Below are 72,089 nucleotides of genomic sequence, written 5' to 3' on the forward strand. Positions count from 1 at the left end.
CCCTTCTGCCTGTGACTTGCGCCATGCAAACATTTGTGTGCGTCCTTTCTGGCAGTTCTATGGCACTGTGGTTTCTATTTGCCTTCCCAACTGTTGGTATGAGTAACTTACTGCAATCCAGGCCACACCTTGCTGTAACTCATGCTCCGAATATCATACAAAACTAGCTTTCCCTATCCTAAATGGTGGTGCCGCTACAATAAACTGTACCTTCATTATCTTATTTTTCAGATTTTGATCTATCAATATTCCTACTCCGTTTCCACCACTCTTTATTTCCAATGAGTAAAAGAGCATATAATCAGCACTTTCTGTCTCCCCATTCTCTCCCCATCTCATTTCACACAAAACAAAGGGCATCTAATCTCTTCCTTTTCATCTCGTGTTTTGATTTCTCTAGCTTTCTTGTATGCAGTATGTCTTCACTTTCCATGCTCCAATCGTTATCATTCCTTCCTTCATTGTCCCTTTCATCCTTTCAAACATGTCTACTCTTGATGTGTTCCCCTCCCGGAGATCCTAATGAGGGGAAGTTTTAACTCCGAATGTAATGTGGTGGTTTCCCGTTACTTTCCACATAGCCAGTATGTTGGCCCGCCTAACATTAGCCGCCCACTATGAGTCAGACGCTGTCCGTAGCCGTCCCTCTGGGGTACAGTCGCTAATTGTTCTCTTTTTGTACCCAAAGATGAGTTTTCCACCAGCTTCACCGTTCCGAAAGACTTTATCTCCGCTGTAACGGCCGTTGAGGTCTTATACATATAACAGGAAATTACAGGAAAAGGATGTGGTGTGGACAGGTTTGGGATAAGAAAGGGGGAGCGATAGCCATTGTGGGACTCACTTTGTCTGGTTTCTCCCCTTTGGCATGTCCAGCTTTTGTGCCCCCTCTGCTTGCTAAGCTACCACCGGCATAGCCCTTCAAATCCAAAGAACGCAAACTTCCTCGCCCACACGGACATTGCTACGTTAAAGTGGTGTCCACTGAAGAAAAGCTAAGCCTGCATTAATCAGCTGTGTGAAAGAATACACATCGGAAAAGGCTACCTTGCAAAAAGTAAAACGGAAATTGTAATTTCAGCCACTACGACAGTTACATGAGGTACGCAGGCCAACACAAAGTAACATAAGCGATAACAAAATCCGGTCAGGCTGCAGCAAGGTGGAGGTTACCTGGGGTTTTGGGGTGGTATTATGTGGGACCGACGTCCGCCGCTGGTGATCAAGGAAGGTATTGTAGCTGCTGTACGATACATGAATGCATTCATCCGACCGATAGTGCAATCACATAGGCAGCTTATTGGCGAGGCATTGACGACAATTCGTGCCCCCATTGGGCATATGTTGTGAATAACTTCCTTCAGGATAACGAGATTGCTCGACTAGAGCGGCCAGCATGTTCTCCAGATTTGAACCCTAACGAACATACCTGGGATAGCTGAAAAGTGCTGTTTATAGACAGCTTGACCTACCAACCACTCTGAGGGATCTACGCAGAATCGACGTTGAGGACTGGTACAATCTGGACCAGCGATGCCTTGATGAACTTGTGGATAGTATGTAACGACGAATACAGGGATGTATCAATACAAGAGGACGTGCTACTGGGTATTGGAGTTATTGGTGTGTACAAAAGTCTGGACCACCACCTCTGAAGGTCTCGCTGTACTGTGGTACAATATCCAATGCGTGTTTTTCATGAGCAATAAAAAGGGCGGGAATGATGTTTATTTTGTTCTCTGTTCCAATTTTCTGTACAGGTTCCGGAGCTCTAGGAACTGATGCGATGCAAAAAATTTTCTGATGTGTGTATTTTTTTATTTAATTGGTTTAACGAAATGTTTCACTACATTTTTTGCAGGTGTAATTCCGTGATTACATGTAAGAGTTTTATTACCCCTGCACTACTTTTAGCTATAGGCTGAAAACATACACGTTGTATAAGTACTGGACAAATCGTTAAGTAATGATTACCTATTGTTTGATGACTAGATATCTAGCTGTTCAGAAATAATTTCCGTGGTGGCTAGTTTAACTAACTGTGTGTGGTTGTGACTATTTAGATAAACAGTTGTGGTCAAATCTAATTTGGCTTATGTTACATAAACATTCATATAAAGGGTATCCTACACAAACCTCCTGATTTCAAGGACCTAAGAAAGAAAAACCACAGTAGTTACGACGAAGGAAAATGCGCCACGATGGAGAGTGTCTCTAAGAATTTATATTCCCGCGTCAGAAGTGCCAAGTGTCATCGCCAGAGTGCAGCATGGTCGCATGAAGTGAAAATGGCGACTCCACAGCAGCGGGTACAAGCAGTAACGTGGTCTGCAGAACAAAATCGCCGATTACTGTGCAAAGAAATTATCGTCGTGTGTGTGATTGTAATCCCCTGATGTGAAAATAATTAACGGATGTTATGAAAAGTCTCTGGCAATAGGAAGAGTTCTGAAACATTCTGTCGGTGCTCTTTACGGAGTTTCAGAAGAGACAGTGGAGGACATGAGACAAACGTTTCTCAGAAGCCCACGTAAGTCAATTCTTCAAGCATCTAGGATACGTGACGTATCTTGATCAACACCGCATCGTGTGGTTCACCAGCGTCTCCATATGTGTGCTTACAAAGTGCAAATTCTGCAACATCTGACGCCGAACGACAAACCACGCCGGCAACAATTTGCTGTGGTTCTGCTGAAGCATATTGATATGGGTGCCAGCTTCCTGAAAAGAGCTTTATTCTCATATGAGGCAACCATTCATATATCAGAAGGGTTGATAGGCATAATGTCCGGATTTGGGGTTCGCAAAATCCGCACATTGGAACATACTCGTGATACCCCTGAACTAAACGTCTGGTGCGGGCTAATGCACGAGAGCGTTGTGGGATCGTTCTTCTTCACGGAACAAACAGTGAATGGGTCACTGCATCTGGACATGTTGGAGCAGTTTGTATACCCTCAAATACAAGACTTACAAATGGTTCAAATGGCTCTGAGCACTATGGGACTCAATTTCAAAGGTAATTAGTCCCCCAGAACTTAGAAGTAGTTAAACCTAACTAACCTAAGGACATCACACTCATCCATGCCCGAGGCAGGATTCGAACCTGCTACCGTAGCGGTCTCGCGGTTCCAGACTGCAGCGCCTAGAACCGCACGGCCACTTCGGTCGGCCAATACTTGCAACTCACTATCATTTTTTAACAAGATGGAGCTCTACCGCATTGGTCAACAGTTGTTCACAAGTTCCTGGATAGGAAATTTAACAATCGTTGGATGTGACACGGAGGACCCATTGCTTGGCCACTACGTTCATCACACATTATGCCGCTTGATTTCTTCATGTGGGCATTAGTGAAGGACCGCGAGTATGCAACCAAAGTGGGCGATGTTCCTACGTTGCGACATGGTATCACTAATGTGATTGCCACCATAACGAAGGAAATGCTACAGAGAAATTGATAAGACATTGAATATAGACTCGATATTCTTCGTGCTACAAATGGCTCACATGCAGAGATGTTCTGAAGATAAATTAATAAATATTTTGAGATGCTCTACAGTGTGGTACAATTTTTACCGTCGTAACAACTGTGTATGTTTCCCTGGATCTTTCAAATCGTGGAGATTGGAGTTGGACACGCTGTGCTACAGCATAACTTAATGGTTCAAAGCCGTACCTAACGGCTCGTGATAGCAGTTCATTTTTATTACACATAACCCATGATCTGAAAAGGCTGTGGGCCAAGACAATTCTGTATGAATTTGGTTTCACGTTGTTTCGATACGTACACTCCTGGAAATGGAAAAAAGAACACATTGACACCGGTGTGTCAGACCCACCATACTTGCTCCGGACACTGCGAGAGGGCTGTACAAGCAATTATCACACGAACGGCACAGCGGACACACCAGGAACCGCGGTGTTGGCCGTCGAATGGCGCTAGCTGCGCAGCATTTGTGCACCGCCGCCGTCAGTGTCAGCCAGTTTGCCGTGGCATACGGAGCTCCATCGCAGTCTTTAACACTGGTAGCATGCCGCGAGAGCGTGGACGTGAACCGTATGTGCAGTTGACGGACTTTGAGCGAGGGCGTATAGTGGGCATGCGGGAGGCCGGGTGGACGTACCGCCGAATTGCTCAACACGTGGGGCGTGAGGTCTCCACAGTACATCGATGTTGTCGCCAGTGGTCGGCGGAAGGTGCACGTGCCCGTCGACCTGGGACCAGACCGCAGCGACGCACGGATGCACACCAAGACCGTAGGATCCTACGCAGTGCCGTAGGGGACCGCACCGCCACTTCCCAGCAAATTAGGGACACTGTTGCTGCTGGGGTATCGGCAAGGACCATTCGCAACCGTCTCCATGAAGCTGGGCTACGGTCCCGCACACCGTTAGGACGTCTTCCGCTAACGCCCCAACATCGTGCAGCCCACCTCCAGTGGTGTCGCGACAGGCGTGGATGGAGGGACGAATGGAGACGTGTCGTCTTCAGCGATGAAAGTCGCTTCTGCTTTGGTGCCAATGATGGTCTATGCGTGTTTGGCGCCGTGCAAGTGGGCGCCACAATCAGGACTGCATAGGACCGAGGCACACAGGGCCAACACCCGGCATCATGGTGTGGGAAGCGATCTCCTACACAGGCCGTACACCTCTGGTGATCGTCGAGGGGACACTGAATAGTGCACGGTACATCCAAACCGTCATCGAACCCATCGTTCTACCATTCCTAGACCGGCAAGGGAACTTGCTGTTCCTACAGGACAATGCAAGTCCGCATGTATCCCGTGCCACCCGACGTGCTCTAGAAGGTGTAAGTCAACTACCCTGGCCAGCAAGATCTCCGGATCTGTCCCCCATTGAGCATGTTTGGGACTGGATGAAGCGTCGTCTCACGCGGTCTGCACGTCCAGCACGAACGCTGGTCCAACTGAGGCGCCAAGTGGAAATGGCATGGCAAGCCGTTCCACAGGACTACATCCAGCATCTCTACGATCGTCTCCATGGGAGAATAGCAGCCTGCATTGCTGCGAAAGGTGGATATACACTGTACTAGTGCCGACATTGTGCATGCTCTGTTGCCTGTGTCTATGTGCCTGTGGTTCTGTCAGTGTGATCATGTGACGTATCTGACCCCAGGAATGTGTCAATAAAGTTTCCCCTTCCTGGGACAATGAATTCACGGTGTTCTTATTACAATTTCCAGGAGTGTAGATATGGTGTTACTGAGACGTTAGCGCTATGTTACGTTAGCTGTGAGACAAGAATTAGCCTTTCATTTTAAGTATTTCAGTCTCCAGCCCTCTTATAACTGAAAGCCGTTGATTCAACTTTGTAGCTTAGATATAAAATACATATCTGGTTCTTGATATGAATGTCCAGCAGTAACTACGCAGATAAAAGCCAAACTTTGATGATGCCTCTAATCCAGGTCTGAACACTCCTGATTCCCACACCACTGCGCTATTCTGGCCAGATGTGTGAGTGAGACGGCTATATGCCGGAGGCTCAACACAGTGCGGCTACTTGTAAGAGACGACTATCGCAGCATACTTTTATAAGCAGGCGTTTATCGCGTGTGTCTGTTTTTAGCTTCTTATTTTTCTTTCAAAGGAATTAATTTTATTACTCAATAAGATAAATACTTTATACAGTGCTAATGTGGTAACTACAAAAACGTTACTTACAGCAATTTAGCATTATGTTGGGATGTTTGTAGCATGAATTTGATTCTAAAATACGAAATAATTCTGGAAAAATAGTTTATGATGCAGTCAGTTACATGAAGTTACGCAGATCTGTTAATCCCTAACGTTGGCGGGACTTCGTCAGTTTCATAAGAGAAGAATAAACGTTCACACACATTGTTGAATCAACACTGAAATTATTTCAGCGGGATGTCTGTGCAGTCGAGGATATTGCTTTTGGGGTAACATTGTATAAAATACTTGTAATTTGCAGGATATAACAAACAGGTAGGCGAGATGGATGCTGCGGTGTTCGCAGTCACCTCAAGCCGCAAGTAGTGAGATATGTTAGTAGGGAAAGCGAAAGTGGTGTGACTGGTGTGACAAATAAATCAAAATTCATCTCAGTTGTGCAATGCCTCACAATTTCTTTGAGAATTTGTGATGAAATATTTCGGAATTTCGGATACTAAGACGCGTTCAGTCATGTTTGGTACACAAATGATCGCCTTGAATTATGGAAAATATTCCATGCCACGAACTTGAAGCTGAGTTTTCCACAGGATTAATTCTTGTTTGATAGCATCAATCTTGTCCGCCACATCTGTCATCAAAAGACACTTAAAGAGTTCACGTAATTTGTATTGTCAACAATAAATTTGTCACCACGTCAGTTATACTTAATTTTATTCCCAAATGGTCCTGTTCCTCTTTAGTTTCGTCTGAGACTTCAACCATTTCGCAATTCTGTTGTTGGACACTGTTTTTGAAGTAAATGCTTCTATGTTTCCAGTATTACGTCGCCAGGGGCATTTCTGATTCTGCTCTTTTAGTCCCCTGTTGCGCAACATTTTCACTCCCTTGACCGTATCTTATCACTACCTCGTCCCCATATGGTTTAACGATATGAGCTGCTTTTTTCCATCTTCAGCCACGCACCTGGAGGTGAGCGTGTTGCTAATTCTGGAACCCCCTGGGTATTTCTCCTATCGACGACGAGTGAGAACTCTGCCAACCCCTGATCTCTTACTGCTACTATAGCCACATGTGTTGTTTTGTCTATGCTGTTTCTCATTCGCCGTTCATTATCCGGCTGAAGCCTCCGTGGCCTTTCATTTCCTACGGAGGTACACCACTTCCTCACAAACTTTTAAGTACGTGGCTGCTCGTCATATACAATAATTATTGTGTAACCTGTTTGTAGAACTGACCCATGTGCTTCTAATATCTTCTGTGCCACGTCTTTTGGATATTCAAAATGGTTCATAAGCCAAATCCAGTATGAGTAAATGTAAGATTATCATTTTCTCCAGAATCACAGCCGAATTTATCAGGCTACCGAATTTCGAAATTACTATGTAACTTTCTACTGTGTTGTCTGTTTAATGTACATACCTTTTTACAAACATTGGTCTTTTACGCGTAGTCCTTCATCTTGTCTTTGTCCAATTTTTTCGCTCAGCCATCTATCCATTTCCACAATTTGACAGCACTATTGACACATTGAATCCGAAACTAAGAATACTATGCCGTATCGTAACAACCACGTTAGTCGTAATATTTACACAGCTGGCCGCGCGGGGTAGCCGCGTGGTCTTGGGCGCCTTGCCAGGGTTCGCGTGCCTCCCCCGTCGGACGTTCGAGTCCTCCCTCGGCCATGGGTGTCTGTGTGTTGTTTAAGGTAGTTTAAGTTAGATTGATACTGTGTAAGGCTAGGGACCGATGACCTCCGCAGTTTGGTCCCATAGCAACTTACCACAAATTTCCAAAATTAACACAGCTGCTCCGCTCCTACTCTTCAGTGACGGCTGCACGGCGCTTGCAAGCTGTACCTCGCCACCGTCTTCTTTTTCTCTCGCTACCTTATTTTTTCGTTTATGTAATTCTTCTTCAATAAACTGAATTCTTCCTCACATTCGACCGCTGCCAAAGCACTAATCTTCCGACTAGGACTCGAACCTGGAATCCATCAAGCACTGTTGGAAGAAAGCATATTTCGGAGAAATAACTTATCCAAAGGCTAGGGCACGGTTTCCAGATCGAACACAAGGTCTGGACTGCGGTGAAGTGTCCGCTAATTTAAGACTTCCTGACGAATTAAAACAATGGGCCCGACCTTGACTCAATTACGGTATCTCAGAAATTCGCGGGGAGGAGGTCTACCGGCTGACTCGTCCTGACAGCTTTCATTCCGTCAGTATCTCTCCTTCCAATTTCCTAATTTCGCAGTTCTCCAGTATATCTACATCCACATATATACCCTGCAAGCCATCATACCCTGCGTGACTCTTCCAGTCGCAAGTAGAGTTAGAGGAAAAAGTCGAGGGTTGGAACTTTAATAGTGGCAACTATTTATTTACAGCTCGTACAAAGTAGATACGTGTTTCAAAGTTTTACGGACCTTCAAAGTGGTCACCAGCATTGTGTACAAGCGCTTGCCAGCGATGTGGAAATCGTAGGATACTCTTAGCAGTGCCAGTTGTGTTGACAGTTCGAACGGCGCGGTGTATTGTCCGACGAATTTGTACCAGTTCTGAAGCGAATGCCGTGAAGAGTTACCTTCTGTTTGAAAATCAAGTCGAACTCACGAGGGCTTACGTCAGGGGAGTGCAGTAGATGGTATAGCATTAAGCAGCCCCATCACTTTTGGAACACAACCTACGACCAGCTTAGAGACAGAAGTGATTACACTTACTGCAGGACCTCACCATCAGTTTGCAGGACAATGCTCAAGCACGTACAGTGCGAGCTGTTGCTGATTTGTTTGACTGATGGGGCTGCTAAGTGCTATACCACCTACTGCACTCCCCTGACTTAAGCCCTCGTGAGTTCAACAGTTCACGGCATTCGCTTCAGAACTGCTACAAATTTGTCGGGTAATAGACCGCGCCGCTCGAACTGTCAACCCAACTTGCGCTGCTAAGAGTATCCTACGACTTCCACATCACTGCAAAGTGGCTATACACAATGCTGGTGACTATTTTGAAGGTCAGTAAAACTTTCAAACACGTATCTATTTTGTGCGAGCTGTAAATAATAGTTTCCACTGTTAAAGTTACAACCCTCTTATATGACTCCATAGGAGGACTAATTTCTCTTACCTTATGTTCGTTGTCATTACGCGAAATGTATTATGTCGGCAGTAGAATCGTCCGCAGTCAGCTTCAAATGTCAGTTTTCTAAATATTCTCAATAGTAATCCTCGAAAAGAAAGTCATCTTCCCTCCAGCCATTCCTATTTGAGTTCCCAAAGCATCTCCGTAGTACTTGCACAATGATCGAATAAAAGTGACAAGATTAACAGCCCGCCTCTGAATTGCTTCGATGTCTTCCTCTAATCCTACCTGGCGGAAATCCCAGGCATTCGATCGGAACTCAAGAATTGGTTGCCCTAGTTTCCTACATGCGGTTTCTTTTAAAGATGAAACACACTTTATCAAAATTCTCTCAACAGACCGAAGTAGACCATTCGCCTTCCATACTATAATCCATACATGATCGTTCCGTTCCATCTCACTTTTCACCATTACGCCTAGATATTTAATCGACCTGACTCTGTCAAGTAGCACACAACAAATGCTGTATTTGAAGATTACAATAATTGTTTTCCATACTCGTCCGCATAAACCTACATTTTTCTATATTTAGACCTAGATGCAATTCATGACAACAATTAGAAATTCTGTCTAAGTCATTTAGTATCCCCCATTAGTCACTCACGACAACATCTTCCTCTATACCAGAGCATCAGCAGCAAACAGCCAAACAGCCACAGATTGCTGCTCACCATCTCCGTCAGATCACATTTTATATATATATATATATATATATATATATATATATATATATATATATATATAGAGAGAGAGAGAGAGAGAGAGAGAGAGAGAGAGAGAGAGAGAACAGTAGCTGTTCTGTTACAGTTCCCTGAGGCACTCCTGACGATAGGTAACCTTGTCTGTGATGATAACTCGTCCGCGAGGGTAACGTACTGAGTTCAGGTACGTAAGAAGTCACTCAAATATCTGACAACCTATTCCCGTGCTCATACCTTCATTGACGGTCTGCAGTGGGACACTGTCTCAAACTCTTTTCGAAGCTTTAGGACTGTGGACTCTTGCCCTCATTGTAGTTCGCAGGATGTGAAAAAAGGACAAGCCGGGTTTCACACGAGCGATTTTTTTCTATAGCCGTGTTGATTTGTGGACAGAAGCTTTTCTTTCTCAAGTTTCATATCAGCGCACACTCCGCTGCAGAGTGAGAATCTCATTCTGGAAACATCCCCCAGGCTGTGGCTAAGCCATGTCTCCGCAATATCCTTTCTTTCAGGAGTGCTAGTTCTTCAAGGTTCGCAGGAGAGCTTCTGTAAAGTTTGGAGGGTAGGAGACGGATACTGGCAGAAGTAAAGCTTTGAGTACCGGGCGTGAGTCGTGAATCGGTAGCTCAGGTGGTAGAGCACTTGCCTGCAAAAGGCAAAGGTCCCGATTTCGAGTCTCGGTCGGACACAGGAATCTGCCAGGAAGTTTCATATCATCGCACACTCCCCTGCAGAGTGAAAATCTCATCAAGGTTAGGCTTGTTTGTGGCTACAAGGTTCAAGACCTATCTAATGCATATGGGCTGTCGATCTAGCTGCTCAACACAGTTATCGGAAAACGTATTGAAAAGTTCTCCTCAAGACTGTATTTCAGTACCTCCTGCAATCTATAGAGGTTTCAGTCTGTACTCGGTAAGTTAAAGCCGCCCCTAACTTGTAGGGACGTTGCAGGGCAGGTTGTACTGAAACATAAATGTTTAAAAAAATTCGAAACCTTGCAACCTTACCGAGCTATGTAGCATTGACACTAGCCAAGCAGGTAGTGGTGCGTGGAAATTCAAATTTAGGATAACCAAAGAAAGCACTCTTTGCGCGACACCACCCCTGGGATGCAGCTTGAACGTGGGCGCGCAACGCCCCGACTGGATAAGTTCAACACTAAATAACTCCGAAACGGTTCAACGTACAGAATTTTTTCATAACATTTATGTATCAGTACAGCCTTTCCGGGGACATCCTAACAAGCTTTTTAGTCTTTTTCTGACCACCCTGTATTTATTGATAGCCGGCCGCGGTGGTCTCGTGGTTCTAGGCGCTCAGTCCGGAACCGCGTGACTGCTACGGTCGCAGGTTCGTATCCTGCCTCGGGCATGGATGTGTGTGGTGTCCTTAGGTTAGTTAGGTTTAAGTAGTACTAAGTTCTAGGGGACTGATGACCACAGATGTAAAGTCCCATAGTGCTCAGAGCCATTTGAACCATTTATTTATTGATAAGAATGATGAGAGTTATCTAAGACGATGATATCGAGCTCAATGGCTCATAGGTCCGCCTGATGCCAAACCTCAAAACACAGTAGCGGAGAATTTTCCTGCTCGAAAGCTTTAATAATTTCCTGCGGTATAAGACTCGTTGGTGTTATTGCAGACCAAAGTAATAAAAGTATGTGTTCGTTACAAATGGCGTAGAAATCGCTTGGAACCACTTGATGTGTGTTTCTGTCGCAGTCCGGTACAACGTACTGTGTTCTGTCTTGTATGAAGTTGGGTGTATGTGGTGCAACAGCTGAATCGTGCTACATTGGTTTCAGGGTGCATACAGTTCACTGTGAAGGAAGTATAATGGATACAGGCACGGCTCTTCTACGTTACATCTGTGCTATTTAGTGCAGAGTCCTGCAAGTCTGTACATACAGTTGAACTGCAGGGGATGATATAGTGTGAAAGGCTTAATGAAACTTCGAAAAAGGAATTCTGTGTCAGTGACAAGAATTGATGGGATTCTGTCTGCATTATGATCACGTTTTTCTAACCATTTGCTTGCCAGTTCTGAGTGAGAGATCGAGGTAAGCTACCTTTCTGTTCTGTTCATGATGTTACTAAAGTATCAGTAGAATACAGTTAAGTACAAATCTGAAACGCTGCTGTCCTGCACATGTCTAATTCTGTTAGTGAGTTAGCTCTCATTGCACTGGCAAGTAAGGTGAATAGCTGTTATTGTAAGTACAGCTGGTATCGAATTTTTACAAAAGGATAAGAAGACAGCTTAGAGTTTCCTCAGTAATTTTTCTCGAAAAGGACGTTCTCACTTCTCTGAATTGGCTTCGTGCCTTCTTTTCATCCTGTTGCATTGTTATAAAGTCCCTCGCATAATGTTTATGTGGTAGTAGACGCTGAAACTGTCGTACTGGACGTTACATTTTTGGCGAACTGTCCTTGTTATAAATACAGTAGTAAACCGTAATATCACCACAGTCCTTTCAAATTTTGCTGTGCGAATAGTTACTAAGAATAAACTGTGCGTTTTGTTACGTGAATCTTAGCAATTGTGACGAATTTCTGTAGCCATAATTCCAGAAACTTTATACTGCCAAGTGTAAATATTCTTATATGAAAATGTATTGCATATTGCCTGTCATGTAGCTCTTCCTATGTTACGAGGAAAGATGTCAGGTGCTTATACAGAACTTACGAATGTGTGTCCAGCAGGCCAAGGCAGCTAAACCGAATGCTCGTCAGAACCAAGAGTATGTATTGAACATTCAGCTTCCAACCTGCCGCTATTTTCATATGCTTAAACATAATGTAGTACTGTCAAATATGTGTAATTTTGTGAAACATATTAAATTGTTATGATAAAGATCATGAAAACTTATCACAGAGACGAGTCGTTCTTAGGCTTCGTGAAGTAAGGGAAAATATTTGGACTTCAGTGTCACATTTTAGAAATAAGTGTCTATAGTCATTTGCTTAACAGTTATTGTGACAGAGAGATGTAAATGGTGATCTAGTCTTCTGTTCTGTTCTTGCTCATGATGTTGGTCCAGCAAACTATTTAAGTGCGGACGTCAAACACTGCTGTCCTGCACACTTCTATTTCTGACAACGAGTTCGTTTTCGTTGCGATGGTTATACAGTTCGTTTGCCGCATACCGGCTAACGTGAATTGTTCTCTGACTTTTTAAAATACAAGAGAGGTGGATGCAAACAGATTTTCTGGAAAAATGGCATAGAGGACACTAGTATGATCAATGCCAGTGGGCATGGTAACATACATCGACTGAAATCAGAGGCAGTCTGCTTGGGCCATAACAGCCACCTGCCCTAAAGCTTTTGTGGAATGATGGTCACGGCATTGGAAAGACGGCGTGCGTTTCGTTCGTGCAGCTAGTGCAGAAGTACCCGATGCACTAAAACAAGCCTGCCGGTACCTCACGCACATGCGAAAGATGAGTAACCTCTGGCGGCAGTCACTCCGAGTCAGTTCTTCTACGGCCGCAAGCGTCCGGTACACGATCTCTGTGGTCTCGTGTCTGCACATTAATGAACTACGCGGTGTGGTACGTCCCCTATAGTTGTTTGAATATCAATTTAAAAAACGGTGCTACACTAAACTACTACATACTGGATGAAACGCCGAGCGGGGTAGCCACTCGGTCTGAGGCGTCCTGTCGTGGTCCGCGCAGCGTTCCCGGTCGGAGGTTCGAGTCCTCCCTCGGGCATGAGATCTTACCACAAATTTCCAAAGAAACTTTACGAAACAACTTCAGCTGTAATGTTGGACTTTGCATTAACAGGCGTGGAGGATATAGCGATATTCACATACGACTCGGCATGCAGTGGTTGTGTGGATAAATAAACGCTTCTGTCATGTTCTGTCATACGACACACAGACCTGATCGTCTTGGGTATCATGTATCTCCCTACTGCAGTTGGTGTCTAACATCGTGTCATTACACATTTCATAAAAACATATAAAATTATCGAGTAACGGTAATAGCGGAGGAAAACGTGTGTATGCTTCGTAACACCATATTTTTCCTGTCTTCGAGTTCCCCCTTCGAGGTTACCACCCATTCTGCTGGTATACCACTCCACGAACAAAATGTACGTGATTTTTGTGAACTAAATGATGCCTTATATCTCTGGAAACCTACCAATGGCTAGTGTCACGAAGAATCGTCGCCGTATTTGTTGTAAAAGAATGCTGATCAGATCTTCACTTAAGCTATCCATACTGCAAACATTCAATAAAAAGTGGTGATACCTAAACAACATTACCGGCACCAATGTTGGATGGTGTACACTTCCATCGAATCGGATACAGACTTCATAGTTAAGCAATTGCTTCCCAGACTCTTACAAAGACAGCAAATTGCAGTGGACTATGTCATCAAACAGCCGTTGGGGTTGCTGAAACCATTCACCTCGCTGTCGGTTGAAAACTGAATAACAGAGGACGACGTAGACTGCTCGAGCTACTAATTACCAGAACTGTTACATTGCCTTCCTCTGCCACTTTACGATACAGTTGTTTTTTAAGACTAGAGTATACTTATGTGTAAAATCGGATAGCCCCAGTAATACAACTGAAAGCTACGTTGTATAGAGAGTGCTAGATGTATTGTTTCTTTAAGTACAAATATCATTGATTTCGTTGCTACATTCGCTGTTTACAGCCCTGTCCACCTGAAGAGGGAGCTTATACTTGCTTAAGTACAAATTTGATTGATTTAGATACATTATTCGTTGACTTAAACATAAAGCTCACGTGACACTTCAATGATTTGCTGTAAATATGTCGGCTCTTTCTATTCAGAAATCATACGACGTCTTCTAATGTCACGTGTACACCGCAAGACACGGTGAAACAACAACCTTTAAATGTAAAATTTATTTGGCATGATTGCATTCGAACTAACAGTAAATCTCATATGTTTTCGTATTTCAGAACAAATTATAGAGCTTTGCGACTGATTGCCTTAGATGTAATGCCTCCTCCCAGTACAGTCAGTGTGTAACAACGCAGTGTCATTCACTGCTCAGAAACAAATCAGACCAAATTATTTCTGTCATTGAATGAACTCAATATAACTTCAGAATACATTCCTTTTTCCATTTATAAATATTTCGGAAAGTTTTTCCTCATTATTAAATGAAAAACAAGTATTTTCTAAACTAACACTAAAGGGGAAATATGTATTACACAGCGCCTTTGGGCGTTAAAATAATTTAACAGCTGTACTTGAAAATTTCCTTTATCAGATCCTGAGTTTCCTTTTCCTGAGATGGTAACATGGGGTAGGGGAGACTCTTAGCTGTGGTTAAGGCAGCGTCCCCAGGGGAGTGAACACTGAGAATAAATCCCGGTCGCCAAGCCTGAGGCTTAGCAGAGAGATTGTTACCCCAATCCAGTAAAAACAGGTTTTGCTACGATCCCAAAGAGCCTGAAAAAGCCAGACGCATCAAAAAGCATCGCCTCTCGTTGAGAACAAAGACTCTTATTTGCGGAACATAGGATGTACAGGCGTTAGCAGGAAAAACTGAAAATACACTCCTAGAAATGGAAAAAAGAACACATTGACACCGGTGTGTCAGACCCACCATACTTGCTCCGGACACTGCGAGAGGGCTGTACAAGCAATGATCACACGCACGGCACAGCGGACACACCAGGAACCGCGGTGTTGGCCGTCGAATGGCGCTAGCTGCGCAAAATTTGTGCACCGCCGCCGTCAGTGTCAGCCAGTTTGCCGTGGCATACGGAGCTCCATCGCAGTCTTTAACACTGGTAGCATGCCGCGACAGCGTGGACGTAAACCGTATGTGCAGTTGACGCACTTTGAGCCAGGGCGTATAGTGGGCATGCGGGAGGCCGGGTGGACGTACCGTCGAATTGCTCAACACGTGGGGTCTCCACAGTACATCGATGTTGTCGCCAGTGGTCGGCGGAAGGTGCACATGCCCGTCGACCTGGGACCGGACCGCAGCGACGCACGGATGCACGCCAAGACCGTAGGATCATACGCAGTGCCGTAGGGGACCGCACCGCCACTTCCCAGCAAATTAGGGACACTGTTGCTCCTGGGGTATCGGCGAGGACCATTCGCAACCGTCTCCATGAAGCTGGGCTACGGTCCCGCACACCGTTAGGCCGTCTTCCGCTCACGCCCCAACATCGTACAGCCCGCCTCCAGTGGTGTCGCGACAGGCCTGAATGGAGGGACGAATGGAGACGTGTCGTCTTCAGCGATGAGAGTCGCTTCTGCCTTGGTGCCAATGATGGTCGTATGGGTGTTTGGCGCCGTGCAGGTGAGCGCCACAATCAGGACTGCATACGACCGAGGCACACAGGGCCAACACCCGACATCATGGTGTGGGGAGCGATCTCCTACACTGGCCGTACACCTCTGGTGATCGTCGAGGGGACACTGAATAGTGCACGGTACATCCAAACCGTCATCGAACCCATCGTTCTACCATTCCTAGACCGGCAAGGGAACTTGCTGTTCCAACAGGACAATGCACGTACGCATGTATCCCGTGCTCTAGAAGGTGTAAGTCAACTACCCTGGCCAGCAAGATCTCCGGATCTGTCCCCCATTGAGCATGTTTGGGACTGCATGAAGCGTCGTCTCACGCGGTCTGCACGTCCAGCACGAACGCTGGTCCAGCTGAGGCGCCAGGTGGAAATGGCATGGAAAGCCGTTCCACAGGACTACATCCAGCATCTCTACGATCGTCTCCATGGGAGAATAGCAGCCTGCATTGCTGCGAAAGGTGGATATACACTGTACTAGTGCCGACATTGTGCATGCTCTGTTGCCTGTGTCTATGTGCCCGTGGTTCTGTCAGTGTGATCATGTGATGTATCTGACCCCAGGAATGTGTCAATAAAGTTTCTCCTTCCTGGGACAATAAATTCACGGTGTTCTTATTTCAATTTCCAGGAGTGTATAATCAAGGAAATGGATGTACTGAAAATGGATATGCTGGTAAATACAGAAACGAAGAAGGAAGGATCTGGACAAGAAGTAACTGGACACGAAATTCTCTTTTGGAATGGTGCAAACAATCTGAAACAACAAAATCAGGAATAGCAGTTCATATAAAAAGAAAATGTAAACGAGGAATAATTAACTGGAAGGTAGTGAATGAAGGGATAATCAGTGTAACAATAAAAATTCATGGAATAACACTGGAATTAATGGTCTTGTGTGCTCCTAGCGGAGATGCTCCTGAGAGAGGGTTTTTTCGATTCCTTAGAAGAAGTAGTTGACGAATGTCACTGTGGACGTGAACTGTTAGTAATGTAAGATGTAGATGGAAGAAATACAAGAAGATTGATGACATCATAGGACCGTGGGAAGAGTATTTAGAAAACGACAACGAAGGGGGCTGATTAAATTTTGATAATGTTCAGAAGTGTATTCATATGAATAGCCAATTCCAGGACAACTAAATACACAATTACACGTGGATGAATCCGTCAAAGAAACTGAAATCAATTGCAGACTATGTAATGTGTGGAGGCAGCGATAAAAGCGCAAGATGTAAGAGTAAAAAGAGGAATAGGATGTGGCTCCGATCGGTTTACAGTTACTTAAAAAATTGCGGTTCCGATTAATATCAATATAAAAAAGAGGAAAAAGAGGTGGATGCTAGAGGTGAAACTATGGAGGATCCAAAGTATATGAGTAGGATAGAATTGTTCAAGACGACAGTGCTAAAAGTATCAGCAAAGATTAAATCCAAGATTGGATGCAGTGGGAAGGATGCTGTGTCCCATCGGTCATGCTCCGACTATAGCACCACGTTCAAACTCACTTAAATCTTGACAATCTGCAATTGTAGCAGCAGTAAATGATCTAATAACTGCGCCAGATACTTGTTGTCTTATTTAGGCATTGCCGACCGCAGCTCCGTATTCTGCCTGTTTACATACCTGTGCATTTGAATACGCATATCTATACGAGTTTCTTTTGCTCTTTAGTGATATGTCTAAAAGTAGGGTAGCAAATCATTAATCGGGCTTTTAAAAGAACTCGTAATTTTCTTACAATTAGTACCCAGAGGTTTTGCCACACGCAATTTTCAGTTAATAGGTTTAAAGCTAATTAGGTTCACCTTTCGCAATTGTCGTTCCGCTAATCGTGATATCTACCCTACAGGCCATTAAAATTGCTACACCAAAAAGAAATGCAGATGATAAACGGGTATTCATTGGACAAAAATATTATACTAGAACTGACATGTGATTACGTTTTCACGCAATTTGGGTGCATAGATCCTGAGAAATCAGTACCCTGAACAACCACCTCTGGCCGTAATAACGGCCTTCATACGCCTGGACATTGACTCAAAAAAAGCTTGGATGGCGTGTACAGGTACAGCTGCCCATTTAGCTTCACCACGATACCACAGTTCATCAAGTGCAGTGACTGGCGTATTGTGACGAGCCAGTTGCTCAGCAACCATTGACCAGACGTTTTCAATTGGTGAGAGATCTGGTGAATATGTTGGCCAGAGCAGCAGTAAACATTTTCTGTATCCAGAAAGGCAACATGCATTATACTGCCGAAATGTAGGGTTTCGCAGAGATCGAGTGAAGTGTAGAGCCACGGGTCGTAACACATCTGAAATGTAACGTCCTCTGTTCAAAGTGCAGTCAGTGCTAACAAGAGGTGACCGAGACGTGTAACCAATGGCAACTCATACCATCACGCCGGGTGATACGCCAGTATGGCGATGACGAATACACGCCTCCAATGTGCGTTCACCGCGATGTCGCCAAACACGGATGCGACCATCATGATGCTGTAAACGGAACCTGGATTCATCCGAAAAAAAGTGACATTTTGCCATTCGTGCACCCAGGTTCGTCGTTGAGTACACCATCGCACACGCTCCTGTCTGTGATGCAGCGTCAAGGGTAACCGAGGCCATCGTGACCGAGCTTATAGTCCATGCTGCTTCAAACGTCGTCGAACTGTTCGTGCAGATGGTTGTTGTCTTGCAAACGGCACCATTTGTTGACTCAGGGTTGGAGACGTGGCTGCAACATCCGTTACAGCCATGTGGATAAGATGCCTGTCATCTCGACTGCCATTGATACGAGGCCGTTGGGATCCAGCACGGCGTTCCGTATTATCTTCCTGAACCCACCGATTCCATATTCTGCTAACATTCATTGGATCTCTATCAATGCGAGCAGCAATAAACCGCAGTAAACCGCAAACGCGATAGGTTACAATCCGACCTTTATCAAAGTCGGAAACGTGATGGTACGCATTTCTCCTTACACGAGGTATCACAACAACGTTTCACCAGGTAACGCCGGTCAACTGCCGTTTGTGTATGAGTAATCGGTTGGAAACTTTCCTCACGTCAGCACGTTGTAGGTGTCGCCAACCTTGTGAGAATGGTATGTAAACGTAATAATTTGCATATCACCGCATCTCCTTCCTGTTGGTTAAATTTCTCGTGTGTAGATCGTCATCTTCGTCGTGTAGCAATTTTAATGGCCAGTAGCGTAGTTCCCCATTTCGAATTATGGAAGACTATCCCGGTGCTTTTGATCAAGTAAGGTATTTTGCCGAGTGTTACATACTTGTTAAACTATATGTCCCAATGAAAACAAGCACTTCGCCTTCTCCACGCATCCCCTCAGCGGGCTGTTAGCTGGGGACTCGGTGAGCAGCCCCGGCGCCGCCACGCAGCAGCGGCCACGGCCGCTGGCAGACAGCCGATGCGGCGTCCAATTTGCCGACCTGCGCGGCCGCCACCGCGCCGTCCATCACGGCGTCCTCCACAGGCCGTAACTCACGGCACGGGCCGCGCCTGCCTGCCACCTACCGCCTACCGCCTACCGCCTACTGCCTACTGCCTGGTGCGTAATGCGACGGCTCCGCTGAGCCCCGTCTGATTCCGCTCATCCCACCTGCAACACGCGCACCTGCTGCGGCGAGCCACAACACGTGTCCACGACGCGTCCCGTATGCATCCTCTACCGAGCCACACACTTGAGAAGATACGGTGCCATCAGAGACACGTGATACTGATGAAATAAACTCACTGGACAAAACACAATCCCTGACCAAAAAGAAAAGTAATCGACAACAAAGGGCTGTAGAAAACGAAATGAAACCTCGCGGGTTGAGAAGGTGTTCGATGTTATTCCACTCATTACAATGTCTCTTCAAATTTACGAGGCTATTCGGAAATAAGACCCGATCTGACGGGAAATGGAAACCACAGTGAAATTTTCTTTTATTCGTGTTAGAAGCACCATGTATACAGGAATATAAAAAAATGAATAGCACACAGAAAAAAAATTAATTACAGGCATATAACATATATATAAATATATATACAAATATGTGTGCACAGAAACAAAATGTTATAGGCATTTGGCCCATAAGCGGGCTACGTCGACAGCATTTGGGGTTGCCCACATCAGATCCTCTAAAGTGCAGTGTGGAGGACATTCAGGGCAGTTATACATGTGCTGGGTCGTCTGCACCTCTCCACAGTCGCAGAGATTAGATGCAGTAGAATAACCCCACTTCAGAAGGTTATCTCTTGACCGTGCAGTGTTGGTGCGTAGCCTGTTTAGTGATCTCCAGACCACCCAGTCCTCATCGTAACCTTGTGCCAATTCTTCCTTTGGTTCCATCCAGTGCCCTTCTCCCGACCGCTTTCATCTCTCCACCCTAGATCCAGGTTGGTCGCTAAAATCTTCGGTTGCTCTGAGAAAACTGCGTCTAGATTTCAAGCGTTTGGTGGCTCGCTGAGTTTTGTGGAGGAGGTGAAAATGAAGAATGTCTTACTTGTAGATTTTAGCTAAGCCTTTCATCTACTTGTCTACATAGTCGTCTCTCCGACTTACACATTTTTCGTAGCGTTATACCGTCGTCGTACAAGACAGTCGCCCGAGCTTTCCGCCAATTCTCTATGCTGGTATACAGCTCTGTGTCTGTGCAAAAAATGTTCATCTGAGATTAGACTCAGGGGCAGCGAAATGCGGCCTATATTATGGATGATAGAACTCGTACCATTAAAAAGACTGTAGAGACATAATGAGATTTTCACTCTGCAGCGGAGTGTGCGCTGATATGAAACTTCCTGGCAGATGAAAACTGTGTGCCGGACCGAGACTCGAATTCGGGACCTTTGCCTTTCGCAGGCAACTGCTGTACCAACTTATTTTTAATTTTCTTTTAAATCTCATTTTGTTCGCTTTTGTTCGTTGGATCTTTTCGGAGCGGACGTCTTAAGACAACCGTTTAAGTTCGTTATTGATCGATTAACTCAGTTTTTTTGTATTACAGACAGCACGTATCCTTTTGACCGAGACCTTTTTTTTTTTTGCCAGTATTTTCGCGAAACTGTCTTCACTGCTAACACAAATTGCATTACTATTGCAGTGGTACTTTCTTACGATAGTAATCGATTTAATGACAGAGTACTCATATGCAAGGCAACTTTTAACTCACACATCAAGTACACCACAAGAAGACACAGCCTGTGACCATGTAAATTATTGAGTAACTCCACAGAGACCAAGCATGGTCCACCAACTTATTTTAAAATTTTTATTTTTTTAACCTTTTTAAATCTCATTTTGTTCGCTGTTGTTCGTTGGATCTTTTTCGGGGCGGACGTCTTAAGACAACCGTTTAAGTTCCTTATTGATCGATTAACTCAGTTTTTTTGTATTACAGAGGGCACGTAACCTTTTGACCGAACACGCTGAGCTACCGTGCCGGCAGCCAACTGAGCTACCCAAACACGACTCACGCCCCGTCCTCACAGCTTTACTTGTGCCAGTACCCGCCTCCTACCTTCCAAACTTTACAGAAGCTCTCCTGCGAACTTTGCAGAACTAGCACTCCTGAAAGAGAGGAAACTGTGTCTCGGTCCGGCACACAGTTTTAATCTCCCAGGAAGTTTTACTACAGAGACCGCTTCATTGCCCCTGCAGAGTGCAGTGAAGAAGCAACCGCATAACAGTTGTGTTTTGTGGGCTGCGTCATACAGGCGAACTCTCTCACCAGCCCCTCGTATTAGCGGGAGACACTACGAGGGTCGGTCAAAAAGTAATGCCTCCCATTTTTTTTCTATTTAAAAAAATTAAGTTAAGTGAAAAATTTGAATTTGGCGCCATTCCTCAAACCTTCTTCTGCAATCCATTGCAGTAGTAACTTTCTGTGTCAACAGGTGGCAGCACAGCAGAAGTTTGTAAGATGGCCGACATCGATGTTCGTTTGAGACAGCGTTGTGTGATTGAATTCTTGAATGCAGAAGGTGAAACGCCCATACGCATTCATGAAAGACTGAAGAAGGTGTATGGTGTAGTGACAGTGGATGTCAGCACTGTTAGACGATGGGTTCGTCGTTGTAAGGAAGCTGAAGGGCAAACACCGTTGACTGACGAAAAGCGGAGCGGCAGGCCGGTGAGTGCAGTGACTCCACACAACATTCAGCAAGTTGATGACATCATTCGTGGTGACCGTCGGGTGACTGCAGATGAAGTGTGTCGCATTATTTCTCTTAGTAAAGGCGGTGTGATCACGATTATTAAACAATTGGCGTACTCAAAAGTTTGTGCACGGTGGGTTCCAAGAATGTTAACCGATCAGAATAAAGAGGCAAGGAAAACAATAGCCTCCCAACACTTGCAAGCGCTTCCGTTTGGAGGGAGATGAGTTTCTGAAAAAAATTGTGACCGGGGACGAAACATGGGCGCATTTTTTTGAACCCGAATCAAAGAGGCAGTCAATGGAGTGGCGTCACACAAGCTCGCCAAGGAAGAAAAAATTCAAAACTGTGCGATCGGCAGGGAAAGTTATGGCAACAGTTTTCTGGGATACAGAGGGTGTGATTCTGGTTGATTTTTTGGAGCAGGGATGCACAATAAATTCTGTTCAATACGTCACAACCCTCAAAAAACTTAAAGCACGTCTTCAGCGAGTTCGCCCAACAAAATCAATGGCAGATGTTATTCTTTCGCATGACAATGCAAGACCACACACCAGTCGTCACACCTCTGACGAGATTGTCAAAATTGGATGGGAAGTTTTGCCTCATCCCCCATACAGCCCTGACCTGGCACCATCAGACTTCCATCTGTTCGGGCCACTAAAAGAAGCTCATCGTGGGATTCATTTTGAAGATGAGGAGGCCGTCAAAACATCCGTGCGTCAATGGCTTAGGAAGCAGAGCTGTGATTTTTACCGTGCTGGGATACATGCCCTTGTTCAAAGATGGACCAAAACTGTAGAGATGGGCGGAGATTACATTGAAAAATGACAAAATGATCCTCAATGTTGTGGTTTTCAACCTATGTAATTGCGTTTAAATTTCCTGACAATTAAACGTAGAAAAAAAAATAGGAGGCATTACTTTTTGACTGACCCTCGTATTTTCGAAGCATCTTCATGTGATCAATGTGCGCTCAGAACCGAGAATAGCGGCTTGACATGGTCGGCAGGCATAGTAGAAACATGACAGAAAACATCTGTGAAAGCTCCATCGGATTTTCACTGTGGTTTCCATCTCGCGCCCTGTCGGACGTTACTTTCTGAATAGCCCTCGTACGAAGAACTTATCCCTACGAGCACATTTATCAGAATGACGTAGCGTTCCCTCTGACCTACTTGCATGAAATGATTCGGTGGATAAGTCTGTTACAAAGCCGTTTCATTCCCTCCTGGGAATCATTAATATCTAAAACCTTCAAGTCCACTAACTCTAGGTACTCCTGTACCTCCACGTACAATAGCTACAGTAAACCATCCTTACCATGACCAAAATAATCATTAATATCTAAACTAAAATTAAGACGACAACCACAAAACACAGAAGGTCCGTCCAGCAAAGCTTGCACAGCAACAGACTTGACTTGTATACGATTCTTCTTGTCTCCAGATGTTGTAGCAAATTCGATGTTCTCGATGGTTTGTAGACGGTCTGTTTAGAACGACGACGGTATCTCCTGTAGGGCATCTTGGCAGCGTTCAGTGCAGTTGCCTGTGCAACAGCAGCAGAGCGACTGAGCCGCTGCGCGGCGATCGCTCGCTTACATACAAGACCGATACCGTGTGACCTTGAGTGGGACTTAGAATATTTCACAGTGCCAGCAGAGCGTTATTGCCTACGCGCACACTAGCCATACTAGGCGCTTACGGCAAGCGCTAAGTCCCCCGCTGGCGCGCTGCCAAGATTGCGTAGGATAATTGGCGGGTTGCGTCAGCCGCCTTTGTAGGCGCAACAAGCTGTTACATCCTTGAGCCCCCCCCCCCCCCCCCCCCCCCGTTCTAGAGGTATCTATCTATAGACCATATTCGGATGACAACAAAATACATTGATTAGTGGCAGTTGTAAATAAATCAACGTATTTTACTATGATCTGAAGATGACTTGTAGATAAGCCGAAACTAGTAATCAAATTGTACCTATGATGTTAGCTTTTTTGGGATTTTCTTTGCATCCACAGCCTTATCAGCTACCCGTCGTTTTGTTATCCTTCATGGGACAGCCATCCTGGGCTTTCATTTCAGCAATATAATGACCACCCGCACAAGGTGAGAGTTTCTACTAGCTTGTCTTCCTACTTGCCAAAGCCTCCCTTTGAAAGTTGGGTCGCCCGTCTTCTCCCCAGTTGAGAATGTTTTTAGCAATATGGGCAGGGCCTTCGAGATTTGACGATCTAAAGCGCCAGTTGGAGAAAATTTGGCATGGTATCCCTCAGGATGACATCCAACAACTCAGTCAATCAACGCCAAGCTTAAGAACGGCTTGCAGAAGGGCCAGATGTGAACTAACGCGATATTGCCTTCTCAATTTGTGAAGCTCGTTCTCTTGAATAAATTAGCCAGTTTGTGTCAAATTCTAATCTTTTGTTTTTCTGCACATGTGCATAACATGTCCTATTCGGGTTATTCCTTTATGGCGCATTGTTCGTTCTCCTTTGTCTTAGAGTGAATATTCTCCATTAAGTATCTTAGCCATATTCCTAGATACATCCAACACATTTGGCCGACCTGCTGTAAAAAGCCAAAACGACTAGGAGAATGAAGTGAAGCTCACGATGTATTTACAACACTGCCTGAAAATAGGCTACAACTCTTATTTTTCCGTTTCACCTTGTTGCTGCAGGTCAAGTGAGCTGATTTTTCTCAACTCCAACAGTGAGGTCTGATTATTGTGCAGAGTTGGTAAATTAGTTTCCTCACCAACGATCGTCACCTCAAGTTATTTGTAGAATTTATAATTGACTTGGTTCCTAGGCTCCTACTTAATAGTTGCCACTGCTTACAGAAAATTCCCAGAGAACGGTAAATCGTAACCGTTATTTGACCTAACTGTCCGTAGCCAATGTAAACAATTTACTCAGAACCGTTACCATCAGCTGTAATGGTCGTACAAGTGGTAAGCAATACGATGGCACTAATTAGGAGAATGAACTTAGACCTCTAATCGTAATTATTAGGGGCGATCAAAAAGTTTCTGTTCAAAGCCATGCAGTCCAAAACCAGTATTCCAATCAGAGAAAATCGCTGCGAGCATTGAGGCAATTATCCCACCGAACCACCATGTCGCAGACACCCCTTTGGTAAAACACTGTCTTGCTACGTGGAGAATCCTGAACAACTTGCTGCTCATCCTGGCGCGACAGAAATGGTCGACCATACAAGGCCTTTCTTAAGCTAACGGAGGCGTAATAATCGTATGGATAGAGATCAGGAGTATCGGGTGGGTGGTTGAGTGTCTCTTAGTTGCGATGGCGTAATAGCTGCATTACATGTGATATGGGGACGCCTCGAATCGCAAGCGGCACGGAAACAGCCGCACCTTTCTACAACGGTGATTTCCGACAGACATGCTGTCCGATACACATTCTTCATTCTCTGATGGATGGCTGGCCATTGTGGCCGAGCGGTTCTAGGCGCTACATTCTGGAGCCGCGCGACCGCTCCGGTCGCAGGTTCGAATCCTGCCTCGGGCATGGATGTGTGTGATGTCCTTAGGTTCGTTAGGTTTAAGTAGTTCTAAGTTCTAGGGGACTGATGACCTCAGAAGTTAGGTCCCATAGCGCTCAGAGCCATTTTTTCTGATGGATGTCTACCGCTTAGTGAAGAATAACTCCACGTTGATCCTGTTCCTACGGATTTCGTAATAAGGAAGTCATAGTTAACGTTTCCGTTTCTATCTCACACACGTCGGAAAGATATCAATGTCTCATTAATCCCTTGGCTTCTTTCCGGTGTTTATACCCGTGCATCGGAGTCGCACTATGTTACTTACTAGTATAATCTACAGCAATGCCCTCAGTCTGAAACTTTTTGATCACCCCTCATATCATTTATTTTCACAGCCTTATTCATAACGAATTTGAAACAGCACACCAATAACACACGAATTCACTATACGACGAAGGCCATTCATCTGAAAGTGTCTTCCGAATTTACTTTGTTGTAATCTGACACATTTGAACTCTTACTGTTCTCTGAGTTTCACACAAGCTAACGTCGGGCATAATTGCACCTCATTCAGAGTGACGAGGACATGAACAAGGATGTTTAATCCTGCCTTATCAGTAACCAAGTGTTGATTATTCTTCTATACTTTCATGATGAGAACGTCTTGGGACACTCCCAAAATGACAATAACTTCGTTCACAGAGCTACCCGCATACGTTCCCGGTCTGATGAAACCACGGTAGCCGTGTCACAAATTGAAATGTCGTCTCAATCACACGGCACTTAATAGTATAGGAAAGATATGTGACTTTCTGGAGCAGTGGGTTGGAAGTAACCGTCAACGTGCTTACAGTTTGGTAACCTGCCTTCAACTGGATGTGATAAACGTGAAGAAACTAGTAGACGTTATCCCTTGCTTAACGCAGGCCATTATTGTGCGGTTATTAGATAGCAATATTAACGCGCCTGCTGCAGGTGACTAATGTTTATTACGACGTGGTTCGATGCTCGTTTGGGCGTACTACATTCCATCACGTCTGATTCGCGCAAACATACCGCGTCTACACTGGTAATGTGTGTGTAATGTTCACTCGTGTTCTGGAACCTGGTCGAGTTCATATCATGCAATTTCCAGAGCTGCGCTTCTGAGTAGTACTTGTAACCAAAGTCCTCAATTATCTGCTGGATGTATTCCAACCTCTGTGTTCCTCTACAGTTTTTGCACTCTACAACTTACCCCAGTACCATGGAAGTTATTTCCAGATGTTGCAACAGATATTCTATCAACCTGTCCTTCTTCTTGTCAGTGTTTCGCACATATTATTTTTCTCGTAAACTCTGTGCAGGACCCACCCATTCATTACCTTATCAGTCCTCTCAATTTTCAACATCATTCTTCAGCACTGCAATGCTTGGATCCTCTTCTGTTCCAGTTTTTACACTATCATACAATATTGTGAGCCAAATGAACGTTCTCAGAAATTTCTTTCGCAAATTAAGGCCTATGTTTGATACTAGTAGACTTCTCTCGGCTAAGAATGGCTATTGTGCCAGTGCTACTCTGCTTTTTATATTCCCCGTCCTCTGTCCGTCATGAGTTACGTTGCGGCCTAGGTAGCAGAATTGCTTGGCTTCCTCTACTTGGCAATAGTCAATTTCGATGTTAACTTTCCCGTGGCACGTATTTCTGCTGCTTTCGTCCTTCTTCGGTTTATCCTCAATCTATGCAAGGTATCCATCAGAGCTTTCATTCCTTGAGTACATCCTGTAACTCTTCTTCGCCTTCACTGACGATACAAACATCATCAGGGAATGGCATCACTGAAATCCTTTCACCCGGACCATCGAGGGGCGAGAGTATTTCTGTGAAACGGCAGGAATGTTGTCATTAATTCTTCAGAACTGGTGTGAATGAAATGACGTGTGGCGAGGGACTCCCGGTGGGTAGACCAGATCGTCTAGTGTAAATATTCTGAGGTGACGCCACTTCGGTGATTTGCGCGTCGATGAGGAAGAAATGATGATGAAGACGACACAAACACCCAGCCCCTGAGCGGAGAAAAAGTCCAACCCATCCGCGAATCCAAGAGGGGTCCCTCCGGCATGAAAAGTCGGCGCGCTGTTCACTCAGCTACGGTAGCGGACCAAATTCAATGAAACTTACTGCAGCCTTATAGAAAACGTTTCTGACTCATAATGAAACCCTACGTCGAGGAAAGTAAATTTCTACTGCTAAATGACTCGTGCCGAGGTTAAACAAAGACACAATCATACTATGAGCTTTCCCAGATGAAGAATGACTGACAGCGGGCAGTATTAAAGTTATTCCTCCGAAACTCATCCTGCTTGTCCAACGCTGGGACGTCTGCTTTTATCTTGAGGTAAAGAATTTCTTCAAAAAGCTTTAAAACTGCACTTATCCTACTGAGAGGAAAATAAGCCACTTTCCGAGAAGACTACATCATAAAATGTTCCATTGTACATCACCAGGTATCATCGCAGGTATTGGGGGAAATGATGGTGCTATGCGTTGTTTTCTGCCACGCTCTTCCATGAAAGTGAATATTATATAAACGTAAAACAAATTTATTTTTCAATAAAAGCTTTACAGCGAATATGTAATTGTGAACATGCGGTGTCTATAACTAGAGCCAGATGCCGTGAAAATTACTTCTTTCCCTGTACGTGTGATAAATATCAGTCCAACACGTGTAAATCATCAACTGCAAACTAATAAAAGTACGTATTTTTAAGTAAAGATGTGTTCTGTCCGCCTTAAAATCCCTTCCTCGAAAATCATTTGCAGTCACAAATTTTCCTTTGTCTTTCTTTATCATGCCTTTAAAAGAACATTTATAAACACATTGAGTATTATTTTGGTTTATTTCCGGTGTACTGCACAAAAGGCTCCATATGAATCACATGTACCTAAGTAGCCCATGCGTCTTCCGACCTGCTCCAAAAATGCAATTTCTACATCTACATCAAATCCATACTTCGCAAGCCACCTGCCGGTGTGTGGCGGAGGGTACTTTGAGTGCCTCTATCCGTTCCCCCTTCTATTCCAGTCTCGTATTGTCCGTGGAAAGAAAGATTGTCGGTATGCCTCTGTGTGGGCTCCATCTCTCTGATTTTATCCTCATGGTCTCTTCGAGAGATATACGTAGGAGGGAGCGATATACCGCTTGACTCCTTAGTGAAAGTATGTTCTCGAAACTTCAACAAGAGCCCGTACCGAGCTACTGAGCGTCTATCCTGCAATGTCTTCCACTGGAGTTTATCTATCATCTCAGAACCGCTGTAACTTGCTTCCTTGGTTTTCGGATTGTATTTTCTCAGCATTCTTCCAATGAATCTCAGTCTGGCATTTGTTTTACCGACGATAAACTTTATATGACCATTCAATTTTAAATCACTCCTAATGCCTACTCCCAGATAATTCTTGGAATTAATTGCTTCCAGTTGCTGACCTGCTATATTGTAGCAACATGATAAAGGATCTCTATTTCTATGTATTTGCAGCACATTACACTTATCATTTTGTTCTAAAAGCTTGGCCGTCTATAGTTCCCACTTCTGCCAGTTTCGTTTCTGGCTATGTCCTGCGTATACAAAAAATCTGGACGAAATCGGCGGTGACAAGTAGATTCACTCCCATTGTTATACTAGCATATGTAAACTTTTAGTTACTATCCTTGTAGTGTGACTCTTATAGTCTACTGCAGGTCTGCTGTGCGTACAGTTTCCATGGTTCTACCATTGGTGTGTGTTTGTGTGTGTGTGTGTGTGTGTGTGTGTGTGTGTGTGTGTGTGTGTGTGTGTGTTGCGACAAAATTAGAGGCAAAAATGTGCTTTTAGGGCATTGAGTAACAAAACTTTTCCATCACTCAATACATCTCACGAAGGAGGAGTATCTTCCATCTTTCTTTGTGCCGAACACGGTCAGATGTCATACTAGCGCAGGAGAATGTCGTGAACAGCATGTTCTGCGGGAGCCTCAACAGCTGACAAGACGTCATATACACACATCCAAAAAGTTTGCATCACCTCTTTTTCTAGAATTCCGGAAACCGTACAGAAAATTCGAATAGAGATCAACATAGACATTATTTTCGCGCCTCCTGTTTTTTCTCATGAAAACCACACATTGTGTGTTGTACCATCATACAGCGAGACCTTCAGGGATGGTGGTACAGACTGCTGTACACACCGGTACCTGTAATACCCAGTAGCACGTCCTCTTGCACTGATGTATTCAAAATGGTTCAAATGGCTCTGAGCACTATGGGACTCAACATCTTAGGTCGTAAGTCCCCTAGAACTTAGAACTACTTAAACATAACTAACCTAAGGATATCACACACACCCATGCCCGAGGGAGGATTCGAACCTGCGACCGTAGCAGCCCTGCGGTTCCGGACTGCAGCGCCAGAACCGCGCGGCTACCGCGTCCGGCCACCGATGTATTACTGAAATTCGTCGTGGCATACTATCCACAAGTTCATCAAGGCACAGTTGGTCCATATTGTCCCACTTCTCAACGGCAATTCGGCGTTGATCCCTCGGAGTGGTTGGTAGGCAACGTCATCCATAAACATCCATTTCCAATCTATCCCAGGTATGTTCGATAGGGTTCATGTCTGGAGCAAATGCTGTCCACTCTAGTAGAGCGGTGCCGTTATCCTGAAGGAAGACATTCACAAGATGTGCACAATGAGAGCGCGAATTGTCTTCCATGAAGATGAATGCGCGCCAATATTCCGTCGACATGGTTGCACTATCGGTCGGAGGATGGCATTCTCGTATCTTACATCCGTTACGGTGCCTTCGGTGACCACCAGCGGCCTACGTCGGCCCCACATAATCCCACCTCAAAACAGTAGGGAACCTCCACCTTGCTGCACTCGCTGAACAGTGTGTCTAAAGCGTTCAGCCTGACCGGGTTGCCTCCAAACATCTCCGACGGTTGTCTGGTTGAAAGCAAATGCGACATTCATCGGTGATTAGCGGTCCAGTCGGCATGTTGTTGGGCCCATTTGTACCGCGCTGCATGGTCTCGTGGCTTCCAGGATGGACCTCGCCTTGGATATTGGGAGTGAAGTTTCGCATCACGCAGCCTATTACGCATAGTTTGAGTATTAACGCTACACGAAAAGCATTATTGTACATGGCAGCGTTGCTATCACGGTTCCTCCGACCCATAATCCGTAGTTAGCGGTTTTCCAAAGCAGTACTAGCCCATGGGCGGCCCCGGCGAGGGACGCCATTTACAGTCCCTGTATCTCCTCCACTTGCGAACAACACAGCTTTTTGGCCTGGCCGCTTCCCTTGCTGAGAGCCCTTCCTGGCACAAAGTAACAATGCGGACGCGATCGAACCGCAGTATTGAACGTCTAGGTATGATTGAACTACAGGCAACACGAGCCGTGTACCTTCTTCCTTGTAGAATGACTGGAACTGATAGGCTGTCGGACCCCCTCCGTCTAATAGGCGCTGCTGATACTCGATCGTTTACAACTCTGGGCGGTTTTAGTGACATTTCTGAACGGCAAAGGGACCGTGTCTGTGATACAATATCCACAGTTAACATCTGTCTTTAGGAGATCTGGGAACTGGGGTGATGCAAACTTTTTTTGATGTGTCAACCATATAGTTTTAGCCGTGGGAACGCTTATTACTTAATAGGCGCATCGTGAAATACTCCAAGAAACCGCTTCATCCAAAATTAGCTGAATATATCTGTGTGTCAATGCACTGGAGAAATATTGTTGTCTTCAATTAATTTCTGCAGAACATTCTATGTGAATAATAAAACTGCGTGCTACATCAAAAGCTTTAGCTGTTGACAGCAAAACTCGAGAAAGTGTGCTATACAATGACGGGAAGTTCGTTGTGCTGTTCTGCTGGTCACATCCAGCATCGGGGAGACACTTTGTTTCGCAGTACTCACCCCATAAAGTTCACAAACGACACAAAAATGCAGTTAAATTGGTCTTGCTGTGTAACGTATCTAATTAGGATCCTTTGTGACTATGTCCGTAAAATGCTGCATCAGAGTTTCCTTTGAGGCGAAAGAGAAAGCGTAATGCCCGACATAAACACCCACTCTGCAGGAATCACTGGGACATTTTCAGATTAACTGCCTCAGTAGATAATGCGGGTAATATTTCAGTATAATTTAGTGGCGTACAATAATGTGATAACTTGGATTAAAATCATTTTGCACGTTATGCAGCGACATTTTTGAACTGAAGACAGCTTTTAAACTCGTTATCTCGACCGTCTTTGAAGCTGTCCTTTTTAAGGTATTTTCTATTATTCTTGATACCTTTTTAAACTGTGCAGTCACGACTTTTATTTCTAGTATTCTCAGAAGCCATAGTGGGTAACCCTCCCCTAACATTGCCTTTTTTAAAATAGAAATAGCCGATAGCATTTATACTATCGATTTTTGTTTACGTGAAAATTATATCAGCTATCTAACTGAATGAGCTTCACATGATTTTGTGCACGATATGTTTCAGGATAAAATATGTAAAAAGAAACCAATTTGTTAGTACTCTGTACGTGCAGTAAAAATTACTCTTGTTATAAAAATATTTGAAATTACGTAATTTCTGGTACATTTAAAATTCATATTATTAATTTTACAGAATAACGATAATTATTAAATTTATTTCCGGACTCAGTTATAAAATAATGTAATATCTTGGTGATGATTCTTCTGTAGTCAAGAAAATATGTAAGTTCTTTTGCTTTGTAAACTTTTGGAATTCTCCTAATACCGCAGAATGTAAAAAGTAGTTGTCTATGATGGAGTCAGAAGTGTTTTTGAGTGTGTTATTAATAATGTAATTTTTCTTGTGACAGAAGCGAAAATTGTAAAAATGTGATGAAATAAATAGATATTCATAGTAACAGGCTAATATTCATGGGATATTTCGTCTTCAGGAAACCGCAACGTTATAAAAACTACAGCCTCATGAATGTTCCCCCAGACGCAACATGAATTAGTGACAGCAACAAGAAAATAAAAATCAAGATAAGTAAAACGTACTTCTTTTCTTCATCTTACGCCTCTCGAAGCTTTCAAAATTTGTGCAAAGGTAGAGAATTTAGAAGGGTAAGATTACAAAGTCAAGTGCGATAGTCGATAGTTTCAGGTGTTAGCATATATTTTCTGTAGCCTGACTTGCTGCAAAACAGAGGTTATACGGGTGCGTTCATGTAGTATGCCAAGTTATATTTACTAACTCGTTACGAAGAGAGCATAGAAATTTGTAGAAATGTTACTCTTTTGAAAAATCTGCATCAACTGCTTTGAAATCTTGACACAATTTTCCATACGAAGACACCTGTGGACATACTTACTTGCCGCAGAGCTCTTTATATATATATATGAGTCACCTAACGTTACCGCTGGATATATTTCGTAAACCACATCAAATACTGACGAACCGATTCCACAGACCGAACGTGAGGAGAGGACCTAGTGTAATTGTTTAATACTAACCATACAAAATTGCACGTAAGTATGTTTCTTAACACAAACCTACGTTTTTTTAAATGGAACCACGTTAGTTTTGTTGGCACGTCTGAACATATAAACAAATACGTAATCAGTGCCGTTTGTTGCATTGTAAAATGTTAATTACTTCCGGAGATATTGTAACCTAAAGTTGACGCATAAAAACAGCCATACTCGCAAACACGGTCGTCATCGTAAACATGTCCCTACAGATGCTGCTCGTCGACCGTGGCGCGTGTTTGTTACAACACGCAACTGTACGTCGGAGTTTTTAAGCGTCAACTTTAGGTTACAATATCTCCGGATGTAATTAACATTTTACAATGCAACACACGACACTGATTACGTATTTGTTTATATGTTCGGATGTGCTAACAAAACTAACGGGGTACCATTTAAAAAAACGTAGGTTTGTGTTAAAAAACATACTTCCGTGCATTTTTTTATGGTTTGTATTAACCAATTACACTAGCCCGTCTCCTCACGTTCGGTCTGTGGAATCGATTTGTCAACATATCCAGCGGTAATGTTAGGTGACTCACCCTATATATATATGTATAAAACGCTGACTCAATATATATAAAACGCTGTGACTTTATATGTATATAAAATCACAGCGTTTTATTTGAATAACTGTACGTCATTATTTACCTAATAGAGTATCACATACAATTTACAAATAAACATGTAAGAGTTGTATGGAAAATATAAATCTCTGAAAATTCCTCACCGATTGCTTCGAAATTATGACACAACGTTGCATTCGAGTATGAACGACGTTTTATATACTTCCTTTTTAATATATCAGTAAATATTTTACATATAATGAGAACCGTGATAATAAAAAATTCTCGAAAACTCTCTACCGATTTACTTTAAAATTTTACTGACTGCTGCAGTTTGCATTCAGATGGACATAGCCTATATACACTGCCGGAAAAAAAATCGCAACACCAAAAAATCAAAAACGTTGAGTAAAGGAATTTCGGGAATTCGTTTGTCTACGTGAAAAATGTAAGTGATCAAAACTTCAAGATTACATGTTAATATAAGTGCGAAGTAAGCCATTGCTAACTTGAAGTTCTCGTATATTTATAACTGGTGTAATAGCCAGAATGTTGAATGCAAGTATGCAAATGTGACTGCATTGGGTTGCACAGTTGCCAGATGTCCTTTTGTGAAATGTATTTCCGTGCCAGTAGCACACAGTCGGTCAATACCGGGGTGTTAATGCTGTTTGTCAATGACATTGGAATTACGTCCCATTATATCCCCTATGTTCTCGCTTGGAGGCAGATCTGGTGGTCGAGCATGCCAACGCAGTATTTCGACACTCTGTAGAGCATATTGGGTGGCAACAGCCGTATGTGGGCGAGCGTTATCATGTTGGAAAACACCTCCTTGTATGCTGTTCATGAGTGGCAGCAGAACAGGCCAAATGTCCAGGATGACATCCTCCTTTATATGACCAGCACTGGCACCGAGCTAGAAACAGCTTTCATCAGAAAACACAAGAAACCTACACTGTGCCGTCCAACGATCTCTCGCTTGACATCATTGATGTCGCAAAGGGCAATAGTTTGGGGTTTGTGGAATACAAGTTACAGAGCGTCTAGCTCGGAGCTCTCCTTGAGGTAATCGATGTGTAACCCTCTTATCAGTGTGATACCAGCTGCTGCTCAAATTGCTACAGCATATGCTTTACGATGCGCCTGAGCCACACGCTGAACACGATGGCCTTGCCTCTCGGTAGTGCCACGTGGACTTCAGGAGCCCGGTCTTCTCGGTACTGTACATTCTCGTCCTCATCCCTCGCAGCAGTCTCGCACCGTGGCTACGTTTCTGCCAATCTTTCTGCAATATCGCAGAAGGAACATCCAGCTTCTCGTAGCCCTATTACACGACCTCCTTCAGCGTTGTGTCGATAATGGCGTTTTTGTCACATGGACGGCGTTGTTGAATACCATCAATTCACCACCTTCAGTCTCAAAAATAACTAACGCTAGCGACCGTTGCAGCGTCGGTTTAAAGCAAACCTGATTTACATCCTCATAATGGTGCTACTAGCTAGAAATTTTAGTAGACATCACCTTTCATATGTAGGAACACGCCTACCAAATTTCTTTATATTGCGATTTGTTTCCGTCAATATATTCTTTATACGGATAATGTATAAATATACAAATACGCATGATACATAATAGTGGAATTTGTTAGTGAACGTGGAAATAATATTTATGAGTTATAGCGTTATGATTAGAAAACCACTACAGAATCTGAATATGCAATAACAGCCGGCCGGTGCGGCTGAGAAGTTCTAGGCGTTTCAGTCCGGAACCGCTCTGCTGCTACGGTTGCAGGTTCGAATCCTGCCTCGGGCATGGATGTGTGTGATCTCCTCACATTAGTTAGGTTTAAGTAGTTTTAAGTTCTAGGAGACTGATGACCTCTGATGTTATGTCTCATAGTGCTCAGAGCCATTTTTTGCAATAACAATAAACAAGGCTCGACGTCTGAGAGAGTAGAGGAGATCAGGCAGAGGGATGGGACGAAATGCAGATACAAAGCGAAAAGGAGGAGGTGGACAGAGAGGACGCGGAAGGAGACAAAGCGAGGGGAGGGGGGGGGGGACTGGAGAATAGACATAAAAAAGGTGGTGGAAGTAAGAATGGGGTGGAAGGAGAAAAAGGAGTATACGAACTAACAGAGAGCGTCGAGAAGACACGTAGAGACAGGGTGGGAGAGGAGATTATGACTTATTCCCGTACATGTTAGAAAAATGTGCCTCGTGCTCTTTCTTTTAGGTTTAACCATACATGTATTGAGCCGCAGCAACGCGTGGCTGGGAACACCTAGTACAGAATAAAAACCGAAAATTGGAACTACTGATGTTAGCATGGCGGTGCAGATGTCCAGCAAAAAGTATAATTTCAAGTATGTAACCACTTACCGCAATGTACGTCCTTTAGAACAGAGGACCGAGTGGAGCAATAATAAAGAACAGGAACACGTGCAGAAGTAAATATAAATGATGAAAGGGCAATCCAGATAAGGAATTCCTTTAGAAAACACCTGAAATTTAGTATTTTCTTTTGTTTGTCTAATATACCAGGTTATCTGTTATTAGACAGTCACAAGAAGGACAGAAAAATGAGTCACAAATCAAACACCTCAAGGCCAACATTCTCGTCTAAGTGATCCTGGTTGTAACTAAGCAGCCGCTGAAATGTCACACGTTCATTATAGGACACAAATTTCCTTGCTGGCGTTCAAGGTTAGGGCAGATATCTGTCTTCTAAATTCGTGAATGAATCTCCTTAGGCATAGCAGAGGATAGAAAAGAATATATGTCAGCACAGACTAGGGCATTCGAAGAAAATTACGAATGTGTAATGCACCACAGAAGTTTAACTAAAATAGGTGCGGGGGGGGGGGGGGAGGGGTACGTAAAAAACCTAGAGAGAAAATATAGCAAAGAAATCTGTCTACAAACTGAAAATGCTAAGGAATAATCGAAAAGAAATCTCTGCGGATCAATATAATGGCAGGAACCGTACTATATTACAGTTAAGTTGAATTTCAGGAACAAATTTCAACATTTGATACTGTAGTCCGTCATCAAATACAGATTCAAAATTAAAAATTTTGACCAGCAACCTATATTTTTTCTCATAGTCGTCCTCCTAAGTGGACTAAAAATTGAAGAGCGAGACGTTCGGCGTGGTGGTAACATCCGACAGAAAATTTGTTGTATAAAAATGCTCTGTACTATTGATGTATGTAAGGCAAAGCAGAATAACCTCCAGAAATTAGAATTTTGGACTACATAAGCAATGAAACGGATATCACTGCGTTCCAAGTAAGTCTCTTTCACCTATTCAGACGTATACTTTGGCAGAATGAAAAGACGACCATTTTCCTTTTCCTTCCTCAGAACTCGGAAGGAGTTTTGTAGGAGCTTTTTAATTAAAGGTGGAGAAATTCCCTTCATTAAGACTGCTACGAAGGAATTTTTCATTTAAATGCGAGGAAAATGCTGTATCAAAAGAAATATTTTGCTTCTTCCGTATTTTGGTAGTGTTCTTTAGCAGGACGAATGTCACAACGATTTGCTGAGAAATGGAGGTGGTGTCATTCGAAATTAGGGATACAGTAAATGAATTCGTCTTAAATATATAATTTAGGCTCAAAAAGATGTGTGCTTTTCTGTTTTCTTCTATCTCATTTTAATATTGTGAAGGCCATTCTGTGGAGAATGTGTAAATTTAAATTGTGCATTTAAAGTTTTTCAGGGAATCTACGTAACCATCTTCATCTAGTAAAATGCAAATATGAACTGCCACATAATATACTCAATTATACAAGCAAAGTTAGTTCCTCATCTCATCTGACACACAAATGTTCAAAATAATCTCATACTCTGCCTGAGGTTGCTCAAGCCACAGTAAGATTCTACTACTTTACATATAATCAATTTCTTGTACGTTTGTTTTCCTGTCTGGCTACATGTTTATTTCCGTGTGAGAGACATGTCAACCTTCACAGCCGAAATTCTTTCGTAAAAGTTACATTTACCTCAGTTGGTCTTGATTCAATCTTGGTGACAGAGATTCTAGGGAAAAATAGGAAGAATTTGTACTCATGTTGGAAAGGAAATCTTCTTTTCCTTCAGTCGCAGTTGAACTAAGGATGTTCAGTCTCGAAGGCCGATATCATTGATGGCATATCAGCGACTTATTTACAAACATATTCTTAGAGAGAAAATCTAGAACTCAAGAAAAATTGCTTTCAGTGTGCGTGAAATTTATGTATCCTAGAAAATCCGGAACGATGTGGTAGCAAATGCATTACGAGAACAGCTCCTCCTGAATCCTAATACCCATTGCGTCATATGGCTTTCATGGGAAGCATTGCATAGTTTAGAAATCTTAACGAACTGTGTACATACCTTTCTATAAATTTGAACTTTTTTTTAATGTTGGTTTTATGACTAAACAATCATCCTTAATATAAAAATCAATTTGTGGATTTATTACCTTAAGCTTTGAATTTGTTGTCCACCTTTTATTTAATTTGAACTGAGTAACAAAGCGCAGAGGAATGAAACAGGAACTAATTGGAAGAAGGTGGGAATAGCTGCTCCGTTTCTGGACATGAACACGCTAATCTCTAGCAACAGAGGACACTGACTATAATCAAGAGCCGAAATAAATTTTTAAGAACATTTACCAAACTACAAATCAATATCTGAAGATGACAGATAATTGAACATAGAACAAGATTGGGTCAGCAGTAAGCAACAGTCATACGTTATTTGAACACTAGCAGTCAATGAAGTAAGGAAAAATAGCTTCGCATTTGAAGGGTATGCGATTACGGGATGAAGTAATGGGTAGAAGAATGCGACTATTATATTGGGAATAAGAATGTACCAAACTTTCGTCTATTGAGTGCACGATGATGCTGAATATTTATGTTTCAGTAGCCTCCAGCTAATAAATCACAATGATCTGTGGAAATAATTCCTATGACAGCTTTGTGATATTCCTTTCTAGTATTAATATGAAACATTAAAAAAGTAGTGAGTAACCAGACTGACATAACAGGAAACAACGCCTGTAAGTAGCTCTCAAATATGTCTATGATTCTATTTTTGGAATGCAAATCCCGTGACGCAAGGGGGGGGGGGGCGTCCCCTCCCCCCCACTTCCCCCGAGTTCTCAGAGAAAGGAAACAAGTATAATGTAGTCAGCGGTTGTCCTTTAAAAAAATTTATTTAAAACACGGTTTTATTGCAGGCTTCTAACAGGATTGGCAATTGAACTTTATTATGATTACTTACAAGACGTCTTTCGTATCCAAAAATGTTTAAAATGCTTCGTGCCCCCTCCCCCCTATATGATGTCCGCCCCCTTGCAAATTATCGTATGGACGCTTTAGCAGGCTTCCGTAGGTCTGACTAAGTCAGTCAACCATTGAGCACAACCAGCAACTCAGCGTGCATATAGTAAAACCAAAAATTGAAAACTGTGTTATTGTATATCGTATGGACATCTCAAGAAGGACTTACTTAAAATTAAAATCTGTAGAACACCGCAAAAAATATAAACATATTAAGTCTACACAGCTGAATACTACATTCGAAACATATTATATGTAAATAAAGGTGAATGCCTGTGGTGCGTTTAAAATTAGTTGCGGCTTTTGACAGTTCGGTACGGAGCGACTGGAGGGAAGCGCAGCTGCCACCGTGTGGTAGGGTAGTCTGCTGCAGCAGGTGACCACAGGGTAAAGGGCAGCCCTGCTCGGCGTAGAACCTGTCAAACCCGCTTGTCTGTGAACGGCAAGCCGCAGGAGCTGGGGGATCTTCAGTCTTTCTCGAGCGCTTTTAAAGAATGTAAACCTTAATAAACTCTGATTCTCCAACTTATTATAGCTTAATTCATCAGCTTCATGGTGAACTGCTTATCATTTCGTTAATATGTAGTAATAGCTACTTTGATATTTCTTCATCACGTGAACTACTGCAGGAAATTCTTACAGTTTGCAGTGAAAACTAGGGGTTGTTATTAATTTGCGTTTGATGCGTATCAAGACGTATATTGCTGCGTATGAAATGTAGATAACATTTTGAGTTATTCTTTAAACTTAAAAGGATGTCGTTATCTTTCCCCAATGTCGAGAAAGTGGAATGTATTTAAAGCGCTCCGTCACGACAGAAAGTGCCAGTGAAAAATCAGAATGAGGTCTTCATAAATGCCCTGAGACATCGAAACAAGACTTTGGCAAACAATAGCACACAGAGGAGAGTATTTTGCCGTAAGATTAATATGCGAAACTTCCATTCTTATCACGATATTCAAACAACTGTAGTTTTTTAGTAGTATTAGTAGTAGTAGCTTTATTCATCTGTACATCTCTCTTTACAAGGTTATAAGACGTGTAGAAGTATTTACAAGTTTAAACTAATTTAAAAGAAGCTAATTCGTACACACATACATTTACAGACTTCTAGTTAGAGACAATAATTAGATTTACTTCTGGTACACGTTACTTTTTGTACAAATAACTTATTAAATAATCTAATGCCACACTGCTCACTCATATCTCACTATCAGTCACTGCCCACACTATACACACATTGTTTCATAACACTTCAATCACTACACACGCATACTGGTGGTCTCTGGGCTATTTTCTGTACCACCACTTTCCATTTGCTATCCTGAAAAACTGAGTCAGCATCCATCTATAATGGGTGTGATGTTGAGCTCAGAAAGACGAAGAGGTGTCAGTACTGTGCAATGCATAGCTTGGGGGTACGTTTCTCTAGAAAAAGAAAAAAATAAGGAAGAAAACATAGTGTGAAGGTGTTATGTGGAATGTTGGATGTTTTATAATCATTATTCTTATTTATTTGTATAACATTTCTTTACCAAACCACTACCTTGTTTTATCTAAGTGATCCTTCAACGTATAAAATGTAACGCATAACAGGTACTTTTTAGCTGCCTTTTTAAGTAAGTGTATTTTAGCAATGTTTCTCTCTTTTGGTAATTTATTGTACAGTTTTATTCCTTGGTGGAAAATGCTGTTCTGAGTTTTATGTACATTTTATCTTGGCAAATGTAAGTTGCGTCTAGCTCTTGTTCCATGGTCACTGACAGAACTGTTTGTGCACTAATTACCAACGTTGTTTTTTATGTGTATAGCTGGCCGGAGTGGCCGAGCGGTTCTATGTGCTACAGTCTGGAACCGCGCGACCGTTACGGACACAGGTTAGAGTCTTGCATCGGGCATGGATGTGTGTGCTTTTCTTAGGTTAGTTAGGTTTCAGTAGTTCTTATTTCAAGGGGACTGATGACCACAGAAGTTAAGTCCCATGGTGCTCAGAGCCATTTGAACCATTGTATATGTATAGCTAGCTGGCTGGTAAACAGGGAGCATTTAAAATCCCCAGTGTTTTGAACAGATCTTTACAATGAGCTCGACAACCATTTTTGGTTATGATTCTTACTGGTCTTTTCTAGAGTTTGAAAATTGTGTTCATATTTTGTTCATTGTTTCACCAAAAAAGAATGACATAGCTAGGAATTGAGTGTACATATGAACAGTATGTAACTAACAGACACTGCATGTTACACACTGATGGTAGGATTCGAAGGGCATAACGTGCTGATAACATTCTGTTTGCAAGTCCCTTAGTGTTTTCACATCAATTCAACTGAGAATCATTATTCATTCTTAGAAATGTTGCATTCGTTACACAGTCTGTAGAGGTGCCATCTACATTTAATTTAACATTGTCATTTTCTCCTTTCAATTTGAAATTAATGGCATTAGTTTTATTTATGTTCAATGTTACTTTATTTCTTATTGACCAATCGTAAACTTCTTTCAGAGCTTCATTTGCTTTCTGTGTAAGGAATTCTCTTGTTTTCTCAGTGACTATAGTATTGCTGTCATCAGCGAAGAGAATTTTTGCACCATGAATCAGTGAAATAATATAATTTTGAAGAAGTATCACTAGCTGGTGAAACGTAAATTGCTGTGCATTTTGCAAAAATGTAACTGAGGAAGTTAGGCGTTTATTTTTAAATTGAGAATGGGCTTTTTATAAATGTTAATCTATCTTGCCTTCAGGTGCTAGTTTAACTATACATCGTTTCAGGATTCATTCACAATTTTAACGCCATTGGAATGTGAGATGTACATTCGTTACCTCTGCTACAATTTGGTAAAAGTTGCAGATTTCAATAAGGCAACAAGAGAAGTAAAGTATTCTTCAAAACTCGTCAGATTCCTTCATAAATGCATGTCTCTGTATTTACCTTCTTGTTACATCCGACAATTTGAGGAGAGTTCTGTAGTGTTAACATTTTCAATTGCTCCCTTTTTTACCATTTCACCATCAGTGATCGTAAATTTCTTCATGTTTTATTGACACATTTTTTCCACCTAGGCCTATAAATTGTCAGTCGGATTTAAATGAGTATGATACAGAGAAAGCTTGATTAAACTATGCCCTTTGGTATTAATCAGTTCATCGACCTGGTAGTTAAGTTTCTGCCTTGTAAATCACTGCAGGTTCCATTACGCCGTCTCGTACATGCCAACTTCATCCAATGGAACATTTCTTTGCACCCGGAACTAAATATCCGCTTTCTCCACTGCATTGTTGGAGCTTCATCCATCACGACGGAGTGTTATTGCGCATTGTCCATTACTATCGTCGAAGTGGAAGAAATATTTAGCAATAGGACATTATCTCTACAGCCAGTGAACGTATCCTTGTACGACCACTTTTATTGCGAATCATGTGTTCAAACTTGTTGCAATGTTGTTATTAATGTAAAGCCAACAGAAAACACTTGTTCGCAGTACCTGACGACTGTAGAACAATTCAACGCCAGAAAATACTTTACAACAAGAGCTAATGGACGTAGATTCATTTAACCCTTAACTACTGCAGTGAAATGCTCGTACACTAACACTCTAGTGGTGTCTCGGAGTACAGAGAAAAACGAAACTGTAATTTAAGGGAATTTTATTTTGAATTGCACTTTTATCACTTAATATTATAAACAGTTTTACATGTTTGAGATATGATTACAAACAATTTTCGCACATTGAAAATCTGTGGTTGGGGTAAACATGTTTTGAGCATTTTTCACACACTATTTTGGTTTTCTTGTCCACATTTCCTGCGCACATGTAGCATCTTGCTTTCCTCATGGGTTCTGGCTCTGACGATGTTGAGGTAAGAGGAGTACTACCAAGTTTAACAACGACGTCTCTCAGTTCACGAAAAAGGGGTCGGGCATCTCGACGTTGTACATGGGGCTTTACTAAATCCATTCCAAGCTTTTGTAGCAATTCTCTTCTTTTTAAATTATTTGTTTCATCAAGTTGTTTGGTGCACTGAAGCAAGACAGCAGCATTGGCTCCTACTGTGTTTAGAGTTGCATAAAATACAGACATTGGCCATCTGCGTGTTCGCCGTGATAACGAATAGTAGGCGCACATTTGGTCCGGTGCGTCCACTCCTCCTTTTGTGGCGTTGTAACCAATGATCATTTCAGGTTTTTCTGTTGAGTACTAATTTTCTGGTCGTGATGCATAGATGAATGCAACACAACAGCTCGACCTTTCTGAGGAACGTAAAAACAAATTGTCTTTCCTTCGTTGCGCCCAAATAATGCTGATTCTACTGGGCGCTTTCTGTTTGGTTTGAATTCTTCTGGGATGTGCTGTTTATTTTGCTTTAGAGTGCCTAAGACAGTCAACTTTTTGGCTTCTAGTTGATCACAGAGTTCAAGTGAAATGAACCAATTGTCCACTGTCACATGTCTATTGCTTCCCTCATTGGTGTTATTAATTTCAAAACATCCTGTGTTGGGACTGATAAGTATACTTTTATTTGTCCCTTTTCCTGTGTAAACAAATGCATTGCATAAATAGAATGTTCGTGAGTCACAAAGGCACATAACTTTGAGGCCGTATTTGTCTGGCTTCTTGGGCATATACATGCGAAATTTGCACCTACCACGAAAGGGTACTAACATTTCCTCGATTGTCTCGTACGCTCCTGGAGTATAATACTTTTGACATTTGTCTATAAAGAGTTCCCACACATCTCGAATAGCTGCTAGTCTGTCATCAGCTCTCCTAGCATCTCTTGTAGCAGAACAATCGAATCGCAAACAAGACAAAATGAATAAAAGTCTCTGAACGCTCATAGTGGCTCGAAACACATCACAACCAGTTCCATCATTAGCAAAAAGTCCAACAACATTTTCGTGATTGGATTTCATTACTCCAGATAAATAAAGCAGACCCAGAAATACTCTCAGTTCTATTATATCTAGCGGCTTTATGAACGCTGGCGTAGGAGCTCTGTATTTGTTTGATATGTCATGTATCTTGACATTTGTATTGGTGAGTATTAGTTGCAATAAATCTTCAGTCATGAAAAGTTCCAAAGCAGATAATGTCAGTTGAATCTATCGTTTTTGCTTAACGTTTATCGCCTGGAAGCTGACTAACTGTATTGTGAGCACGGGTACGAATTGTAGGAGGAGCTTCTTTTGACCACTTGAAGCACTGCTTTTTTCCAAAAAAATATTAGCGGAAGGTCTAATACACGCCTCTTCATCTGATTCTTCACAACTACTTTCTGATGTAGCTTCAGAGGTGGAATTATGATCACTTAGTATAAATTCATCTTCATCTACTGTGGTTTCCTCATCAGATTTCAAAAACGCACCATCATTCACTATTCTTTCCAACTCATCTGTTAATGACTTCAATAATGCCTTTCTGTAAAATAATGTATTCATACTCACAAAACCTCAACAACTAACGTTATCATGGAAAGTGTGCTGTTTTCGAAGTACTCTAAGATTTCAGTCGCCTAAAACACTGTTTGAGATAGTCAAAAACAACTTACGTTAATACTCTGGTGGGGTATTCTGAGACCACGTTTTCTTTATGTCACACAATAATACTGGAAACACGGCATTCAACACTCTGCGTTAAGAGGCAGCACTTCACTGAGGATTACCAAGAACACAGGTGCCATATGTGGTTCCGTTCACGTACTATGTATCGTACTATGTATCGTATTCTATCGTCTGGGGTTCTCCGGGACCCGACAAGACCAGTTGAGGGTTAATGCGGGACACCACGTTGTACCATTTATCCACGGCGTGGAAACAGGGGCGCTTTAAGACGCGAACGGCCGGCGGAGTGATAGGGAAAGCCGGCTCGCCATTGTTGTTACCTGGGCAACGGCGTCCCGTCCCGTCGGGTGAGCCAAACTTCAAAAGTCGAAACTGATTTTAAACGGACTATAAGAGGCGTGAATGTCTAAGTCATCTACAGAGATGGGACACACACAAAAGTGGCGTTCGTGGGCCGATGAAGCCATCTGTGGACATTTATTAGCACACATTGTTGTTGGTTATTGTTGAATGTAATACGGAGGTCCAGATGTAGTTTAGGAGAACAGCAGTAGCCGTAGTCTGCTTGTCGTTCGGTCACCTTGACAGGTAGTACTAGTGCTAGAACAGCCGTGTTGACTACAGACGCGCGCCAACGCACACTGCGGCAGACGTCTGGCGCTGCGTCAGAAGCAGTGGCCGCTTTGTGGCGGCTGGCGGCGGCCCACATTCTCCGGCCCACACAATGGAGGTGGCCGTGCTGCCGGCAGCCGTCAGCCGTAACAATGAGGCGAGGGCGAACGCCCCGCGAGCACGTCTGCACCTCTTGAAAGGCAGCACCAGCGCTCCGCGTCGCCGGGCACCTCCTACTGATTTTTATTTACGCCCTTACATACGGCGCACCGGAGAACAGCAGTCCTGGAAAAGTATGATTAGTGCTGGCGATAGCTGCGCCGGCATGTGATCCCATTTCCTAGCCCAGCAACCCGGTTCACATGACTACGAACAGAAGAGAACCATTAAAAAGGCAGCTACGAATGAACTTAACTTAAAAACAACCAACAAATAACGCTAGTGCACTTCTGGATGCAATGACTAATCTGGGTGCACCTATTTACTTCATGACATTCCTGAATGAATTCAAAAGTAATGGCAGTGTATATGGCTACAACACTAGGAGAAAGAATGATCCTCACTACTCAACGATAAATCTAACTTTGGCTCACAAGGAGGCAAATTATGCTGCCACAAAAGTCTTCGCTCACTTACCTAATAGCATCAATAGTCTAACAGCCATTTAACATTTAAAAGGAAATGAAAAGAATTTCTGAACGGCAACTCCTACTCATTAGATAAATTTTTGGCTATAGTAAGTGGATAATTTACCCACTCCCACCAAAAAAATTAAAAATTTTAATTGTCATGTAATATTTCGAGTAATGCAATATATTTTACAGATACTTTTTATTAACCTGACACATTCCACATCATTACGAAGTGTCGTATTCATGATGTATGGAACAAATAGTATTCTAATCTTATCTACTCTGACTGAAGTGAAACTCTTTCGTTTCGTAGCTTTGAGCAACCATGAAAATTTGAAAGAGTACTGATTGTAAAAAAACAGTCGTAGGTTGCAATTTTTTTTTTTTTTAAATCACGCGTCTCGCCCGGGTGGTGCTGCTTCAGAGAATCTGAACATATGCAAGTGTGCCAAAACTGTAAATAGTCCTATTCCATACTACCAACACGACAAATAACATAAATTCGCAAAAGAGATGCATAAAATCTTGGTGCCTCACGTTAAAATAAAAACTGTCACATCGAACTTAATGCCAACAACATGTGACAGATCTAAAGAATCATGAAGAATAAATTAACGCCATTTGGACGACGAAATTACAGAACGAAGCACGGGTATATGAAATGTAAGAGAGATGGAATTACCTTAGATACCATGACAAAAGCAGTCATAGCAGTAGAGAACACGACCACTGTGCATGAATGTACCCGTCCCTCATACAGGGCGCGGTCTCAACTCTTTCCACTATGGTAGTTGACACGTAAATAACATAGATGTAACTTGTGTTGGGTAAAAGTTAGTTAGGACAGAAAGAAGTAGAGTGCGCCGCACACTTAGCGATTAAAGTAGAACAGGGATAAAAGAATGTGGTCGAACTAACGTATATACAAATAGCATAAAACTGGCGAAACTAAATATATAAAATAAATATCTGTATTTAATCTAAGTAAAATAAATAAATTGTCCAACAGATATAGCAAAATGGATATGGAAAGTGCTAGGACAACTAGAATAATACTGGGATATGAGGAAAAAGCACAAATGTAGAGAAGTTTAGATAAACTATACGGAAGAGAAAGTAAAAAATTAATCTTTAAAATAAGACGAACAGAAGTACAAGGAAAGTGAGGACGTCTGAAAGAACACGATGAGACGTTAGTGAAAACCAGACTCGGGAATGTGGACATTTTTCGTCCCGCAAAAGATGTTTCCGTATTCTTTGTTTTCAGTACATTCTCTTCTGGTGTTCCTTTATATCTGACATAAGCTGTTGGCGTTAACTTCATCGCCACATACGCCGTATCATTATTTCTAACGTGGCTCCCCAAGATTTTATACTTTATCTCTTTTCGAAATTTATGCTCATTATCGCCTTGGTAGTATGGAGAACGACCATGCCGCTAATTATAAATTTGTCTTCCCTCCGTACTTTCAGATTATCTGATCGAGCCCTACCTAGGCGAAACGCATAGTAAATAAATTTAAAATCTGCAATCTGCATCTGTTTTTACAATCATCTTATAATAAGGTCGCCGTACCAGTCTGAAACCATGTAATGGAATAGTTTTATGAAGGAGTATTGCCGTATTATCTCACTATTTTACAAGAAGGGATCACGTCATATTCGTACTTATTTAGTATTTGCCGAGGTATTTGAAATATTCACCCTGAAGATAGGGAAAACCCGACCAACCACGGTCGCCTCAAAAAATGTATAGCTCGGGTTGTCACCCGTACTTTATTATAAAGTATTGTACGTTATTTCGGACAATTATTTCCTATACTCTATGAGAACAAGAAAAGCACGCGAAAATTCTATATTTCACGATGTGTGACTTTTCATTGGATTCATTTTACTTAAATCATTAAATGACCACAGAAGTTCACTGGAAATTTGTGTATAACGGATCGGCTGAGTAACAGAAACGTGAAACTAGTACTCCTTTTTTAACCCAACCTAACCTAATATGTCAGTATTACCATTGTCAAAAGATCTCATATTTTCAGTTAAGAAATAATGCCAAGTTGTTAATTTGAAATTCTTTGCAACTAGTGAGTGAACTGCTAAGTGCTGAACTGCGTGAAATAAGTCAGCATGTCTATAAACATCATTTATTTCACGAAAAGTTAGCTGATGGCCTAAAAGACTCCTCGTTAACTACGGGATTAGTCATAAGATTTTGTGTTCTTATAAGAAGACAGCGATTTAAAGGTTTTGCCACCATCGTAGCGTGACAAGCCTTGTTCGTGGTGTGTCTTTAAATTTGATTTGTGTGTGGTCAATGAGTAAACTGAAGATCGATTATTCGGTTTTATAACTTCATATAATAGTGAATCATAGATAAAGGCTACTTTAGTAATGTGAGTTCTCCCTGTACACTTACTAAACATAATATGAATAGTGAAACAAATGACATAGTGAATATATGACACAAAAAAGGCGGCAAAATAATTGTTACAACACAGTGAATACAAAAAGTTTGCAGAAGTACAAAGGACAATAGGAAATGGAACACTGTGTTTAATTAAGCAATGATACATTAAACGAACATAATGGAAAATGTAAATTATATGGGGTGGCATTTACAGTGACTTTGGTTGGAATAGATCAATTCTGTTGAAAACCATTTGTGGATGCATATGGTGTGTATTTATGTGTGTGCATGTTTTGTTATGTTTATGATGGTTGCCTAGTTATTGTGTTGGTTGTGGATGAAGAGGACGTTTTACTTTTAATATTTTCATGTTAAGTAACATCTGGAAACCAAACATCACCAGCTGAAATCAGAATGAAAAACAAATTACGCTGACTGCCTAAGAAATATCTGTACTCTGTTTCTGCTTCCACACCTAAAAGTTAATTTTGAAGTGGTCAAGCAAATGCCTCAGCTAACCTTAACATATCACACTATAAAATGTAATTTGTCTATCAGTGATTTACTGAATAGCTAATACATATGTGGTTGTCTTACATTTATCAAATCCTATTACAGGATAAGATTAAAAACCATAACTACATACATACTGCAATACTTACCAAAATTATTTATATTAACTTAAGTTTAAGTCCAAGTATGCAGTTAACCAGAACGTATACAGAAAAGCTAATTACAGAGATGTAACGGCCATATGCCATTCAAAATGCAATAGATGATCAAAATACATAAAATTGATTTTACTGCATAAAAATTAAGCTAGTAATAAAAAAAAACATAATACTTTTTCCATTGTGGTACAATATTTAACAACCAAACATAACATTTAAAATAACTTACGAAAGTCTTGTGGAAATATTGATGAATCTGGTAGTGGCACGTTTCAAGCTATTCAAAAGTCAGTGACAAAGTACAAATTATCTTAAGACAATGTGTCTGGGCCAAGTGCTTACAGCAAAAATGTTAATTGAGGAATTACCCATTCTCTCTTTAGAAATATTATATGTATGGTACCAGATTTGATTAATGGGAATTGTTATGTACTCACACTGCATAAGTGCATGAGACATGCCATGAGGTTCTTTTATCACATGAGAAAGCTATTGCTATTCTCAAAATTTGTATTCCTTTTCCCAAAGTGTTGTGAAACATAAGGATTGAAAGAAACTATATAACCAGTTACCTCAGATATTGATGTTCACTCTGAATTGATTCTTGTATATTATTATTAAGCTGATAAGTCGTCAGAAGCTGTTTTGTAAGTTTAGGAGAAGACTGTTCAGTTATTTGGAAAACTTATTGATGATCAACATTAAAAATGACTTGACTGAAAATCGTTTGAACTTATGTTTGCATATTTCAGATTTGTTTAATGAAACTGAGAAATATCTGAAGAGCAACCGAATGGACCATGTTAAAAATGAACTTTCAAAAAGCAAACGGAAACTCTATCTTGGACATTATAGAGGCAACAAAATTAAACCCTTGTCCTCATGTGAAGTGACCAGTCAGTTTCACACTTTTTTTTATTTTTTGTTAACAATGTTTCAGAGTACCAAACTAAATGGTTTCAAGTTAGTGACACAAACTAGTTATTTACCCTAAGGAAAATAAATTATTAAAGCAATGTTCCATTTAATGATTTTGGTAATATAATTGAAAACTTAAAGTGCCAAAAAAATTTATCTATCGATGACCTTTATCACAAAATTGCATCATTATATTCTGAAGATCTTACAGTATTATCCACTATACAAAACTGAGAGCGTTTTTCTATGATAAATGTGTGATGGTGGAACAAAGGAACATATACAATTTTATATTTATCTTAAACACAGACTGAAGAGATGCTGTGAATCACTTTAGCAGTGACAGTTATTCGTTATATATTGCTAAATGCAATAAAATCTATTCTCATTTATAACTATCAAGTAAAATAAGTAACTAATTAATTTTTTGAAATTACTTCTTCCCACCTTTAACAATCTATATACTTTACTTTCTAAAAAGAAAAAGGAACTGGCTGCTATGCTAAATGTAAACAAAGACAGGTGTAGTTCACGAGTTAAACATTTTACTTGAGAAAGGCTAAACAGCTAAAGTGGCACAGTATGATAAAAATTTTGAGTGCAAATAAATTACAGCTATTCTTTCTGCTACACACAATAGTTAACTAAGTGGAATGCTGGACGACCACGTAAATGATGTCCAAGTAAATGACTGCTGGTTATATGGCCTGAGTAGACAACGAGTTACATGTAATAAAGAATATTTTTGCCCAAGTACACAGATTAGGTTCGTTGTTATATCTGACAATGATACGCATTAGACTAGAAAATAAGACTACCCCCACGTAACAGATTTTATCCTCGTGGTTGACAGAAATTAATGTCTCATTCACACAGGCAACCGAAAACTGTTCTGTAATGAGAAAAAAAAAGAAATCTATGCTTGTAGACACCGTGGACGGAATGGAATATATTACTTTTACGTTTGTTATTTCCATACCGCTGCGCTCTAAATACAGTCGGATTTGGAAGAAAACAGAATAAATGATGTAGTAGTATTGATAATCCTTCGTTAGAAACTTGGAATAATTAACGCAATGTTGTGGAACAAAACTAGTTGAGATGATAAAAATCATGAAGAAAAAAACAGTGGACAAATTCTTTACTATGATGAAAGCATTACTGATAAGAATGAGTATCGTTTTATAACTTACTACCATGCGATATGTTTGTTTATAATCAACAAGTGTCAATGTTGTGAAACGGGTTATACTTACAAGACCTTCCACAGCTATGTCACAGTTCTCATATTAACAGACGCAAATGCCATCAAAGTGCAGCGTGAAACATGTACGTTTGAAACAGGATTTAAACACAACTATTAGAATGGGAATGGCATGTGGACGTGTATTTTATCTCGTCGTTCATACGCTTTGCCCTGTACTGAACTGTTCTCACTTAGAGAATGAAAATTTAATTTAGCTGCGAGAATGTAAACTGTCAATAATTTTAAACCAAAACAAAACTGCATAAATTTACCTAACACAAAAGCGGAATCTAATGCAACACTATTGATTAGAAATTAGGCCTGGTAAGAAAACAAAACGTGATCAGTTTGAAAATAATAGTCCCTGTGCTTAATGGATGCTATTCCTGAAATAATAAAATTTACTACCTTTATTTGCACAAACGTTCTTCGCACCGCTCTCTATTAGTACCTTAATCTATAGTGTGAGCAATCAGCTATTGTGCAAGGCTGTTGCTTACCATACATTTTAATTAAATCGAATATGATTAAGACAATAACTTCTTGAGAAAAATGGTCGATCAAAAATGACATGAATCTGGGAACTGGAACTGACTAAGGGTAAGCAATATCATGGCACTAGCTTTAAAACTTGTATTTTGACTCTCTGAAAAGTATAAGGGGATTTCAGAAAGAAATGAGCTGGGCACATAATTACAGAAACCAGTACCAATATCTCAGATGTATTGACCCTGGCTGTTGAGACACTTGTCCCAATGTGACACAAGGCGATGAATGGCTGTCTCATAAAATTGCCAGGGCTGCGATGTTAACCAGTTCCGCACATACAGCCAGTCGTCGTCGTTAGAGTTGAATATTTTGACCCTATGCTAACGTTTTTATTTGACCAAGATGGCCCACTTCTGATTAACTTCCGGCAGCACGGGACAACAGTGTATGCCCAGCGCTACTCGCAAACCTCGACCACCCTTCGTCAAGCCATCAAGCCAAAACGACCTGGCAATCTCAGGCGTGGGGTCATTCCGCACCACGTAACGCAAAGCACAATCGCGGCACTCCTGCAGAAATTCAGATGGAAGGTTCTCGGTCATCCTCCATACAGTCTAGAGCTCTCTCCCTGTGATTACGCCATTTTTGGTCCCTTAAAAAGGCTGTGAGGGGCAAACGATTTACCTTGGACGACGACGTCGAGAAGTACGTGCGGAACTGGTTAACATCACAGCTCCGGGAATTTTATGAGCCATTCACTGCCTTGTGTCACAGTGGGACAAATGACTCAAAAGCCAGGTACAATACTACTAACATACAGGTACTGGTTCCTCTAATTATGTCTCCGGATCGTTAATACACCCAACAAACTGATTATACACTAATAATTGGCTTTAGAAAATCATTAAGTGTGAGTGCTACACTTTTGTCTCAGTCACCAATTATGTATACTTGCATTGCATTAGTAACAAAACAATTTTTGGGTCTAGTGGAGCAAGGGATACATACAACCCGTCGGCTTTGACCAATGACGTCATACATTACTCATAGATAATAATGTCTTCACTTTCAGCCATAGATAAAAAAACAGTTGTGTGTTCCGGATATGTGCTATCATTGTACATGAAAATAATTGAATGTGATTTTAAAATAGATCGCTACATACTGCTCAAAAGATTCTTCATCAGCATTTATTTAAATAATTGGTGGTTTGCAATTCATTCAGTGCTTAATTTCATTCTTAGTGATACTGAGGTAATTTGGACGACTAGTTTCTTATTTTAGGACAATTTTTAGTATCTCATTTTCGTTTCTAGGTATGGATTTATCTGTTCCAATGAACCTGGATAATTTAGGAGAGGCTATGGACGTAGACATGTTGGCCACGATTTGCTTTTTACAAATGTGTGGTCTCGTTGTCGAGTATGTTCGATGTCGTGAGTGTGGCGAACAAATGCGTCTCAGAACTGTATCTCGTCGCCGTACTCACGACTTATTCGTAAGGCGCTGCAGCAAAGTTCGGTTGTGGCGGTCCATTAGACGGGGGACATGGTTCGAAAAATCTAAGCTCCCGTTGAGAGACATTGTGAAAATCACTCACTGTTGGTGTTTGAGATATCATGTGCGGCCGTGTGTCCATGAATGTCGTGTGAGTAAGCGTACAGTTGTGGATTGGTACTCTTTTTGTAGGGACGTTTGTGGGGAATACATGAAATACAGGGTGTCTTTCGGGGGAGGGGGGGGGGGGGAGAGGAGGGCGTGTGTTATGGTCGAAATTAAGGAGTCGCATTTTGGCCAAAGGAAGTACAAGAGGGGGGAAGCTCCTGTGGGATTATTGGTTTGGGGAGCTGTAGTTTCTGGTCAAGAGTGTGACGATGTAGTGTTTAAGGTAGTACGCAAGCGAAGGAAGGAAATTTCGGTTCGATTAATTAAAGATCACGTCGCAGAGGGCTCCATTGTAATTTCAGATGGTTTTTCTTCATATAGCACCTTAGGGGAAAAGGGTTATCAGCATCTCGTAGTTAATCACAATATTGAGTTCAGATCATTATCGGCAGGGGCTTGCACAAATAGCATAAAGGGTTACTGGTCAGCTGTGAAACCTCTTGTAGGGAAGGTGAAACGCAGGAATTCGACACTTCAAAGTCACTTAGACGAATATTCATAGAGACATAGTATTCCCCCAACATATCGCCCGTTTAAATGTTTTGTTAAACGTGTTGGGCAAATGTACCGTCCGAAATATGTTATCTAATTTCTCATTAGCATGGGGGGTGGGGGAAGGGGTTAATGTGAGTGTCTGTATTTTCGTAATATTTTATTTGTTGTGTATGTGGGTATGAGATCTTTGTTGATGTCTTTCTAGGCGAGCTTAGGTTCTTTTAAGAAGTTCCCATGTGGTAAGTTCAGTTTTCCATTTTTTTCTTTACTTCATTTCACTATTTTGACGTATTTCGTTGTTGTATTACACCATTATATGTGTATTCGTATATTCCACTACGTAATAGGAATTTCACAGCTGTCGTTCTTCTTTCGTTTCCCAGCACTAGTATCAGTATGAATGTCTTGAATCTGTACTGGCAATATTAAAGGAGAAACGCCCGACACAACTAAAATTTGTATCCCGTCCATCGTTTGGCCTTTATACTGCCACTACGTATTCGAAAAGAACGACATACGTAACACTGATGAGTTTTACCTATATAAGTCAACTGTAGGGCAGGATACAAATGTTGTGTATAGCTATATAGCTCAACTAGAGAAGGGGATACTATTGTCACTGGTGTGATAAAAACTATAACTTTCAGTCGATACTATTAACATCGAAGGCGAAAAAAATTGTACCCCATAGTGAAGTACGGGATACAAATTGTATAGGTGTCGTCTTATTGCCTCTTCGCGTAGTTCAAATGAGGTACAGGCCACATCGAACATCTGATGAGATGTGTATGCGATGCAGCTCTGTACTGTGTTCCAGGACGATTTGTTGTCTTTGCACACACAATGTCCCTTCCTGGACACATGTTGACACAATGTCCCTTCCTGGACACATGTTGATAGCACCTTTTTTCCTCATTTCCTGTCAGGAGTCCGTACCTGCAGTTTGTCGGTTTGATTAATGATCGTCCTGTATTGATGCGATCTACCAATTTTGAATCATTATCAATTCCAGTTACGAGTAGACGTTCGATGAGGAGGAAGAGGAGGAGGAGTAGTTGCCAAACTGAGCAAATCAGTTTTTAAAAAGCTTTCTGCCATATGTTCTGTCCATATCATGCCAAAACCAACACACCAGTCGGTGCTCATTCTCTCATCAGCTAGCCTCGCATTACAAGTCCCGTGAGAAGGCAAAAAGCTTGTTACAAAGCTAGTAACTGACTCTGCTATAGTATCTGTCCATAAAGTAGGTCAGAGAAGTTTTCGAGTTGTTTAGGAATGTCACGAGGCTTTCATCTCCTCAAGTATGTCTCCCCACACCGTCCAGTACTTACCATCTACTGGCAGAATTCTGTTTTTTGAACTTGAGTCCTTTTCATCTCGGGTGCCCGCTGACTGTTATAAATGGACAAAGACTTGTGCTCAAATTCTCTCTCCACCAAAGCGGGTTTCATCTCCTCGGCAGCAGGTGGATGCCCCACATGGCACTATTCCCTGTTTCTGCAAAGTGCCAGAGGCACACCTCCCGCATGTTTCATTTCGTCTCGTCACACTCCGTGACCAGAAACGCGTCCACAGCACTCCTCACATCTATAGCAATCCCGAAAACCAACTGAAAGTATCCAGGACCTAATTAGCTCATGATAACGTAGAGATAAAAAAGTAATATGTATTTCGTCAAACTAACTCAGTTCGCCTCCATTTGTATTATTAACTATGACCAAATAATGAAAAGAGGTTGACCGAATGTCTTTCTGCGCTCCATATTAACAATACAGTTTAGTAACAGCAAAAACCTCATGTACATTAATAACTTCACTTACGGAAGCAGGGAAAACTCATCAAACATATCTCATAATGTACCAAGTAAAACATTGTGCATCAATATCAAGGTAAGTATTGTCGTAATCGTATCTTGGATGTAAGAGATCTGCTTTCAGTTTCTTACTATGTAAATGAATCAATGTTATGCATTTAATTGAGTTTATACGTGCATGTATGTGGCGAATTCAGTTCTGCAGCAGCCGAATTATAGCATACGACAAAGAAACTCTATAGCCACGTCCACAGAGCAGAAACAAATGTGGAGTGAGCATTTCGATGCACAGACCGAAATTTTTGTACATCGACTTCCAAAGTCACTTTGCTATGGTGCAACGTGAAATTTTTACGTGAGCGCTATGCAGTTTTACATCATTACATTGTTAGCACAGGCAGGAGACAGGAGTGCCTTATTTCGCATACGACTTTCACAGAAATTTCCACTCGATATTTGGAACAAACTTGGTTTACAGCCTTTAACAGATAAATGAAAGGGCGTTTCACTTCTCTGCGACAACTGTCACAGCTGAAATGTCACTAATTGTTTAGTTGAAGTAAATTAAGAAATATTCAACACAGTTTTTGAATGTTGTATTGTGATACCGGAACAGAAAAGAATCGAAGAGAATTAAGAAATGTTCTTGCTAATCTGTCAAAGTGTCAGAACTCTGAAAAGGTGAGCTGTTGTCATGGAATAATGAATTATTGTTATACTTGGAGTCTTCGGTCTCATTTGTAAGTCGTTTAGTTGCCCAATTTCATTTTTACTTTCATGACTCTGTCTACACACCCCGCATTACCCATCGCGAATTGTGTGCCGAGAAGGATTTTATGAAAACTGGTAAGATACCTTCTTGCATTGAATGTCGCATAAATATCGCAAATGAAATTTGATTTTTGACAGTCGTAGCATTATTCTTAATGGCGACACGTTGCACAGCTAACGAGCGTCCCGTGTGCACAGGTAGGCCAACAAATTTAACACCATTAAAGCTAACGTCCTCTGTAAGGTACTGTCATTGTTAGAGTGTATTTGTGAGAATAAATACATGTAAGTTCAGAGGCTTAATACCAATAGAATATTTCAGTACAGTGTTATCATATGAATTTTTTAGCGGGTATGAGAAAATCAGTTGCTTCAGTTTTTATGTTTATTTGCTACGTAATAACAATAACAGTTTTGGTACAGTGACTGTCTGTAAGACTAAAGACAAAGGTTAACACTATTCAGGGGCAACTTTTCAATCTGAATCATTTTGTTTGGAGTCATGTATCTTATGTAAATTTCTTTGAACACCGAATGCTTTCTCGCAGACATATTGTTTGATGTACCGGCTAGTCTGGATTTAGCATCGTGCAGAGTGAGCTCCACATACACTATGTGATCGAAAGTATACGGACACCTGGCGGAAAATTACTTACAAGTTAGTGGCGCCCTCCATTGGTAACGCTGAAATTCTCTATGTGTTGGCCCACTCTTAGCTTTGATGAGAGCTTCCACTCTCGTAGCATACGTTCAATCAGGTGCTGGAAGGTTTATTGGGGAATGGCAGCCCGTTCTTCACGGAGTACTGCACGGAGGAGAGGTATCGATGTTGGTCGGTGAGGCCTTGCTCGAAGTCGGTTTTCGAAAACTTCCTAAAGATGATCTATAGGATTCCGGTCAGGACTGGGCAGACCAATCCTTTACAAGGATGTTATTGTCCGATAACCACTCCGCCACAGGACATGCATTATGAACAGGTGCTCGATCGTGTAGAAAGATGCCATCGCCATCCCCGAATTGCTCTTCAACAGTGGGAGGCAAGAAGGTACTTCAAACATCAATGTAGGCCTGTGCTGTTGTAGTGCCGTGCAAAACAACAAGGGCCACAAGCTCCATCCGTGAAAACCACCACAGGTAACACCACCGCCTCCGAATTTCAGTGCTAGCCCTACACACGCTGGCAGATGACCTTCACGGGATATTCGACAAACCCACACCCTGCCATTGGATTGCCACATTGTGTACCGTGATTCGTCACTCCACACAACGTTTTCCCACAGTTCAGTCGTACAATGTTTACGCTCCTTGCACCAAGCGAGGCGTCGTTTGGCATTTACTGGCGTGATGTGTGGCTTTTGAGCAGCCGCTCGATCACGAAATCCAAGTTTCCTCACCTCCCGCTTACCTGTCATAGTACTTACAGTGGTTTCTGATGGAGTTTGGAATTCCTCTGTTATAGTCTGGATATGGGTCTGCCTATCACACATTACGACCCTCTTCAGCCGTCGGCGATCTCCGTCAGTCAACAGACGAGGACGGCCTGTATACTTTTGAGCTGTACTTGTCACTTCACGTTTCCACTTCACTATAACATCGGAAATAGTGGACTTAGTGATGTTTAGGAGTGTGGAAATCTCGTGTACAGACGTATTACACAAGTGACACCCAATCACCTGACCGCGTTCGAAGTCCATGAGTTTCGCGGAGCGTCCTATTCTGCTCTCTCACGATGTCTAATGACTACTGAGATCCCTGGTATGGAGTACCTTGCAGTAGGTGGCAGCACAATGCACCTAATATGAAAAACGTATGTTTTTATGGATGTCCGGATACTTTTGATCGCATAGTGTATATTTCATTTGTAAATTCAGTTTTCACATAGTTCCGTTACCCTGCACTTCGGTCAAAATACGTTTTACACATTTTTCTGATCTTCTTTGTACTTATAAACAAGAGTTCAGGTATATCATTCAGTATAGACTAACCATTTCGTTTTCTGATCCAGTCGCAAATAGAGTGAGAGAGAGACGACTGTCCAAAATCCTCTGTACGACTACAAATTTTTGGCGTCCTGTCTCCAAGGTGTTTACGCTAAAAACGTATGTTGGCGCCCTCCGAATCGTTCTACAGTCAGCATCAAATACCGCCTCTCTAAATTTTCGCGAAGGGGCCTTGCGAAAAGAGTCGTCGTCTTCTTTCCAGGAATTCCCATCTGAGTTCACGAGACTTTTCCGTAATACTTGCATACTGATCGAAAGTGCTCATAACAAATATAACAGTACGCTAATGAACTGCTTGAAAATCTTCCTTTAATCAGACTTGGCGGGGATCCCAAATTCTCAAACAGTACTAAAGAATAGGTCACCCTAGTGTTGTATTAGCTGTCTCCTTTATGGATGAGATACACTTTCACAAACTTCTCCCAACGAAAGGAAGTCGAGGATTCGCCTTCCCTGCTACAAGACTGACGTACTCGTTACATTTCTTGTCACTTTTAAACGTTACCCCATGATATTTAATCGATATGAGTGTGCCAAGTAGCACCTTATTGAAGCTGTATTCGCTCGTTACAGGACTGTTTTTATCTATCATTATTATTAACTTACATTTTTAGAGCAGGTTACCAATCATCGCACCAACTGCAAATTTGGTCTAAGTCAGTTGTACACTCCTACAGTCACTAGAGGACATCTTCCGTACATCACAGCGACAGCAGCAAACAGTCTTAAATTGTTGCTAACCATGTCTACCAAATCATTTATGTATTACTCTCCCGTGGGGCATTCCTGACGATATCCTTCTTCACAGTCACAGTAGCAGTCGAGGAGAACCTACTGAGTTTTATTACTTAAAATGTATACGAGCCTTTCACAAAATTGGGAATCTAGAAACTAAGCTCATCTCTTCGTTCACAGTCGGCAGTGGGTACCATGTCAAACACATTCCAGAAATCTAGAAATATGGAATCTGCCTATTGCCCTCGATCGAATGTTGGAGGACATTATTAGAGAAAAGGCCAAGCTCCTTCGCAGGAGCGATACTTTCTAAATCCATGCCGATTTATGGAAATTAGCTTTTCTTTTCGAGGCTATTTATTGTATTTCAAGAATTATGAAGCACACCACTGTTGAGGATATTGGTCTGCAATTATCAAGATCAGATCATTCACTTTACAGGCAGCCGTCACATATTTAAGCCGCTTACGATTTTTCACTCGTCTAATTTCATGAGGTCACACACCTCGGCTTCCGCTGAACCTGTCGTAATAATCGAAGACACCACGTCAGCTATCGACTATGTGATCACCATTGCGGACCACCTGCTTCCTGTAATCCTTGATGTATTCAGTGACGTATATGACAGCCCCCATCAGGACACCTTTCTGTGTCACGTGGCCAGAATCGCGCTACCGTTGTTTCCAGTTAATTGCTGTGGTCTCACAGTGTCTTACCCTCAAATAAGCATGATCTGAATCCGCTATCGGACAGCAGCTTCGCGACCATAAACCATCGGCCCGTAATTAACAACAGCTGTATGACTTGTGAGTGGGCATTCGTTCGCAAACCTAGCATGCCATTCCATGCAGAGTAGCTGCTGCATTACGTTCCAAAGGCAAACGTACAGTACCCTTTGCTGACTCCACTGTTATTCCTAGAGTATGCCCCAATAGCGTGTATGATATTGCGGGAGCTTTCCTATTCACGTTGACTGCGATACAGGACTAACTCCGAGGTCTGATACAGTTTCATTTTAATTGTTAACAGTGCTCTACAGTAGTGGATATAGTTTAGACGACTTAACCTTACAGGCAAATTACCTTTTGTTACCAGAGTATTTTTTTGTTTTGGTTTTTACACAAAATACCTGCCATATAGTCGGTGACGCGATATTGAGTGTCCAGAAATGATAAGTATTATCAGTCTAAGAAATATTGAAGTTTGTTACTCGTCGTTCTTATGAAAATTACCAGGACCTAAAAGACGTTTCCGTACAGCTGTTATGTTGGTCTCCCTGTGAAACCTTCCCGTCTCCTCTATACCACTCTTGTTACGCAACCTTCCCTTTTAACAATAACCTATGAAACCTTCCGTTAGGATTTCTATCTCTTGCTTAATCTTCCCATTAAAATTAATTCACTTTCTCAATAATAATAAGAGCAATCTTCCCATAGAAATTTAAATTCTGCTTATAAAAAGTGATTTGATGATTATTTCGACAAGACATAGAATTTGTCGTCGTTGTGGCCCTGAGTCGTTATCTACAATAACCCAAAACTGTTCCTTACCTTTTTTTCTGACTGCTACATCGAACTGCGACATGAATATACTTACTCTGTTTTACTATATTAGCTGTTGGTGGGCTGTCATAATAAGTGGTTGTATTTATTACCAAAGCTGACGTTATTCTTTAATAGCAAAGTCTAACAGCACATTTATTAAATGCATTTGAGCGTCACGTAAGAAATAACTGCATAAATTTCTCTAAGTACCAAAATTGTGCGAACATTGAACTTAAATCTACAGCACAAGCCAAAATTATACCTGCCATAGATGACAATATTAATTCGCTTGCATATTGTTGTATCTATAGCGGCAGTTCATCTTACCTCTCTGTATGACTAATTTCTGCAATAGATTTATCCCTCTCTATTTCATCGCTTCGCCATTTCCCCATCATTTCCCGTATCTAGAAACTATATTTCAAATGTGTATATGTGTAATTGGGCCGTTCGGTGTCGTGGTAACCAGCACCTTTTAATCTGTTCGAATTTATATGCGTTATTTAAAATATCACGTCGTGTTATTTTGTGGTATCTTGTATTTGGTCCACAGCTTGGCATTATATCGGCCCTGATTTCAGCGTGCTTTCGGAACAATTGGTGTTCCTGAAAAATTCAGTTTGTGACCTTTCGATTTTCAAAGAGTTTGAAAAAGTTTACAGCATGTAAGTACAAAACGTATTCTTTATATCTACACGAGAGTGAATTATTAGTCTACATCTACATTTTTTTTCGATGATCACTTTTGATAATTGTAATGAGGTGTTTTCTTTTTCAACGCTTGAGACTGTACGTCTCTTCACCAATCTGAGAAAAACTGCTGCAACATGGAAAACACGTTCGTTGTTATAACATAACATAGTTGTACTGAATCACTCAGATATTACTATTCAGTTACCTGTGGATTATGTAGCTTTCTTGGTCGACATTTTTCTCTCCATTTACTGACTGTAGGTGCTAAACGACTTGTGCTATAGATACGACTGCACAAAAGCTAGCTTTGTTTATGTTGCAAACCACTCACACCTTCATTCTCCAGCTCTTTCTTTTAGACAGAAGCACGACAGCTGCATTGGTACGCACAAAAAACTGGTAATGTGACGAATCAGTCTTCGACTATGTTTTCATACTTATAATTTACGGCAGTGGAGCGTGGTTAGATATTGCTTAAAATGTCTTACTGCACCGACGTGGCGAACCCTCAGCAGTTCACCTCATGATCCGGCGGTCGTAAAGAGTTGTGGGTCATAAACACCTCGACAGAATGGCTTTTTCATGGTCATAAGGGAAGACGTTAGTAACGACAACCACGGCCGAGAAAAGCATCAAAAAGTACTGAAGACGCTAAGGCTAGATGAGAAAGTAATCAAGCAGAAGAAATGAGAGCGGCACTTTTTATTACGATTTCATTCCCAGTAATTTCTTAATTACAGAGAGAGTAGATACCTGACCTTCGCCTCATCTTTCGACCACTGGCAGTATAATTTTTGTGTGCCGCTGCTCGAGAAAGTATAAAGATTAGGAGAATACTTGTAGAGACTATTTCCTCTTAGTGGAATTCTTCAAAAATATATTAGTGCTAGAATGACCAGTAGATAATAAAAAAAATGCATATTTGTTGTAGCAATACCGTTAGTTATTCAACAATACTATTCCTAAATTAAAATAATGTTCAAGTGGGAAAATGTTTTATGGTTCAAATGGCTCTAAGTACTATGGGACTTAACATCTGAGGTTATCGGTCCTCTAGACTTAGAACTACTTAAACCTGACTAACCTAAGGACATCACACAAATCCATGCTTGAGGCAGGATTCGAATCTGCGACCGTAGCAGCCGCGTGGTTCCGGACTGAAGGGCATAGAACCGCTCGGTCACCGCGGCCGGCATAAAACGTTATATCACTTGGAGCTTAGACTACTACTCATGGAAAAATTAATCTATGAAGTGTCATTAACGTAGCGAGGAAAAGAGAAAGATGGTAACTACAATTTCACTCCGCTTTTATGTTCTGTAGCAAAACAATAAATTATTTCGATATAAATAAAATCATTGATATTTCGGTTGCAAACTATACCAGACTTATAGTTTGGGATTTGCACACGCTTTCATATTAAATTCCCTGAAATTTTCTATTCCCTTGCACAGTTACTTGTGTTGTGCTATAAATTCTAGATCCAGCGAGATCCAGTGCAATACTGGTGAAGGAACTCGTGCCCTGAGATCTAATTTCTAATCTGATATTGATGTGCCTGAGTAGCTACAAATTTTAAAGAACTTGCGCCGGTGTTTTTGCTTCGGACACGTTGAACCTTTTTCACGTTAAAATAGAGACTGAGCTTGCACTCGACTCCACATTTAACACCACACACAGTTTCTGACAATTTGGAAGTCTTGACATTCCCTTCTGGATTATGTAGCAAAACCAAATACAAGGAAACAAAAAGAAAATGAAAAAGAATACATTCTTATCTTAGAGCATAAAATTTTACTGAAGTGATATCATGGTTCAGGTAAATACCAAATGCTTTAAAGCGCTGCCCCATGTATCTGGTTTCTGCTGACACCTGAATAACTATGATTCACGCGGACACATATGTAGCTCAAAGCGCACTCTAATTAACTGTGTCTCCTCGTCTAATATTTGATGATTGTAGACGTAATTTGGCTATGTGCCTCAGATAACGACAGAAATTCCTAACTAGGTTTGTATATCCTACGCTCGTCTCATTTTTCCATATAATGACAGTGTTATGTGTATGTATTCATGTGTAACATTCGAGCTTTTATGATTAAACTGGTAATCTGTCCATCCTCGTATGACAGTATGACATGTCGTAACACTGAAGCGCTTCCATAGAGTTCTGTGTTAATACTCGGATAAAGAAGCAAACGTCACATTTAACATCTAAACACATTTGATGAACATACTCATTTCTTTGAAGATACGGCGTTGTTGAGGAGACAATCCTTATTGCTTTCCATCATGACCGATACTATACGTGTAAGTTACTTGCACTCAAATGTAACGGAACTCTGAGCAGACGCCTTGGAGCGAGCGGTCACTGTACAATTAAGCCATATATCGGGCCGAAATACGATGGTTATATGCGAATGTCTGCAACTGGAGCATAGATAAAGGAATCCATTAGGAACTAGTGCTTCGTGATTTAGCGTACACGGAGCGTGCTAGTCACAGTAAGAATTTTCTTTTCAACTTTTGTAGTACTGTCGTCCTAAGTTGCATATAATATTGTGATATGTTGATAATTTTTACTTTTGTACCACTTAACTACAACTGAATTCAACATAATTATCGTGCCATACGCTCTTCGTCTTTATTCTTTGCGAGGCACATACACTGGCCTGGAATATGTACTTACTTTTTAGTTTTCGTTCGTAGTCTCAGAACGTAAACTAAAAAATACATATGTTATAAACAGTTCTGATGGTAGGTTTTACAATGGCGGACAATACAAAGAACACATCAGGTGTTGAAAGCATGAAACAAACCATTTCGCATTTGCAGAACTCCTGAAACACCAAAACCACCATGCCACAAACAAGGTACAAGATGTAAATAGAATTAAAATAAACGAACATGACAAATACCTGACACAAATGCAGGAAAACTACCACATCCACAAAGTCTTTGCTGAAAACAAACATCTGACAAAAGAGCAAAGACACGCCAGTACAGACTCCCTACTACACTTAAGAAAAGAAATGATAAGATAAGAAAATTATCCTTCTTGTATTTGCAGACACACTGAAACAAGTACAAACCTACCTCTCTCTCTCTCTTTTCTTTCTCTTTCTCTCTATTTCTGCCTTCTCATTACACAACAGACACAAACACAGGCACACACACACACAATCATGCACACTAACCTAAAAGCGTACCAAAACAAATACTATTTCACACACACACAAAATTATACATAAAAAAATACTGAAACAAATGCCATTTCACACACACACACACACACACACACACACACACACACACAGACAGATCACATACGTTCCGAAAATTAGGCTTGAAAGTTGGTAATAACATTCGATCTTGGGCAATAACACTGGATGACGGGCAATAGCATCCGGCTGTCGGCAACAAAAACCACAACATAGCATCAAAACAAGTGTTCAGTTCCCACTGCTGCTAAGTTTGGGAAAACGAAAGCCCAAACAGCAATGATAAGAAGAATAACAGCGGCAAAAATGGAACAAAAACACAACGTGTAGAGTACCATCCACGGAAACTGTAAGCGAATTTAAAATATTGTTACGTTATAGAAAAGCCAACCACCAGAACGGTTTATAAATAGTCCTAAAATGTAAACTAAATAGTAAAAATACGTACATATTCCACGCCACCGAAGATGGCTTGCAAAGAATAGACTCGGAACGCGTATGGCATGAAATTTGTTTTATTCAGTTCTAGTCAGACGGTATAAAAGTAAAAATTATCAACAAACTGCAAGAATTTTTCTTTTCTATCCTTTTTTTGTTTTATTTCTTTTAGTTTTGAGTCATCAGTACTCTGACCAGTTCGATTCGAACCGCCAGGAACTCGCCCTGTGACGGAACATTGTCTATTTGTAACTATCCGTTCCGGGTGGTTGGTGTTCTTTGATTGACTTACTATTTTGTCCAAGTATAGGTATTATTTTTCATATTTTCATAGCTTATTTTTGGTACTACCAGTGTAACGTACTGGGTGACAATTATTGAACTATACAAAAGAAAACTTAAATTAGATATAAAAAGGCATACACACACTTTATTCAACATATAAAAGGCACTACACCTATAGAGATTTAGGTTATGACATGTTCGATGTACCTGCCATCATTGGCGATTATGTGGCGCATGCAAATAGCGAAATTCTGCATGATCCGCTGAAGTGTCGGAAAATCGATACGGTCGATGACCTGAATGGATGTTTTCAGCTCAGAATTGATTTTGGGGTTATTTCTGTACATCTTGTCTTTAATATAGCCCCTTAAAAAGGAATCGTATGTGTTCAGATTCGGAGAATATGGTGGCCAATCGAAACCCATGGGAGTGGCCTCTGGGTAACCCAGAGCCCGAATGCGATCTCCAAAGTGCTCCTCCAGGACATCAGACACCCTCCTGCTTCGATGGGGTCGAGATCCGTCTTCCATAAATAAGCATCATATTGTAGAAATCAAGGTCACTCTTGATTTTGGGTATGAAATCATCTTTCAAAATCTTGACGTACCTGTCGGTAGTTACCTTGCCAGCAAGGAATATCGTACCGATGATTGAGTGATTGAACAATGCACGCCACACAATCACCCGTTAATGGTGAAGAGAAATCTCGATCGCGAAATGCGAATTCTCAGTCCCCCAAATGCGCCAGTTTTACTTCTTGCCCAACCCATCCAAATGAAATTGGACTTTGTCGCTAAACCAAATCATACAATTCATATCGTGCCAAGCGGCCAACAGTGTAGTTTGAATGTCCTAAAGCATACCGTTCAGAAGTTATGATGAATTTATTTCATATAGTTCAATAATTGTCACCTTGTATTTGTGAATGTTTTCATTATGAGGAGTGTTGTCAGTAAAATAGATTTACTATGAAAATTATAGAATTGAGTTATTTATAGTAAATGAATTAATTATTTGTTATGTGTAGTCACGATAAACACAGTCCATGTAGTCAAAGCGGAAGAAGAAAGTAGAGAATAGGAAGAGGAAATGGGTCGTAAGCTGTAATGGAAGTGCGTGGTAATTCATGGTTTTAGAAAGTCGGTAAAGCGATGGAGAGACAAATTTGGATGGTGTCATTGAAGGGTTTATCAAACGATAAGTATATCGATGTTTTACCATATGAAACTGACTTTCAGAGACACTGTTTCGGGATAAACTGTCGTCACATATCGGCGCATAAAGGGGGTATTGTACAACTATTTGCTGAAAGTTGTATGGAAATTTCTGTAGTATTCCCTACACGAAGAAGGCGGAGGTATTAAAGAAATCCATACGAGAGGAGCGAAGACTGAAAAGTGGACAGAGCTGTTTCCCTAGTAAAGAGTCAAAAGCAAAACACGGGGGAAAGACTAACATAGCGGAAACTATTTATGTGAAATTTGAGAATCTTCGTAACTGATGGGCATTACAACAAGCCGGACGAGAGGGAGGACTATGAAGAGACAATTAACTGAGGGAGGTAGTAATATTGAAACGTCCCCTTAGAAAAATTGTACATGACTGTGCTTAAACTGACACACAATATTTTTAGAGCAACACAATCTGACTTTCAATAATCCCTACAAAAGAATGGGCCTGAATAAACATTAACCTATACCTTTCAAAAATCACTTACCTCACCAAAAACTTCGTTACTCGAACTACTGCAATACAGCGAGCGCCACTACTGCCAACTAAATAAAAGTTTCAAACTACTGATGGCACTAACTACTGATAGGCATAGTTAGCAAATGAAACATTTTGATAGAGAACAAACAATGTATTTACCTTAATAGTCATAATATATATAGCAGTTAATGACATCAGTCAAGCCGGCCGCGGTGGTCTCGCGGTTCTAGGTGCGCAGTCCGGAACCGTGCGACTGCTACTGTCGCAGGTTCGAATCCTGCCTCGGGCATGGATGTGTGTGATGTCCTTAGGTTAGTTAGGTTTAAGTAGTTCTAAGTTCTAGGGGACTGATGACCACAGCAGTTGAGTCCCATAGTGCTCAGAGCCATTTGAACCATTTGACATCAGTGTTACAAATTTCAAAACTCCGCCATCTCTCTCCCCACGTCCACCAATGCTGGCGGCTCACCTCCAACTGCGCAACGCTACACGCTGTTAACATCCAACTGCCCAACACTACAATGGCGAGTATTACAACAACGTCAACCAGCCACTCACTGCACACAGCACAGCCAGTGATTTGTCATATAGAGCGCTATGTGGCGTTACCAATAAAAAAACCTAAACAGCCTACTTACAATATTTACTGTGAGAGAATGTAGTGTGTGTGGACTGTGAAATGAGAAAGAACTGTGCAGTTAAAAAGCCAAAAATATTACTCCTACATCTACATGGGTACACGGCAAATCACACTTCCGTGCCTGGGAGAGGATTTATCGAAACACCTTTAAAATAATTCTCTATTGTCCAGTCTCGAACAGCGCACAGTAATAAACGGACACGTATATCTTTCCGTGACAGCTTAGATTTCCTTTATTTGGTTTTGATCATCGTTTCTACCTGTGTTACTCGGCATCAGCAAAATGTTTTCACATTTGATGGAGAAAATTGTTGATTGAATTTTCATGAGAAGATTCCGCCGCAACTAAAAACGCCTTTCTTTTAAAGATGTCCACCACACATCATTCTACATTCTACATTTATACTCCGCAAGCCATCCAACGGTGTGTGGCGGAGGGGACTTTACGTGCCACTGTCATTACCTCTCTTTCCTGTTCTAGTATGTTCTCGTATGGTTCGCGGGAAGAACGACTGTCTGAAAGCCTCCGTGCGCGCTCTAATCTCTCTCGTAATATGTCAATGATCCTCTCCCCTTTTCCGCGATAATACGAGAGGTGTTACTTCTTTTAAGTTTCTGGATGTACCGCATTTTCCTCATCTGGCAAGGCTCCGATAGAGTGCAGCAGATCTCCAAAAGAGGACGGACAAGAGTAATGTATGTATTCTCTTTGGCACATTTGTTGCATCTTCTAAGTGTTCTGCAAATAAATCGCAGTCTTTCGTTTGCTTTCTCCACAACGTTTTCCATGGATTCTTTCCTATTTAAGGTGTTCATAACTGTAATTCCTAGCTATTTAGTTGAATTTACAGCCTTTAGATTTGATCGGTTTATCGCGTAACCGAAGTTTAACGGATTCCTTGTAGCACTCATCTGGATGAGCTCACACTTTACATTATTTAGGGTCAATAGCCTATTTGCATTCCATACACGTATCTTGTTCGTTCTGTAGTTAGTTTTGATCTTTGAATTACTTTAGTAGACGGTAAAGTACAGAATCATCTGCGAACAACCTAAGACGGTTCCTTAGACTGGCTCCTGAACCTTTTGTACTCGTATTGACAAGGGACACCAAGGAGCCTATAACACTACGTTGAGGATCGCCAGAAATATTTTCTATTTTACTCGGTGACTTTCCGTCAATTACTACGAACTGTGACCACTCTGACAGGAATTCACGATATTCCTTAAGCACGCTATTTCACTAGAAGCCAATGGTGTGGTACAGTGTCAAAAGCCTTCTGGAGACCTTGTTGTTGTTGTTCTGGTCTTCAGTCCTGAGACTGGTTTGATGTAGCTCTCCATCCTACTCTATCCTTTGCAAGCGTCTTCATCTCCCAGTACGTACTGCAACGTACATCCCTCTGAATCTGCTTAGTGTATTCATCTCTTGGCCTCCCTCTACGACTTTTACCCTCCACGCTGCCCTCCAATACTAATCTGGTGATTCCTTGATGAATCAGATCATGTCCCACCAACTGATCCCTTCTTCTAGTCAAGTTGTGCCACAAACTTCTCTTCTCCCCAATCATATTCAATACCTCCTCATTAGTTATATGATCTACCCATCTAATCTTCAGCATTCTGCTGTAGCACCATATTTCGAAACCTTCTATTGTCTTCTGGTCCAAGCTAATTAGCGTCCATTGTTCACTTCCATATATGGCTACAATCCATACAAATACTTTCCGGAACGACTTCCTGACACTTAAACCTATATTCGACGTTAACAAATTTCTCTTCTTCAGAAATGCTTTCCTTGGCATTGCCAGTTTACATTTTATATCGTCTCTACTTCGACCATCATAAGTTATTTTGCTCCCCAAATAGTAAAACTCATTTACTACTTTAAGTGTCTCATTTCCTAATCTAATTCCCTCAGCATTACCCGACTTAATTCGACTACATTCCATTATCCTTGTTTTGCTTTTGTTGATGTTCATCTTATATCCTCCTTTCAACACAATATACATTCCGTCCAACTGCTCTTCCAAGTCCTTTGCTGTCTCTGATAGAATTAAAATGTCATCGGCGAACCTTAAAGTTTTTATTTCTTCTCCATGGATTTTAATACCTACACCGAAATTTTCTTTTGTTTCCTTTACGGCTTGCTCAATATACAGATTGAATAACATTGGGGAGAGGCTACAAACCTGTCTCACCCTCTTCCCAACTGCTGCTTCCCTTTCATGTCACTCGACTCTTATAACTGCCATCTGGTTTCTGTACAAATTGTAAATAGCTTTTCGCTCCCTGTATTTTACCCCTGCCTTCTCCAGAATTTGATGGAGTCTATTCCAGTCAACATTGTCAAAATCTTTCTCTATGTCTACAAATGATAGGAACGTAGGTTTGCCTTTCCTTAATCTAGCTTCTAAGATAAGCCATAATGGCAGTATTGCCTCATGTGTTCCAGTATTTCTACGGAATCCAAACTGATCATCCCCGAGGTCGGTTTCCACTAGTTTTTCCATTCGTCTGTAAAGAATTCGTGTTAGTTTTTGCAACAGTGACTTATTAAACTGATAGTTCGGTAATTTTCACATCTCTCAACACCTGTTTTCTTTGGGATTGGAATTATTTTATTCTTCTTGAAGTCTGTGGGTATTTCGCCTGTCTCATACATCTTGCTCACCAGATGGTAGAGTTTTGTCAGGACTGGCTCTCCCAAGGTTGTCAGTAGTTCTAATGGAATGTTGTCTACTCCTGGGGTGTTGTTTCGACTTAGGTCTTTCAGCGCTCTGTCAAACTCTTCACACAGTATCATATCTCCCATTTCATCTTCATCTACATCCTCTTCCATTTCCATAATATTGTCCTCACGAACATCTCCCTTGTATAGGCCCTCTATGTACTCCTTGCACCTTTCTGCTTTCCCTTCTTTACATAGAACTGGGTTTCCATCAGAGCTCTTGATATTCATACAAGTGGCTCTATTTTCTCCAAAGGTCTCTTTAATTTTCCTGTAGACAGTATCTATCTTACCCCTAGTGAGATAAGCCTCTACATCCTTACATTTGTCCTCTAGCCATGCCTGCTTAGCCATTTTGCACTTCCTGTCGATCTCATTTTTGAGACGTTTGTATTCCTTTTTGCCTGCTTCATTCAATATTTCTTCTGTTACCAAAGGATTTCTACTAGCCCTTGTCTTTTTACCTCCTTCATCCTGTGCTGCCTTCACTACTTCATCCCTGCAAGCTAGTCATTCTTCTACTACTGTATTTCTTTCCCGCATTCTTGTCAATTGTTCCCTTATGCTCTCCCTGAAACTCTGTACAACTTCTGGTTTAGTCAGTTTATCCAGGTCCCATCTCCTTAGAATCTCACCTTTTCGCAATTTATTGTGGTCAGAGTCCACACCTGCTCCTGGAAATGTCTTACAATTTAAAACCTGATTCCCAAATCTCTGTCTTACCATTATATAATCTATCTGAAACCTGTCAGTATCTCCAGGCTTCTTCCATGTGTACAATCTTCTTTTATGATTCTTGAACCTAGTGTTAGCTATGATTAGGTTGTGCTCTGTGCAAAATTCTACCAGGCGGCTTCCTCTTTGGTTTCTTACCCCCAATCCATATTCACCTACTACGTTTCCTGCTCTCCCTTTTCCTACTGACGAATCCCAGTCACCCATGGCTATTAAGTTTTCATCTCCCTTCTCTATCTGAATAATTTCTTTTATTTCATCATACATTTCTTCAATTTTTCCGTTATCTGCAGAGCTAGTTGGCATGTAAACTTGCACTACAGTGGTAGGCGTGGGTTTCGTATCTATCTTGGCACAATAATATTTTCACTATACTGTTTGTAGTAGCTTACCTGCATTCCTATTTTCCTATTCATTATTACTCGTGCATTACCCCTATTTGACTTTGTGTTTATAACCCTGTAGTCACATGACCAGAATTCTTGTTCCTCCTGCCACCGATCTTCACAAATTCTCACTATATCTAACTTTAACCTATCCATTTCCCTTTTTAAATTATGTAACCTACCTGCCCGATTAAGGGATCTGACATTTGACGCTCCGATCCATAGAACGCCAGTTTTCTTTCTCCTGACAACGACATCCTCTCGAGTAGTCCCCGCCCGGAGATCCGAATGGGGGACTATTTTACCTCCGGAATATTTTACCCAAGAGGACGCCATCATCATTTAACCATACAGTAAAGGTGGATGCCCTCGGGAAAAATTACGGCCGTAGTTTCCCCTTGCTTTCAGCCGTTCGCAGTACCAACACAGCAAGGCCGTTTTGGTTAGTGTTACAAGGCCAGATCAGTCAGTCATCCAGACTGTTGCCCCTGCAACGACTGAAAAGGCTGCTGCCCCTCTTCAGGAACCACACTTTTGTCTGGTCTCTCAACATATACCCCCCCTCCCCCGTTGTGGTTGCACCTACGGTACGGCCATCTGTACCGCTGAGGCACACAAGCCTCCCCACCAACGGCAAGGTCCATGGTTCATGGGGGTAGGAAACCTAAAAATAAGGAATCAATTTCAAATCCCGTGTCAATAACACTCAACACTTTGTGTGAGTAAAGAGCCATTTGTGTTTCACAAGAATTCATTTTGACAGTGTGTCAAT

Source organism: Schistocerca gregaria, chromosome 7 (assembly GCF_023897955.1).
Source record: "Schistocerca gregaria isolate iqSchGreg1 chromosome 7, iqSchGreg1.2, whole genome shotgun sequence".
Lineage (NCBI taxonomy): Eukaryota > Metazoa > Arthropoda > Insecta > Orthoptera > Acrididae > Schistocerca > Schistocerca gregaria.